Source organism: Gymnoscopelus braueri (assembly GCF_963280865.1).
Source record: "Gymnoscopelus braueri genome assembly, chromosome: 11".
Taxonomy (NCBI): domain Eukaryota; kingdom Metazoa; phylum Chordata; class Actinopteri; order Myctophiformes; family Myctophidae; genus Gymnoscopelus; species Gymnoscopelus braueri.
In genome coordinates, this window is record NC_137613.1 from 50,120,055 (window position 1) to 50,192,143 (window position 72,089).

Sequence of the window (72,089 nt, forward strand, 5' to 3'; positions counted from 1 at the left end):
AGTCAAGTCTAGATGGAACCAAGTAGACAGTTGCAGGCCACTGTCTCTGTAAGTCATAAATTCCTACCCCCACTACCAGTTGGGGGTTCTAAACAAAGAAGCCCTACATTCCGGCGGGAGTAGGGTTGTAGACAAGGGACAAGGGCTTTGTGTGAGAACAAAGCCAAATGGTTGACTGGACAGATAGCAAAGATGCAGTCTGGCCAACTGTGGCAGGAAATGGGAGAGATCGCTGGATCGCTGGGCTTTGTGGGTAATAACAACTTCCGGGTTTGCTGGAACTCTCTGGAGGAGGGCCTTAAGCTGGAAGCTGATAAATAAGGCTGCCTTGGGGCAAGCATTCAGATTCGGATAAGTGACTGAACCGTGGGTCGTTCTAGGATATGGGTTCTGGAGTGACTCACTGAATCATTTGGAAAGAGTGTGAGATTAATAGTGAGTATTGAACATTGTAATGATTGTATGTTTGATGGGTTCATGATTGTGTAATGTCATATCCTTAATACTGTAAATGTTCTGTGCTTGTTTTCTCTCTAAGGTTTAATTACCTAACTGATCTAAAGGCTACTAACTGACCTAAAGGTCTAACTAACTAACAACCTAAGTATTAGAATAGAGTTATATGTTTGTAATTGTGATTAGTAATAAAATACCTTAAAAGACACCAGTTTGAGTAATTTGCTTAGACCCTCCACACTCTGACCTACCCTTTCATTGGGCCTAGTAACCGTAGCTTAACTCTGCACAAAGCAGAAACTACGATTAACTATAAAAATGAACAACTATAGAACAGTTAATTGAAAGTATGAATGTAATGATTCTAATATGAATGATTGTTTTTTTCATGTAGCTGCATGCATGAATTATATAAGAGGTAAAATGTGATTCTTCAATATAAAGGTCCTTACACACCGGGGGCGAATTTTTCATGCGAATAATACGTTTTTTTTAAAAACCTTATAAAGTCAATGGAAGCTTCCATGGAGCGAAAAAGCAAAGCGAAAAAGCGAAGCGAAAAAGCGAAGCGAAAAAGCGTCTTTTAATTATTCGGAACGAGTCCGAATTTTGCGTATATTCGCATAATCGCCGGTGTGTAACCGCCTTTAGTCATCAGTTGTAATGCAAAATAAATGCAGTGCCGTAATTGAAATTACGTAATTGAAATTACGGCACTGCATTGAAAATTAAATAGCTGAAAAGGTTAAAGTTCTATTAATATTCAGATAGTAATGTTTAGAGTGGTTGTTTAGTAACAGCGGTCTCCCTGTCTCTCCAGCTCTTTAATGAATAGAAAATAAATGTTCAAGTGGGTTGCCAATTTCATCCAATCAGGAGAGCGTACCCATTTATCAGCTTCTATTCTATAGTGTTCCAATTCCCTTTTTGTCTGCTCATTTCTTTGTGTCATCACTTCCATTTCACTTGGTCATCCTGCATCCTTATTGGATAAAATTGGTATCCCGACCTGAAAATGTAGGCCAGTTTCTGTTTACTAAAGAGTGTTGCTGAACAAACACTTGTAAAAAATACTGTAAGTTAAATTCATAATTTTCATTAATTCATGTGCAGGAATCATTTACAGTATATCAGGAATATATTTTATTGTCAGTGTCTTGTACAGTAGAGCAATTAGTATAAAACAGTTAGACTTAAAATAGGAACGTGTAATGATTCTGATGTTAATGATTGGTTCTTATTATGTAGCTGCATGGTATCAATTACAGAAGAAGTCAAATGTGATTCTTCTAAATAAATCATCCGTTGTAATTAATGTGCAAATGTCTTTGAAGAGCAAACATAAAACATTTTTTTGTTCAAGAATGACACTGATTGGTGATATTTTCTTATGTTAATGTATCTGTACATCTTGTCCATTGCACACTGGGAAGTATGTGTTCATTATAAACAGTCTAGGTCAGTGGTTCTCAACGTCGAGTCTGGGGACCAACATGGGACCAAATGGATCCTCAAAGGAGTAGTTCAGCCCAAAAAATACTTATTTTCTATCAATTACACCCCATGAACACTTGAATTCAGGGAGATTTTTTTGTTCTTGTCGCATTCCTAAGCTAATAATTTGATGACGGGTCATCTATCAATAGGAGACCCTGTAGTAGACTCATTGAGTCTCCTACTCGCCCGTCATCAAATTATTGGCTTTAGACCAAAAAAAAAACCACATTTGATAAAACATTTAAATAAATCATCTGGGACCGCAATCAACACTGTAAAATCCTCAGTGTTCATTTAACTCAGAGCGCGTACAAAGGGGACCAAATGGACCCTTACCCATTTGGTTCCATTCGTACACACTCAGAGTCTTACATACTAGTAGGGGTCCATTTGGACCGCTGGGGGTCCTCGAAACCCTCATTGAGAACCAGTGTTGTAGTTTGAGGTCAGTAAAGTGATGCAGTGTTTGATCCCAGGTCTACACGGTAGTAGTAATGGTGCTAACCAGTTACAGTATACTAACCAATAAATCCCTCTGAAAATAGCAGATCTACAAGCATCGTTGTGAGCTTGTAGATCTGCTGTTTTCACTATTTATGAGAATGTTGAAAATCTTTGACTTTTTTTTATGTTTGAGCATTCTACTGACATGCTTGAAAGTGGTAAAGGACCTTGTAATAAGCATTAATTAGTAGGTAATAAGGTGCTTATATGGAGAAGTAGGTGAAGTAAGGTGAGGTGAAAGTGTTATGGTGCATCATGTGACATTCCTGATGTGCTGTGTCAGCAATATTCTACTCACAATGTTACAGTGTGACTCATGCACTGCTGTTATTGTTATCTCTGCCAGGCCAATAGGCCAGGAGGTGAGTAGTAAGATAGGGGTGGTTATATTGTTCTATGGGATCAAAGGTCACCTATTCATAATTTCAATTCTATTGTTTATAGGTCATAATTCTTTTGTTTCATAGAACAAAAGATTTCTTTAGAAATCTGATATGGGGGTTATGTGAACCATGAGGAGTGGGGGCTGTCTGGGGTGAGGTCATACAGGGGTGAATGCATTGTGTACATTATGTCTTTTGTTAAGTGTTTTATTATTAACCCCCCTCTATCATCAATTACCTATCACTCAAGTCTCCATGTAATATCTTATTATTTGTCTAACACACATCATTTTGATGCAGTCAGAGGATCTGCTCTTTGTCTGTACTCAAGCAAGGCCCCATCCTGGGGCTGCTAGTGGTTACTGATCTGTGACGTCTAAAGACAGAGAGAGCCTGCCATTCCATTCAATTCAATTCAATGCTTCCCCAACAATAGAATGAATGTGTGTGTGTGTGTGTGTGTGTGTGTGTGTGTGTGTGTGTGTGGGTGGGTGGGTGGGTGGATGGGTGGGTGAGTGTCTGGTGTGTGTGTCTGGTCTGGATGGAGAGGGTTGTCACAGACAGCATTAGTATTGTATATAGTAATTAGCCTACAGTACATCTTATTGCCTATTTTAGGGTTTATGGGTTTTATTCAGGATATAACTTTAGAACATGTTTAATGTAGTTAAAGCGATTGCTTTAGGTGAAGATGATATAGTATTTTATACTATCACTTCCAATACATGGGCACCAGGGTTTAAAAGTGGTGATTCTATGGATTCTATGGTCCTTTGGTGTGTACATATAGTCAGTAAATTAAAATAATTGCTTAATATCTGACATGACTGAGCATGTCTTTTAGATCACGATATTTAGTTTAAATGGTTTAGTTCAATATATTTTATTAAGGCAGCCTACATCTTATAGCCTATTTTAGGGTTTATGGGTTTTATTCAGGAAATAACTTTAGAACATGTTTAATGTAGTTAAAGCGATTGCTTTAGGTGAAGATGATATAGTATTTTATACTGGCACTTCCAAAACATGGGCACCAGGGTTTAAAAAGCGGTGGTTCTATGGTCCTTTGGTGTGTACATATAGTCAGTAAATTAAAATAATTGTTTAATATCTGACATGACTGAGCATGTCTTTTATATCACGATATTTAGTTTAAATGGTTTACTTCAATATATTTTATTAAGGCTGACATAGAATCTGACAGAAAATCAACGATCTGGTCAGATTGGACTTTTGATGCGCAAATAATTCTGTTAACTGGTGCTTTGCTCTGTGAAAGAGAGTGACAGTAATTCATACATACATACATACATACATACATACATACATTCATACATTCATACATACATACATACATACATACATACATACATACATACATACATACATACATACATGCGTACACACATACATACATACATACATACATACATACATACATACATACATACATTACAATTTCAATAAATGCACTGTGTTTCATGTTTAATATTTGACATGACTGGACACGTTCTATAAAACCCTCACGCCTAGTTTAAAATATATTCTGTACTACCATCAGAAGAGTACAGAAGTTAAAGTTTTTAAAAATGGTCCTGTTTTTCATTACAATTGTTCAGTAAATAAGTCTATCCATTAACCATTGACACGCTTTTAATGTGTTTTTAAAGTTGCTCTTACTTGCTACTCTTAAAATTCCCTAATGTAATATTACTCAGACTCACATTTTCTCACACAAGCGTTGAAAGCTTTTGAAAAAAAAAAACGTTGTTGATTCTAAAGAAAAATGTGTTACAGACACAGTTTCGAAAATGATACGTAAATAGCTGATCTACAATCTCACAATGCATCACGGTTCACGGCCAATGTTTTTAACTGTAGCTTGTGGATGTATATTCGTGCTATTTATTTTATTTTCATGCAATGGTACACCATAAAATCGTAACACTTAGGCCATACACAAGGTTCCACAAGATGGCCCTTAGTAACAGACATCATAAATCTTATGCAACAATGCGCATGAGCAGAGACTCTATAGGGGGTAGGTTACTCTAGGGAGTCTACAGTACATTACTTTTAAGGAATATGCGATTACAAATAAATGTTTCAGGTTATTTTAAACTGTAGTACAGTTTTATGATGTAAATATGGGTTGTATAGTGACTAGGTTTTAGATTTAGTAATGTTAACACTTTACACATTTACTATCATGTGCACATAGGGTGGACCCAACTTATAGCTTCAGCTAGTTTAACAGTAGCAACTCTCACAGATTACCACACATATCACCAGAGTTTAAAAGTATTATTCACTGTTAAGTAGTATCTAGCATGTTTTATAACAACATTTGTATTTTATCTAAATACTTTGTTTGCATACATGCATTGAAAACTATGCAACCTAAAGAAACACAAGCTATGATGCTCTGTTTTCTCCTAGTATGATGCATATATTTATTCTCTCTATGCATTACTTTTACCAGAATGTATCTATGCAAGGGGTTGAATCTCACTCTATGGCAAATAGCCACACTATGTCTCCATACTCAAATGTTCTTAACCCATGTTAAGAGAGTATATATAGTTTGATGATACAACTTTTTGAAAAATATCTCTCTCCATTATGACAACCAATAGTTGCATATGGTATTGTATGATCTGGGGCCTGGCTGTGGTCAGATAAGGATTTTCCGCCAAGCATGTATGGGGTGCGCATAGTAATTAGACAACTTATTAGTGCTTATTTCTAAGGTGTTGTGTATGCCAAATACATTATGACCTAATTGTATAGTTTTGGTTATTGTGAACCATTTAGCATTATGATTAGAACTAATGAGCCAGCCAAGCTTAGGTATACAGTAGTGAGGCAATATACCTGGCTATGATTCCTGGGAAAGTTATCCTCCTTCAAAATAACCTGTGATTACTCACACATGATACGGTAAATTGTCAGAATGTAGAAGAGTTTACCTAAGATGGCTAAGTAGTGTATCTTTTTTTCTAAGGCATTTAGTTATACAGTTATAGTATAGTTATAAAAAACGAACAGCCTGCAATATTTTAAAAATAAGTCACCATTACGGCCCTTGAATCAAGGCATATGACTCAGCAAGCTTTACATTTAGACAGTTTTGCTGAAGGGACACTCTTTACCACGAGACATATTAAGTGTTATAGGCAGTTAATATATATATTAGCGGGTGCAAAAATGTTTGTAAAATGGCATAGTATAGCCTGGAGGATCAGCTATTGAATGCACTTTCAAAACTGCCCTAAAAGAAATAACCTTCAGGAGGCTGCAATTCCAAAACTGGTCCCTGTCACAGTCTTAACCTAATAATAATCGTGGTCATTGGAAGCTATACCATAAATAATGGTCATTTATACGTAGTAAAACGTTAAGGTTAGTAAAGTAATGGTTAATATTCACTATATGTATACTATTTGTGAACTCAGTTTGAGAACATTGTGAATGTGCCCGAAAAACATAGCTGAGTTTGAATTGTAACTTGAATAACCATGCATACATCGAATGAAATAGAAATAAGGGGTTATAATCAGTGTCTAACAATTGGACGCTAGACAATATCTGCAAAAGATGTCTATTATTATTATTATTATCATTATTGCTATTATGTAGAATGCATGCAACTATCTCTACATAGCTTCTAAATATATCTAATAATATAGTAAAACCCATCCTTTTTCCATTTTCTTCAAGCCTTTCATTCCATTGCTTCAAACACTGGGTTGTCATGGTGTGTCATGGGCTTTATGCTTGTTCGCACATCCTTCGTGCTACAAAAACAAAAAAACTATTTTCAATATTATTATGAGTGTATGATATGGTTGTTTGTCAAGAAAGTATGTACATGAACATATATTGTTACGACTATGTTACCCATTGGGTTTAAACAAATAACCAACAAAAATAAAACATGACTAAATACAAATCATGACAAACTATGCACAGGTTTCAGCAAATACAACATTTTTATTTTAGTGTGGTTACAGGATCAAGAATCAATGTTTGTATCAATAATTGCCGCTACTCTATGTCTAAACTCAAGTAAGATGTTTTATGCTCAAACAGACTTCTAAGTGTTAGGTCTGTTTTAGTTCACTATTGAAGTTTCAATATTGACATATATATATATTTTTTTTTTGAATCATGTATAGGCCTACACGCTTACCCTAAGATGAAAATTGATAATAAAGATGAACCTTATTCTAAAACAAACTATTTGTTGTCTATAGTGTTTATATCCACGTGTTACATTAATACTGTCATTTAGAATATTACCTAGTTTTTTTTACCAAATAACTGTAAAAACTCTAACTGGACTATACATTGATAAAATTACCCCCACGTCACAGTGGGTGTGAACCTACAAATAGTATATATAAGGCTACCTTTGCACGAGCTGACAGGAAATATCGGATTGCCTGACTAACCCGTCAGACAAAAGAAAAAATAAGGGGACCATCGTGCATATGATATAAGAGATTACTTTTTAGAAAAGCAGACAACTTTACCTTTTCAAATGGATAACATACGAGGGGGACTACTAGAAGAGGATTCCGTTAAACGAACAGCCAATCCGTTTTCCAGCCAAACTGCCAATCAATTTTTCATCTCCACTAAAGATGCCAAATCCTTTCCCTATAGCGAGGAAGGTGGCGAGCCCACAATCTTTGACAGAATAATTTTTAAAGATGGACAATACGTGGCCACTGGCCTGGATCCCTATTTTGATGGATTTATGGAAGGTCGAATTAAATGGATGAATGCTACAGACGGAGGCAAATATATTCCACCCGATGATCATTCATTTTATGCCCGTGAAGCCGCATTGCGTATGCTACCTTCACAGCACAATGACCCCGGTAGAAAATCAAACACTGATACTGGTTTTAAATCGAAATCGTCACATTTTGCGTATTTAGGTGACCCCTGTAACATGGAACACACTGGGGTTGATGATAATCACAGGTGTGCAGCTTGCAAACTTGTCCTTACAAAGTTTTTACCGGGTGATACACTTTTAAATCAACATGCTTACTTCACCAGAGGAGAATGTCCGTATCTCAAAGCTAACTATACACCAGAGCGGCTAGAAATTGAAATTGGACAGGAAAGGTTTCGCAGAGGGTTTATTGCACATCCAAACGCGATCAGTGCCCCGGATGCTTGGAAATTATCTGAAGTGAAATTAACAAACAGGATATATGTTACGCTGGCTACCCATGAATGGTGTTACTTATGTGGCCGTTCACCCGGGGGTCATATGCAGGGCTGTTACCAAAAAATGGCAGAGCTGATACACAGACTTAACAATGGTCTTCTCGAATTAAAGTTATAGTGGATATGTATGACATTGGATAAGGCTAACGGTCTAATCCTCACGGATGAAGAGCAGTTGAATTACATAGAACCTCTACTGATGAGCCCTTTCCCATACCGTTTCTGAAGAGGAAGAGGATGAGGAAGAGGAGGCGATGGAGAGATACTTTATCGATATGGTCAATCGTGATTATTATTATCACGATTATTGTGATTATGTGGGCGATGAGGATTTATATTACAGCCTGGACTGGCTGGTGGACCATTGGGACTCTGTCTGCTTCAACCCTGCCGATGTATCGTTAGATGCATTCGAGACTGATAGATATGATAGAAGATATGCTTATGAATGTTTTGAATAGAAAAGATTCTGGGGTCATAATGAACATTGTGCTGGGCACTGACTCCTACCATACATATGTACCCCTGATACAAGAGACTTTTCAAGAAGTGACTGTTACAGCACATACCATGTTTTGTGTGTATAATCTAACTCTTATGGTGTTTTCCTCTACTTGCCTATATTGAGGAAAATATATTACACTGATTTTGTACACCAAGTATTGTGTATTCTTGAATATGTATGAATATGTGCAACATGCAGTATATGTATGTACAATATATGTATATGTTTTTTTCTTTGTGAAATAAATGTCCAATAATTACCAATTCAAAAGGGTGTTGTAGTTAGAAGACATGCTAACTGATATTATATACCATGATATATACCATGATGATAGTATCAATATGGACGGGTCTAAACATATCCATATGGCTAGACAGTAATTACTGCACAATTGCCCTGTAAATCAGTGAGTCTGATTCTGAGTCAAAGTAGCAACTATCTGGAGAGACTTACCAGCTAGAAAACCAAGGTCTGAACGTCGCAACCATAAAGTTTTCTAGGCCGTAAGAAGCATTAGTGTTCTTGGAATTTCATATTTTGGAATCATTTTTAGTTATTTTACCAGTGTCAGGGGGGAGTCGCTTTAACCTATTGTAACTATTCAGGCCTATACATTGGTAAAACGACCCTCCTATGTCACTGTGGGGGAGTGGACCTACAAAAAACGTATATACTGTAGGCTGTCCTCCATGACCGGTCATGAAAAAACGGTTAGCCTGACTAAAAACTCTGCCTCTCCTGGTCCCTTTCTTTAAAGAAAACTCTGAAAGTCTAGACACAAAAGTTGTAAAAAAATAAGATGTACTCTACCCGCTTGATTTACGATGCCGATGATGAAAAGATATGGCAACTGTCCAATGAGCGAAAATTACGGTGCCATTTTTCATCATCCACCCGTTTTCCATTTGTTGATCTGTATACAATGGAAGAGGATGAAGTATTGGTGGAAGATGGATTGCATCATGTGAGAGTTTATGCATCTGAATTTGAAAGATTCAAGACTGGCATTTTGGATTTAACTGATTATCTGCTCTGGAGGAGATGGGCCAACGATGACTATATCAAACCATCAACTATGGTGAAAGTGGACGAGTCAATCCCTTGCCGCTTATCAGGGGGCGAAGCTTTCCTTATTGACTGTTCAAGGACAAAATTATGGTTGTTGGTGAGATTCCGGTCTCAGGGCCCTACTTTTGAAAGACCTAAAACTGTAATGGAGAAAGAAACGTATTTTCCAATTCGTTTAGCCTTTCATGCAAGAGATTTCTGGCTGCTACGGGATGTGATTAAATTAATTAATGGGTTTTTCGCCAAAGCAAAAGAGAGTCGAAAGATGGCCCTGTTGGAGGAACGCATTAGTGGAGTCAATCGTGTAGTATCCGTTCTCTCTGCAAAGAAACCGAGACGTGTAAATCTGAATGAACCACATCGCTTATTTTACCACAATACATACAATAAACCGGCTGGAGCAACAGAGTTCTCAATGCACAATCCGGCTGGAGTAATAAAGTACTCAATGGGGAATCTGGCTGGAGCAACAGATTTCTAAATGCACAATCCGGCTGGAACGATAAAGTACTCAATGCGCAATCCGGCTGGAGCAACGTTATTCTCAATGGACAACCGTAATACTGTAAAATCTGTATTGAAAGCCACTGATTTGTAATTTGTAATTTCTTACCACACACCCATGTTTTTATGTTGATGTTTTGGTGTTTAAGTGTAACATGTTTAAATTATATTTTCATGTTTCTTGTGAAATAAAAATATCAAATCGTGTATCAAAGTTTGTTTATTTATTTTTTACTAGAGGGGTTAGATTCTGTGTAGAGTCTAATGTGAACAATTCAGTTCAAAAGGAAGGGTTTATTATATAGTTACAGTAAAAGTCATGCTATTATTATATCGTCGTACACAATATAATATTTCTAATACAATATGAAACGGTCAGCTAATGTAGAAGTACCATGATGTTACTTCTAACCTATTGCATTACATTACATTACAGTCATTTAGCAGACGTTTTCATCCAAAGTGACTTACAATAAGTGCATTCACCATAGGTAGGCAAGAAATGTCGCAAGAAATGTCTTACTAAATAAAGTGCATCAATCAATCAATCAATCAATCAGAAGTCTTAAGTGTATTCTCTTCCAAAACAAGCAACTAAGAGTATACCTAGCACTATGGTAAAAGTGCAATATATCAGCTACCTACTCTCTTGAGATGAGATAAATAGGAACCTCCATTAGCACCCTCCAGTTTTTACCCCGTAACTGATTGTGCTCTCTGCATAGAAATAGAAGTCTGTAGATCTTAGTAATAGACAGTAATTACTGGACAATTGTTCTGTAAATCAGTGAGTCTGATTCTGAGTTAAAGTAGCAGCTATAACCCCCAAACCTCCTACACTCTAACCGAGCTCCTCCTCCTCTGCCTTTTACACAATATAAGAGACTCTTGATCTATGAACTAGGATCTCAGCAGTCAACATGGAGAATTCTAATGAAAGAAGAGAAGAAGCCAACTCTAGAGCTACTCTTCCAGTGGGAGATGTAGCATACGATCCTTGGGGTGACTGGGACTTTGAATCGGACGATGAAGACTATTCACCTCCGCCATCACCTGTGTTTTTCCATGATACACCCTTCTCCTCTCCTGTGAATTTGCCTCGGACTATGGATCAACCTGATGGACTGTGCGGATATTACTTTCTGGATACTATAAAAGTATGCATACTCAGGCTGCTGGATGTGGTAATAACTGATCAAATGAAAGAAGACTGCTACATATGTCAAAGAGACCCAAGTCAGACCCAACACCCATTTCTCGACCCACCACAACCAAGCTATTATGTTTTCACTCATTTTAAAGAATTAATGAAAAGACTGTGGAATGACCGATTTATTTCAGGAGTCATGCACGTGTTGGAATCTCAAGGAATTGTTGCTACACCATCCAGAGTGCAAGGGATCTGTGAAGCTTATCTTCATGACCTAAAGAATGTGGACAATATTCGGGTAAAAATCAACCTGGCCGGTAGTTCTAAGATGTGCGAGAATAAGGAGAAACGTGCTGTTTTGAACGACCTCGTTACATTTTGGAGGAACTCATCAGCTGCAGATCCAGGTTCTGACACAGGTAATTATTTGAGAAAAGAACTAATCCTAAATAGATTGACACATATATATATATATATATATATATATATATATATATATTGGTAGTTTTAAAAATGTTTAAAGTTGTTATTTTCTTCATGTTCTTTTTTTTTTCCCCTTCTCCTCCTCCTTGCCAACGCTTTAACCAACCTCTCCAGTGGATTCACCCCTGACTATGGATCAACCTGATGGCCTGCTCAGCACGGTTTTTCTAGATATTATAAAAGCATGCATCGCAAAGTTGCTGGATGTGGTACTAAGTAATCAGATGGATCTTGAAGTCAGTTACTGTTTTACTCCAGGCGCCACCTATGGATGTCCCCTATATCCGGTGCCACGTAATTATGTCTGCGACCATTTTTATGAATTTATTAAAATGCTGTGGACTGACAGATTTCTTTCAGGAATCATGCATGTGCTGGAAATTCGAGGCATTGTTACTACAGAATCCAGAGTGCAAGGAGTGTGTGAAGTTATTTTAAATGAACTGAGGCTAGATATCGCAGCTGACGATATCGGGTATGCTTTGGTGCATCATAATGTGATGAACGAACTCATTCCATTTTGGAGAGACTCACCAGCTAGAAAACCAAGGTCTGAACGATAGAATTATTAGAGAAAATCAAGTTACACCCTCGCAACCAGTAATCATCCAAAAGTAATCATGATTTATTTATTGATATGCAGATATTGTATACCATCTAACAGTGCTTTTTATTCTTTCATTGATTCTTGATCCTGTAACCACACTAAAATAAAAATGTTGTATTTGCTGAAACCTGTGCATAGTTTGTCATGATTTGTATTTAGTCATGTTTTATTTTTGTTGGTTATTTGTTTAAACCCAATGGGTAACATAGTCGTAACAATATATGTTCATGTACATACTTTCTTGACAAACAACCATATCATACACTCATAATAATATTGAAAATAGTTTTTTTTGTTTTTGTAGCACGAAGGATGTGCGAACAAGCATAAAGCCCATGACACACCATGACAACCCAGTGTTTGAAGCAATGGAATGAAAGGCTTGAAGAAAATGGAAAAAGGATGGGTTTTACTATATTATTAGATATATTTAGAAGCTATGTAGAGATAGTTGCATGCATTCTACATAATAGCAATAATGATAATAATAATAATAATAGACATCTTTTGCAGATATTGTCTAGCGTCCAATTGTTAGACACTGATTATAACCCCTTATTTCTATTTCATTCGATGTATGCATGGTTATTCAAGTTACAATTCAAACTCAGCTATGTTTTTCGGGCACATTCACAATGTTCTCAAACTGAGTTCACAAATAGTATACATATAGTGAATATTAACCATTACTTTACTAACCTTAACGTTTTACTACGTATAAATGACCATTATTTATGGTATAGCTTCCAATGACCACGATTATTATTAGGTTAAGACTGTGACAGGGACCAGTTTTGGAATTGCAGCCTCCTGAAGGTTATTTCTTTTAGGGCAGTTTTGAAAGTGCATTCAATAGCTGATCCTCCAGGCTATACTATGCCATTTTACAAACATTTTTGCACCCGCTAATATATATATTAACTGCCTATAACACTTAATATGTCTCGTGGTAAAGAGTGTCCCTTCAGCAAAACTGTCTAAATGTAAAGCTTGCTGAGTCATATGCCTTGATTCAAGGGCCGTAATGGTGACTTATTTTTAAAATATTGCAGGCTGTTCGTTTTTTATAACTATACTATAACTGTATAACTAAATGCCTTAGAAAAAAAGATACACTACTTAGCCATCTTAGGTAAACTCTTCTACATTCTGACAATTTACCGTATCATGTGTGAGTAATCACAGGTTATTTTGAAGGAGGATAACTTTCCCAGGAATCATAGCCAGGTATATTGCCTCACTACTGTATACCTAAGCTTGGCTGGCTCATTAGTTCTAATCATAATGCTAAATGGTTCACAATAACCAAAACTATACAATTAGGTCATAATGTATTTGGCATACACAACACCTTAGAAATAAGCACTAATAAGTTGTCTAATTACTATGCGCACCCCATACATGCTTGGCGGAAAATCCTTATCTGACCACAGCCAGGCCCCAGATCATACAATACCATATGCAACTATTGGTTGTCATAATGGAGAGAGATATTTTTCAAAAAGTTGTATCATCAAACTATATATACTCTCTTAACATGGGTTAAGAACATTTGAGTATGGAGACATAGTGTGGCTATTTGCCATAGAGTGAGATTCAACCCCTTGCATAGATACATTCTGGTAAAAGTAATGCATAGAGAGAATAAATATATGCATCATACTAGGAGAAAACAGAGCATCATAGCTTGTGTTTCTTTAGGTTGCATAGTTTTCAATGCATGTATGCAAACAAAGTATTTAGATAAAATACAAATGTTGTTATAAAACATGCTAGATACTACTTAACAGTGAATAATACTTTTAAACTCTGGTGATATGTGTGGTAATCTGTGAGAGTTGCTACTGTTAAACTAGCTGAAGCTATAAGTTGGGTCCACCCTATGTGCACATGATAGTAAATGTGTAAAGTGTTAACATTACTAAATCTAAAACCTAGTCACTATACAACCCATATTTACATCATAAAACTGTACTACAGTTTAAAATAACCTGAAACATTTATTTGTAATCGCATATTCCTTAAAAGTAATGTACTGTAGACTCCCTAGAGTAACCTACCCCCTATAGAGTCTCTGCTCATGCGCATTGTTGCATAAGATTTATGATGTCTGTTACTAAGGGCCATCTTGTGGAACCTTGTGTATGGCCTAAGTGTTACGATTTTATGGTGTACCATTGCATGAAAATAAAATAAATAGCACGAATATACATCCACAAGCTACAGTTAAAAACATTGGCCGTGAACCGTGATGCATTGTGAGATTGTAGATCAGCTATTTACGTATCATTTTCGAAACTGTGTCTGTAACACATTTTTCTTTAGAATCAACAACGTTTTTTTTTTCAAAAGCTTTCAACGCTTGTGTGAGAAAATGTGAGTCTGAGTAATATTACATTAGGGAATTTTAAGAGTAGCAAGTAAGAGCAACTTTAAAAACACATTAAAAGCGTGTCAATGGTTAATGGATAGACTTATTTACTGAACAATTGTAATGAAAAACAGGACCATTTTTAAAAACTTTAACTTCTGTACTCTTCTGATGGTAGTACAGAATATATTTTAAACTAGGCGTGAGGGTTTTATAGAACGTGTCCAGTCATGTCAAATATTAAACATGAAACACAGTGCATTTATTGAAATTGTAATGTATGTATGTATGTATGTATGTATGTATGTATGTATGTATGTGTGTACGCATGTATGTATGTATGTATGTATGTATGTATGTATGTATGTATGTATGTATGTATGTATGAATGTATGAATGTATGTATGTGTGTATTACTGCATGTACGCATGTACTCATGTACACATGTACGCATGTACGCATGTATGTATGTATTGTATTACTGCATGTACGCATGTATGTATGTATTTATGTATGTATGTGTGTATTACTGTATGTACGCATGTACGCATGTATGTATGTATGTGTGTATGTATGTATGTATGTATACTCTGTATACTCTGTATACTATGTATGTATGTATGTATGTATGTATGTATGTATGTATGTATGTATACTCTGTATACTCTGTATACATGTATGTATGTATGTATGTATGTATACTCTGTATACTCTGTATATATGTATGTATGTATACTCTGTATACTCTGTATACTATGTATGTATGTATGTATGTATGTATGTATGTATGTATGTATGTATGTATACTCTGTATACTCTGTATACATGTATGTATGTATGTATGTATACTCTGTATACTCTGTATACTATGTATGTATGTATGTATGTGTGTATGTATGTATGTATACTCTGTATACATGTATGTATGTATGTATGTATGTATGTATGTATGTATGTATGTATGTATGTATGTATGTATGTATGTATGTATGTATGTATGTATGTATGTATGTATGTATGTATGTATGAATTACTGTCACTCTCTTTCACAGAGCAAAGCACCAGTTAACAGAATTATTTGCGCATCAAAAGTCCAATCTGACCAGATCGTTGATTTTCTGTCAGATTCTATGTCAGCCTTAATAAAATATATTGAAGTAAACCATTTAAACTAAATATCGTGATATAAAAGACATGCTCAGTCATGTCAGATATTAAACAATTATTTTAATTTACTGACTATATGTACACACCAAAGGACCATAGAACCACCGCTTTTTAAACCCTGGTGCCCATGTTTTGGAAGTGCCAGTATAAAATACTATATCATCTTCACCTAAAGCAATCGCTTTAACTACATTAAACATGTTCTAAAGTTATTTCCTGAATAAAACCCATAAACCCTAAAATAGGCTATAAGATGTAGGCTGCCTTAATAAAATATATTGAACTAAACCATTTAAACTAAATATCGTGATCTAAAAGACATGCTCAGTCATGTCAGATATTAAGCAATTATTTTAATTTACTGACTATATGTACACACCAAAGGACCATAGAATCCATAGAATCACCACTTTTAAACCCTGGTGCCCATGTATTGGAAGTGATAGTATAAAATACTATATCATCTTCACCTAAAGCAATCGCTTTAACTACATTAAACATGTTCTAAAGTTATATCCTGAATAAAACCCATAAACCCTAAAATAGGCAATAAGATGTACTGTAGGCTAATTACTATATACAATACTAATGCTGTCTGTGACAACCCTCTCCATCCAGACCAGACACACACACCAGACACTCACCCACCCATCCACCCACCCACCCACCCACACACACACACACACACACACACACACACACACACACACACACACATTCATTCTATTGTTGGGGAAGCATTGAATTGAATTGAATGGAATGGCAGGCTCTCTCTGTCTTTAGACGTCACAGATCAGTAACCACTAGCAGCCCCAGGATGGGGCCTTGCTTGAGTACAGACAAAGAGCAGATCCTCTGACTGCATCAAAATGATGTGTGTTAGACAAATAATAAGATATTACATGGAGACTTGAGTGATAGGTAATTGATGATAGAGGGGGGTTAATAATAAAACACTTAACAAAAGACATAATGTACACAATGCATTCACCCCTGTATGACCTCACCCCAGACAGCCCCCACTCCTCATGGTTCACATAACCCCCATATCAGATTTCTAAAGAAATCTTTTGTTCTATGAAACAAAAGAATTATGACCTATAAACAATAGAATTGAAATTATGAATAGGTGACCTTTGATCCCATAGAACAATATAACCACCCCTATCTTACTACTGAGGTGAACATTATGTTTTCACCCCTGTCTGTGTACAGCTAATATCAGACACCACTGGACAGACCGGTGTCGACTCAAACCTTGCACCACACTGCCAGTAGGCCAAGGAAGAACCTCCCAAATCTTTCAAATGGACCGACCCCATGGTGGCACTCAGGCCGCTTCATGTTTTGGGCTATACCTCTTGAAACATAGGTCGTACAATCAAATTATGTTCTCTTTGGATTCCTTGGATCATGCAGTGCAGTGTTGACACCATTTAACGATTGATATCATATTGTATGTTTGACACATTTCACAAACAATGTCTTTCCAACCAGCACAACACTGACAACTTTAATGTATATATGCAGCTCATAATAGTTCCATAAATGATGATTGATCCATGCTACTGAACATGCTTGTCTAGTCATCTGAAACTGATGCAAATGTTGTTGCAAAAAAACATGCAAATTAAAATTCTATAGGCAATGTCTATAGTATATTGTGCCTTAGTTGGCCATCAGATTGTTGAGTGGTGTAATGTTATGGTCATTTTGTAGCCCTTTATGGAGCATTCCACTCAAACTGTCCTTGTGACAGACAACTTAACCACTTCACCACAAACATGTTCTACATTCATTTATGTCAGCTTCCAGTGCAAACAGCAATGTGCTATAAAGTAATATCTTAAGGACTTTGATCGAGAACATGGTTGATGATAACACACTTAAACAATCAATGTGTAAAATAGTATGCAAGTACAGGTATGACCACAGAGGAAAAAATAAATAGTTCATTAACTCTTCAGCTCATCTCAGACAATATTCTATTCACCTCAGTAAGCAAGTAATGTAATGAGTAGAATATGAATGTAAATATTATATAAATTTACATATTTATTTTCTGTTTGTCTGTTCACAGCACGAAAGAGTCCAGCAAAGGGTTACCTTTTACAAGATGTGAAGCAAAGTTGACAGGCATATTAATGATGTGTCAGAAGCAGAAGTAAAACATTCCCACGGCAGTGTGAAAGCTCAGATTACATCCTCTTTATAAACGCGACATCGACATTGTTTCATCATTAACAGAGAAGACTTAAGGACAGACAGGTGAGGTGAGTAAAGCAGATGATTTTCAATACAGAACATGACAAAAATACCTGAAATTCCACAGTTGTTCTATTTGTCTGAATTAATTATTTCAGTGAGGTAGTCTACGACGTGTGTCTCCATTTTATTTCTCAATAAGCTATTTGTGCTGTGTACTGTACTATATTTAATAATTTGGTTGTTGGTACAGCATAAGAACAGTTTATATTTTCATTCATATTCTCAGTGTGTAGACTTAAGGACTGATAGGTGAGTAGAATACTGTATGTGATTTTCCGTACACAAAATGACAAACATTTGTTAAATTCCACAGTTGCACTATTTGTTTGAATTACGTATTTCAGTGAGAGAGAGAGAGAGAGAGAGAGAGAGTACTTGTGTGTCCATTATGTTTCTCAATAAGCTATGTATTGTATATTATGTCATATATTTTATAATTTAAGGTTGTTGGTATACGTTTCTAATGTTTGTTTGTTTGTTTGTTTTTCATATACTCATTGTGTAGAAATGGCGTCTGCCAGCATTCTCCATTCTGAAGAGCAGTTCCTGTGTTCTATCTGTCTGGATGTGTTCACTGATCCAATCACTACTCCATGTGGACACAACTACTGCAAAACCTGTATCACACAACACTGGGACAGTACTAATGTGTCTAAGTGTCCGATATGTAACAAAACATTCTATAATAGACCAGAAGTCTTTGTTAATAAAGTTCTCGCAGAGATGGCTGATCAGTTCAGGGAGTCAATGCAGCTGAAAGAAACTTCCAGCCAAAACCAAGAACCTGCTAAACCAGGTGAAGTCTCCTGTGACGTCTGTACTGAGACCAAACTCAAAGCCCTGAAGTCCTGCCTGGTGTGTCTGACCTCCTACTGTGAGACTCACCTGGAGCCTCATCTGAGAGTCACAACGTTAAAACGACACAAACTAATCAACCCTGTAAAGAACCTGGAAGACATTATGTGTAAGAAACATGACAGACCTCTGGAGCTGTTCTGTAAGACTGACCACATGTGCGTCTGTCAGTTCTGCACTCAGTTAGACCACAAATCACATCAAATTGTATCTCTGAAAGAAGCATATGAAGGAAAGAAGGCTGAGCTGGGAAAGACGGAGGCTGCAGTTCAGCAGATGATCCAGAAGAGACAACTGAAAATTCAGGAAGTCAAACACTCAGTAGAGCTCAGCAAGAAAGATGCAGACAGAGAGATAGCAGATAGTGTGCAGGTCTTCACTGCTCTGGTGAGCTGTATTGAGAGAAGCCAGGCTGAGCTCATTGATGTGATTGAAGAGAAGCAGAAAACAACAGAGAAACAGGCTGAAGGCTTCATTAAAGAGCTGCAACAGGAAATCACTCAGTTAGAGAAGAGTAGCTCTGAGCTGAAGCAGCTCTCACACACTGAAGACCACCTCCATCTCCTCCAGAACTTACCATCCACCAACACTCCTCCACCCATCAAGGACTGGACAAAGGTCAATGTTCATACGTCTTTGTTTGTGGGGACTGTGAGGACAGCTGTGGCTCAGCTGGAGAAGACACTCAGTCAAGAGATGGAGAAGCTGTTTGATGTTGAGCTGAGTAGAATCCAGCAATATGCAGTGGATGTAACTCTGGACCCTGGTACAGCACATCCCTATCTCATCCTGTCTGAGGATGGGAAGCAAGTGAGTGATGGAGACAAATCGAAGAATCTCCCAGACAACAAAGAGAGATTCTACTCATCAGCCTCTGTCTTAGGAAGGCAAAGCTTCTCCTCAGGAAGGTTTTACTATGAGGTTCAGGTTAAAGAGAAGACAGACTGGGATTTAGGAGTGGCCAGAGAGTCCATCAACAGGAAGGAGAATCCAATCACACTGACCCCTAACAATGGTTACTGGTCTATATGGTTGAGGAATGGAAATGAGTACAAGGCTCTTGCTGGCCCTTCTGTCTCCCTCCCTGTTAGAGAGAAGATCCAGAAAGTGGGAGTGTTTGTGGATTATGAGGAGGGTCTGGTCTGCTTTTATGATGTGGAGACCAGAGTTCATATCTACTCTTTCACTGGCTGCACCTTCACTGATAAACTCTATCCATACTTCAGTCCTTATCTTAATAATAATGGAAAAAACTCTGCTCCTCTTATCATCTCTCCTCCTGCAATGTACATGACTCCTGTACACAGCGGTGCCGATATTTGTGCGCGGCCATGGGGGTTCAACTCTACCCCCACACACCCCGCCCCCCCACCCGTCCCCCAAAAGCCGCGACTGGGAAAAAAAGTCATGTTTTTTCATTGACTACTTTATTTACAGTTTGCAAATAGTACAGTGGTACGATTTTACAATGAATGTCTTTATGACACACGACTCACTTTTCAGCATGTTTCAAGATTTCAGCACCATATCAACAAAGTAGGCCTAATTAATTAATGGCATTGCACTGACATTATGCAAGAAGACATTTATTGATGATCTCACGAAAGATAACGTGCAACAAGCACTAGCAGAACGCTTATAGATTTTTTAAAAATATATTTGTGTCTATTTTAATTGTGGAGGAACCATCTCGCTCCCTCTCTCTGTCTCTCTCGTTGACTGTGGCTTCACACCCTGGAGTCGGTGCTGCTATTTGTGCATCATGGATTGCTAAAAATGAAGAAAGAAAATGGAAAGAAAGAACAATTTGTCCGAGCCCAGGTGCTGTGGATTTTGTAATGTAATTATATTTCTTATTGTTTAGTTGCATTGTTAATTTGTTGTTTTTATTTTTGTTTCCATTAATTAATTATTTATTTTTATATAAAAGCGCTTTACATAGACTCCCCCACACGTAAGTAGGCTATACTTAATAATCAGACAACTTGTCTTTACTTGAATGACTTTATCTATATAGCACCTTTCATGACATGAATGCAGCTCAAACTATTTCTAAAATAATGAAACTAAGGTGTTTTTCATTTTCATTTCATTTTAGTTAGAGAGGGCAATTATAATGTATTAAGGCATATAAGGCTTATTAGCCAGGGATCCTTTTACGTATAAGGAGAAGGTATAATTAAAAAAATAATGGCATTCAAATAATGGCATTCAAATAATGGCAGAAAAATTTGATCTCTCAGCAAAGTTTTCAAATAATCTGTAGGGTCCCAGTCAGTAGTAGGTCAGGTGGCCTATGTAACTTGATGAACCTCAAGGATTGGGGGGGGGGGGGGGGGTGGTTGATGATTAAATTCATCTGGCCGCTGAATCTCCTTTAGCACTCTGTCTGGGCTATTGCTCTAGGTGTTAACGGTGCGTTGCCGGCTCTCTCACAGGCTCGCATTTGCACCTTCAGAGCTGCACCCCGTCTATATGTTTTTTTTATTTTATTGTATTGGTAATTAATTTGGGCCTCGATATTTGAGATTCATGTGGGGGCTGATCATTTCGGGTGGGGGCTTAGGCCCAGAGGCCCCCATTGTATCGGCGTCTATGCCTGTACATTGAAGTTTAATTCACAGGAATCATGTATATATATAGGAATGACAATATTGTATTGTCAGTATCTTGTACTTTAAAGAAATTACTAAAGAACACTTAATTTAAAATACTGTAGGAATGTAATGATTCTCATGTTAATGATTGGTTATTTTATGTAGCTGCATGTTATGAATAATGGAAGCAGGTAAATGTGATTCTTCAAAATAAATCAGCAGTTGTAATGAATATGTAAATGTCTGTGCGTGAACTCTGTGTGTAACTTTCAAGGTTGACACTGACACTATTTTCTTAGAATGTATGTAAAAAATTTACATTCTCAGAGTTAAGGATTTTACAGTGTAGATTGGAGTCCCTGTATAGTTTAGACTCAGCCTTTTTAATTTCACGACCGCCAGTTTGATATCTCTGCTGTCGGGCAGAGACCAGCTATGTCCAAAATATTAACTTTTCAGGAAATGAAGATTTTTTTTTTTTTTACAACACTCATCAAAGTCAGTACGGTGACTTTATACATTGTCAGATACTTGAATGTGACCTTATATTATCATCACTTTATCCAAATACAGCTCAAGTGAGGTTAGGAGGTTTTTGACCATAAATGTGGAGATTCGTTTATGTCTGACTTTGTCATTCTAATCAATGGGGGTCAAACCACTTAACTACACAATTTGGAGTTAGGTGGTTTGTCTGACAGTTTGAGGATCCAATGGAGTTTAGTCAGAAGCACTTTTTTAATGCTTTTAATTTGTTAAATATTTGTAAAACCCACACTCAGACGTAAAGGGTGTTCAATAGCACTGGTTTATTAAAAAAAAAGTTTGATATCTCTGGGACCTTAAGGCCAGACCACACCAATGCAACTAGTCACTTCCAATTTAACTTGGTTATCCTGTATCCTGTATGAGTTCTGTCTTCTGATTGGATACAATAGGTATCCTGACCTGAAAACATTTTCTCTTTACTAAAGAGCTGGATATACAGGGAGACCCCTGTTACAAAAAAGAAAAGGAGAAAAAAAGAGCTATTTAACACTTAGTTTAACAAAATAAAAAATCGCACCTTTGAGTTAAACTCATTGTTTTCATTTGTTAATGTGCAGGAATCATGTATATCAGGTGTCTTGTACTTTAATGCAATTACTATAGAACAGTTAATTGAAAGTATGAATGTAATGATTCTAATATGAATGATTGTTTTTTTCATGTAGCTGCATGCATGAATTATATAAGAGGTAAAATGTGATTCTTCAATATAAAGGTCCTTACACACCGGGGGCGAATTTTTCATGCGAATAATACGTTTTTTTTAAAAACCTTATAAAGTCAATGGAAGCTTCCATGGAGCGAAAAAGCAAAGCGAAAAAGCGAAGCGAAAAAGCGAAGCGAAAAAGCGAAGCGAAAAAGCGTCTTTTAATTATTCGGAACGAGTCCGAATTTTGCGTATATTCGCATAATCGCCGGTGTGTAACCGCCTTCAGCCCAAAAAATACTTATTTTCTATCAATTACACCCCATGAACACTTGAATTCAGGGAGATTTTTTTGTTCTTGTCGCATTCCTAAGCTAATAATTTGATGACGGGTCATCTATCAATAGGAGACCCTGTAGTAGACTCATTGAGTCTCCTACTCGCCCGTCATCAAATTATTGGCTTTAGACCAAAAAAAAAACCACATTTGATAAAACATTTAAATAAATCATCTGGGACCGCAATCAACACTGTAAAATCCTCAGTGTTCATTTAACTCAGAGCGCGTACAAAGGGGACCAAATGGACCCTTACCCATTTGGTTCCATTCGTACACACTCAGAGTCTTACATACTAGTAGGGGTCCATTTGGACCGCTGGGGGTCCTCGAAACCCTCATTGAGAACCAGTGTTGTAGTTTGAGGTCAGTAAAGTGATGCAGTGTTTGATCCCAGGTCTACACGGTAGTAGTAATGGTGCTAACCAGTTACAGTATACTAACCAATAAATCCCTCTGAAAATAGCAGATCTACAAGCATCGTTGTGAGCTTGTAGACCTGCTGTTTTCACTATTTATGAGAATGTTGAAAATCTTTGACTTTTTTTTATGTTTGAGCATTCTACTGACATGCTTGAAAGTGGTAAAGGACCTTGTAATAAGCATTAATTAGTAGGTAATAAGGTGCTTATATGGAGAAGTAGGTGAAGTAAGGTGAGGTGAAAGTGTTATGGTGCATCATGTGACATTCCTGATGTGCTGTGTCAGCAATATTCTACTCACAATGTTACAGTGTGACTCATGCACTGCTGTTATTGTTATCTCTGCCAGGCCAATAGGCCAGGAGGTGAACATTATGTTTTCACCCCTGTCTGTGTACAGCTAATATCAGACACCACTGGACAGACCGGTGTCGACTCAAACCTTGTACCACACTGCCAGTAGGCCAAGGAAGAACCTCCCAAATCTTTCAAATGGACCGACCCCATGGTGGCACTCAGGCCGCTTCATGTTTTGGGCTATACCTCTTGAAACATAGGTCGTACAATCAAATTATGTTCTCTTTGGATTCCTTGGATCATGCAGTGCAGTGTTGACACCATTTAACGATTGATATCATATTGTATGTTTGACACATTTCACAAACAATGTCTTTCCAACCAGCACAACACTGACAACTTTAATGTATATATGCAGCTCATAATAGTTCCATAAATGATGATTGATCCATGCTACTGAACATGCTTGTCTAGTCATCTGAAACTGATGCAAATGTTGTTGCAAAAAAACATGCAAATTAAAATTCTATAGGCAATGTCTATAGTATATTGTGCCTTAGTTGGCCATCAGATTGTTGAGTGGTGTAATGTTATGGTCATTTTGTAGCCCTTTATGGAGCATTCCACTCAAACTGTCCTTGTGACAGACAACTTAACCACTTCACCACAAACATGTTCTACATTCATTTATGTCAGCTTCCAGTGCAAACAGCAATGTGCTATAAAGTAATATCTTAAGGACTTTGATCGAGAACATGGTTGATGATAACACACTTAAACAATCAATGTGTAAAATAGTATGCAAGTACAGGTATGACCACAGAGGAAAAAATAAATAGTTCATTAACTCTTCAGCTCATCTCAGACAATATTCTATTCACCTCAGTAAGCAAGTAATGTAATGAGTAGAATATGAATGTAAATATTATATAAATTTACATATTTATTTTCTGTTTGTCTGTTCACAGCACGAAAGAGTCCAGCAAAGGGTTACCTTTTACAAGATGTGAAGCAAAGTTGACAGGCATATTAATGATGTGTCAGAAGCAGAAGTAAAACATTCCCACGGCAGTGTGAAAGCTCAGATTACATCCTCTTTATAAACGCGACATCGACATTGTTTCATCATTAACAGAGAAGACTTAAGGACAGACAGGTGAGGTGAGTAAAGCAGATGATTTTCAATACAGAACATGACAAAAATACCTGAAATTCCACAGTTGTTCTATTTGTCTGAATTAATTATTTCAGTGAGGTAGTCTACGACGTGTGTCTCCATTTTATTTCTCAATAAGCTATTTGTGCTGTGTACTGTACTATATTTAATAATTTGGTTGTTGGTACAGCATAAGAACAGTTTATATTTTCATTCATATTCTCAGTGTGTAGACTTAAGGACTGATAGGTGAGTAGAATACTGTATGTGATTTTCCGTACACAAAATGACAAACATTTGTTAAATTCCACAGTTGCACTATTTGTTTGAATTACGTATTTCAGTGAGAGAGAGAGAGAGAGAGAGAGAGTACTTGTGTGTCCATTATGTTTCTCAATAAGCTATGTATTGTATATTATGTCATATATTTTATAATTTAAGGTTGTTGGTATACGTTTCTAATGTTTGTTTGTTTGTTTGTTTTTCATATACTCATTGTGTAGAAATGGCGTCTGCCAGCATTCTCCATTCTGAAGAGCAGTTCCTGTGTTCTATCTGTCTGGATGTGTTCACTGATCCAATCACTACTCCATGTGGACACAACTACTGCAAAACCTGTATCACACAACACTGGGACAGTACTAATGTGTCTAAGTGTCCGATATGTAACAAAACATTCTATAATAGACCAGAAGTCTTTGTTAATAAAGTTCTCGCAGAGATGGCTGATCAGTTTAGGGAGTCAAAGCAGCTGAAAGAAACGTCAAGCACAAACCAAGAACCGGCTAAACCAGATGACGTTTGCTGTGACTTCTGTATTGAGATGAAGTTCAAGGCCGTGAAGTCCTGCCTGGTGTGCCTCAACTCCTACTGTGAGACTCACCTGCAGCCTCATCATAAAGTCAAAACGCTAAAGCGACACAAACTAGTCGACCCTGTAAAGAACCTGGAAGACGTCATGTGTAAGAAACATGGCAGACCTCTGGAGCTGTTCTGTAAGACTGACCGCATGTGTGTTTGTCTGCTCTGCACTCAGTTAGACCACAAGTCACATCAAATTGTATCTCTGAAAGAAGAATATGTAGGAAAGAAGGCTGAGATGGGAAAGACGGAGGTTGAAATTCAGCATATGATCCAGAAGAGACAACTGAAGATTCAGGCGTTCAAACACTCAGTAAAGATCAGCAAGAAAGATGCAGACAGAGAGATAGCAGATGGTGTGCAGGTCTTCACTGCTCTGAAGAGCATATTTGAGAGAAGCCAGGCTGAGGTTATTGATGTGATTGAGAAGCAGAAAACAACAGAGAAACAGGCTAAAGGCTTCATTAAAGAGCTGCAACACGAAATCACTCAGCTAGAGAAGAGAAGCTCTGAGCTGAAGAAGCTCTCACACACTGAAGACCACCTCCGCCTCCTCCAGAACTTCACATCCATTAGCACCCCTCCACTTACCAAGGACTGGACAAAGGTCAATGTCCATCAGTCTTCATATGTGGGGACTGTGAGGAGAGCTGTGGCTCAGCTGGAGAAGACACTCAGTGAAGAGATGAAGAAGCTGTGTAATACTGAGAGATTCTACTCAAACGCCTCTGTCTTAGGAAGGCAAAGCTTCTCCTCAGGAAGGTTTTACTATGAGGTTCAGGTTAAAGAGAAGACAGACTGGGATTTAGGAGTGGCCAGAGAGTCCATCAACAGGAAGGAGAATCCAATCACACTGACCCCCAACAATGGTTACTGGTCTATATGGTTGAGGAATGGAAATGAGTACAAGGCTCTTGCTGGCACTTCTGTCCTCCTCCCTGTTAGAAAGAAGATCCAGAAAGTGGGAGTGTTTGTGGATTATGAGGAGGGTCTGGTCTCCTTTTATGATGTGGAGACCAGAGTTCATCTCTACTCTTTCACTGGCTGCACCTTCACTGAGAAACTCTATCCATACTTCAGTCCTTATCTTAATATAATGGTACAAACTCTGCTCCTCTTATCATCTCTCCTCTTGCAATATACATTACTCCTGGTCAATGGTTCAACTCGACCCCCACTAGAACCGCCCGTCCACCCCTTCCCCCCAAGCCGCGACTGGGAAAAAAAGTCTCAATTACTCAAATACAAAAATCATGATTGTGTTCACAGTACACAATGATTGTAAGCTTGTATATTGGCTATTTACACTATGGTAAACTTGTATCTTATTTCATAGGCTTAATGAAGGATCATCTATTTGAAATGCCACATAAATTGTGAGTGAAATATGAGTCTTTCAGATCGGCTCTGGGATCATGCATGCACAATGTGCGCCCGGACATTTCCATTGCAGGCGGGCGCTCTCAATTTTTTCATTGAGTACTTTATTTACAGTGTGCCGATAGTACAGTGGTACGATTTTACAATGAATGATGGCTTTTTATGACACATGACTCACACTGTAAAATATTTTCTGTGAAATTTACAGTAACTTACTGGCAGCACGATACCAGTAAAGTACTGTAATTTATTTCACAGTAGGTTTACTGTGATTTCATTTACAGTACTATTTGTATTACTGTAAACCAAATCACAGTACACAACTGTGACCATTGAAATTACTGTAAACCAAATCACAGTACACAACTGTGACCATTCAAATTACTGTAAACCAAATCACAGTACACAACTGTGACCATTCAAATTACTGTAAACCAAATCACAGTACACAACTGTGACCATTCAAATTACTGTAGACCAAATCACAGTACACAACTGTGGCAATTCAAATTACTGTAGACCAAATCACAGTACACAACTGTGACAATTCAAATTACTGTAGAACAAATCACAGTACACAACTGTGACAATTCAAATTACTGTAGACCCAAAAACGGTACGTTACTTTCTTTTTACAGTTCATTTTTATTTACTGTAATACAAATCACATCATATAACTGTTAATACTTACAGTAGTTTCCATTAATATAAAGCCAAATTACAGTACACAACTATAAACAATGATATTATTGTAATCTTACAATATATACCTTACAGTGAAAAATAATGTCACTGTAAAATTGGTACTAGAAAATTCCTGTAACATAGTTCTCACACATAACAGAATTTTTTTTTTTTGTTGAGTAAAGCAAAACCAATACAGAACATGTTCCCTTTAAAGTGCAGACTTTTAAAACAACGTTTAAAATCTATAAAAAAGGCCTCTGTTGGCCAATGGGCCTAAAAACTTTGTATGGCTTTGCAACAACAATAAATAAACATCAATTAACAACAATGCTTAGTAGTGAATTAATTGAAGTAATTGAGGTACTTGTACAGTATAAAACCCCACTTCATGCACTTGAAAATTGCTAAACATAAACAAACACTGGTCATGCCTGAACATATGCCATGATGACCTAAAACTACTAGGCAGTCAATAAATCCTATCATGTCCAACTCTCTATTCTCATGACATTACAAAGATGAAAAACTATCACATTTTCTGACACACTCTTAATAGTTTTGCTAATCAAATTCCACAATCTCCCTAATCAAAGTGGCCACACTGCGATTCAGACCTGTGCTCTTCCTTTGCACCTTCTTGCCGGATTTCCGGCTGATCTGTGTCTTGGATGTACACTTTGAGCCTTCAGGGTTAATCCTCAGGAAGAACCTGCAAGTAGAAGAAATAGTCTGTAAGTGCTTTCCCCCCACCAATATGATATTCCATATCAGCCACTACAAATACAAAATAGATCCCAGTGACAATTATGATAAGCATGGTGTCTTAGTCACTACACATAGGGACAATGTCCAACATGAATAACAATATCAATGACGTGACGTAATTCACGTCACGTGAATTACATGACGTGCTTTTTCTGCAGATTGTCTGTGCTGAAACATTTCAAATTGTGTAAGCCAACAAGTCATAGAGGCTAATGATGTGCTAACCTCTAAATGACCTCCAAAGTACTGGCTGCCTCTTCCTGGTACTCTATGTTGAAGACATAGTAGCAGGCCATTAGGACAGCTGTTTCTGAGGAGAAGTCAGGAAGGTCCTCTGGCTGGATGAGGACGGATGATTTCCCTCCATGGCCAGCATCCATTGCTGTGCCTCCAGAACGGAGTCCCCTATAACACACACATCACCACAGCAGGTATAACAATTATTGTTATAGCCTATTGTTTAGCATAAGAAAGAAGAACAATGTGTAAAAATTGTCAAGTTTGTACATCCAGGATTTGACTTGACCTACGTACCTCTAATCTCTGATATAAACTGACCAATCCTAGTTGCATCACATTCCTTGATGAGAATTTTGATACTCTCCCTCAGGAGATCATGTGTTCAGTGTCTGTCTGTCTGTCTGGTGTACTTTGGCCTGCCACAGCTTCATGAACAGGTATGTGATAAAATGGGACAATGCACATTGCCACTTAGCCTTCCACCTCCAGTTGACAGTTCTCTACAAACCATAATATACTGTACTGTATAGAAAAAGGGAGAATAGTACACTTACCAAGTGCCATCAACCTAGGTCTGCTGAGGTTGTTGTCACCTAAATAACAGAAAACACAAAGACAGAAAGCTATAATATTTCAAATAATAAAGCTGTTAGTGGATGCCTTTCTCATCAGTTCTACAATTAAACTGTGGTTTGTCTTGCATTGAACAGTAAATGGCAAGTTGGAACTGTGTCCAGTATGAAAGACAGGATGGATGAACGAATAAAGTCTACTAATTTACTACATTAGAGGAGAGTAAAAAATAGACTTCTGCAGTAGTCCTTTAAGATGTGCAGATCTCTATCCCTAATCACAATAAATATTCAGTGGACACACATGTTCTCAATATCCATGTTCGCAAAGTACTTACATCAGCCAGAAGAAAGAGAGAATCCTCTTTTTCTTTTCTGTCCCTGTGCAAGAGACTGTCTTAAACTTGCTGGCATCTTCTCCTATGGCATTGATAGGATGAGACCCACCCAGTGCGCTGTATCGACACATGGACTGGAGGAGTGCTTGAGGTTGGAGAGTTGGAGGTGCTAACAGAGCTGCTTGGAGAGTTGTAGGTTCCATCAGAGTTGTTTGTTGAGTTGTAGGTGCTAACAGAGTTGCTTGGCTGGCTTGTAGTCTGGTCTTCATGGCCTGTGTATTAGGACATAGCAATGTTCAGACAATTTGTTATTGTTTCACACTTTAAACAGTGGATTAAATCCACATGTCATGACCAACAGTAATGCTAACAAAACATGGAAACCTTTCTATCACAATTTTAGATTAAAATATATCCTTAGAGAGCTGGTCAGTTTACTTAAAAAAGGAGACCAAACTTTTAAAGTAGAGTACTAGACATTTGTGGCTGAATGCTGCCATAAAAGAACATTGGGATAGTTAAATGAACTATATACACAAGTATACACTATTGCTAACCCTCAGCCTAAAAGGACTGCTGGGTGCTTAGCCCTGTTTCTCCAAGCCCAGGTGATAGATTCTACCAAATGCTTGCAAGCCCTACAAGTCGCTGAGGCCAGGTATTGGAACGTGTACAGGATACTAAATTCAACCTGCCTGTTGCAAAGTTTAATGACAACAAACACAATCATTACTGTGACCCCTGCTAGAAGAAGCACCATCACGTGACAACTTGAGACTACACAACTTAAGACTCACCTCTGTTCTTTAAGTAGTGTACCAGTCTTCTGGAAGCTATAAGTGGGATAACTTCTTTGACATCTTCCACTGAAACATACTGCAGATCACTGTCGGTCCTCACACCAATGACAGCCAAGTGGTTGGGGGGGGGGGGGGGGGGCTTCCTGATGACATCATCCAAGGGCTGCTCCATATCTCTTAATTATAATAAACAGAGTGATGGAAAGATACAAGATTAACATTAAATCTGTTATATAATGGCAATAGGTAGTAGTCAGCTACCGGCTCTCCAACCTGACACACATGTAAGAAACACCTGAGTCAAGCAGGCAGTGTACACCTACATCCATCAAAGGCACTGAGGGATGTTTTTCAATAGCAACATACACGTTGGATGAGTTTAGCAAAATCTATAAAATGTTTCCAAAGGTGTATCCTGTCATTGTGGTCCACAACCACAGGTTTTTGGTATTCGGTGCCCTTGTAAGCAATAACTGATGTCACTATAAATGCCTCATGAATGCCTCATCGTAACAACTTCTTGTATGCCAAGATTATACAACTGACCATCAAATTCATCAGCATGCTGTATTTGCGCAGTCGGTGGGAAAAGGCTGCCAGCCTGGCTTGTAAGAGTTGGTGTCTCTCAGCCAGTGAGCTATTAAGGTTTTTGAAATGGTGACGCTTTCTTGCGCACTGTTAAATAAATGTGTCCAAAGTCTAATGATTTAAATATTCCCTCATTATACAGCCACAGGAGGTTATTCTTATTTAGCCCAGTTATAATTTGATAAATTTCACTTTCTGATATATTCTGCTTTGCTAATTCTTCCTTCAATTTGTAACATATAAGTTCCATACTGCTCTCATGGACAACTTGGATATCCTCAATTAAACTTTGGATAGTGCTGGCAGGTAGCAGCATTTTGCCTTGCATCCTCATTCATGAGAAATGTTTCAGGATTTGCATCAAGTTGTACATTATCATAACTTTCATCATGGACTTGTCAGGCCTACTTGAATCCTCACTGTCCATTTGGACAGGATTCTCAAACAATGACACATACTTTTTCCATTTGGACAGGCTTCTCAATGTCTGAAAACTGCAACTAGGCAAACCACAATAGAACCTGGAATTAGCCAGGTGTTTATGTATCTTAACATGTTGATAACATTTGTCAAGAGTCCCTGCAGATAAATGACACTACTTGCAGTCAAAAAATAAAATTTTATAACATTACCTAGCCAACAGGAAACTAAACATCAACTAACCACCTAACAACAACACTAAATGATAGCTAGAAACTGCTACTATACCAGTTTTGTAATGTAATTAGATGGTGTGCTTATGATTTAGCACCATCATTTGGAAAACAAAACATAAACTTGAATGAAGTCTGTTGATATTTAACGTTAGTTTAGCAGCTTACTAGCAAGTTTACATTCATTTGACTCACCAATGCAAGCAGGCTCTGTGAAGAAGTCCAGAATATGGGTCAAATCCGTCTTTTTCACTGAGGGAGCAATCCCTGAATTATAAAAGACAATGATGTACATTAAAGGATGTAGACATAAAAAAAATAAGCTTAATTAATTCTAAAGCCAAATCTCTGCCTTCTGCCCACCTAGCTACTGCACACACTCAACTGCATTGTGTTTCTCCTGTCATGGAGGAAATGAAAGTGAAGCTGAATTAATCAATGGCACCTGAAGCTATACTGAGAGATTGGAGATTAAAACACTAACACAGTTACAGTATAGAGTAAAATAATACACAAGAAATAATGTTAGTTTTGAATGAGGATTTCTAACAACTTTTACTTTACAGGTTGCAATCTCTCACTCTCTCTCTCTCCCCCTCTCTCTAATGTATTCAAATATACCAAAAATCGTGCAAATTTAACTTGTTAGAGGTGCCAGTGTTGACCTCTCTGAATGACACTAATCTATCTGTAGATGAAAATAATATACTTACTGGTTTTCTTATATTGTTTCTTTCTGGGCTCTGCAGCTCTTGCAGAAACACAATGTCCTGTTTTTCCCTCCAAAACACTGTCTTCTTCCCACAATGCAATGCAGACTTCCCATGATGCACTTCATTCTTCCCACAATGCACTTCAGTCTACAGTAACATACACCAATACACTAGTATGATACCGTGATTTTAATGTATATTACTGTGAACATTTTGAACATCTCACAAATCTTTATTTTAATCATGTATTTCATTCAAGTGCATCTCTTTTGTTACATTTAGAGCACATGGGTATCTCACTGGACATGTAAACACTGAGCTGATGCAATAATGCAACCAGAGAGGACCACAATGATAGTTATCTTTTAACTTTATTGTGCTATCCCCAACATTTATTTGTGACAGCATGTTCTGGAAATATAGCATCCTGCCAGACTATTATTGAGTGGGGGTAGATGTCCCACTCCCACCTATGCCCCAGGGCACATTAAGTCCTAAAGTTATTGATGTATTGCTTTTTATTTGTGGTGTGTGGTTTTAATGACTTCTGGTGATTAGTAGTTTTCTTGCCTACATATGTTGAATGCACTTATTGTAAGTCGCTTTGGATAAAAGCGGTTGCTAAATGACTGTAATGTAATGTAATGTAACAGCAAATACCAGATAATAGGTATCTGTATGGGGGGCTATCAACATGAGAAAATACCACCCAGGAGAATATGAGTCTGGCAGTCACTGACAGAAGGGCGCCCCAAACTAATGTGGACATCAGGCCTGGAACTTCATGATTGTAGGGCCACGGCCACTTGGCCTTTGGTGTTGTCAATTTCATGAGGGCACTAGAGGTCAAATGCAGGGACAGTGAGGATATCATATTAAGTCCATGGTAATAGTGTTTGAGGGTCAAGGGTGACTTATTGTTTTATGCCCATATTCGGACATGTCTGTTTCCGTCTGTCTACCTGTGTCCCTTTTTATGCCCATATTTGTAGATCTCTGTACCTGTCGGTCCTTGTCAATCTTATGCCCATGATGATGCATTGATGACACATTGAGGTTGGACAACACGCTCCATATTTGGGCGTAGCTGCTTTGGGAACTCCTTATATGGTTATGGCTGAGTCATTGTGACATGGGCGTGATGACATGGTCAGTGTGACGCCATGGTCATAGTGACGTGGCCGTTGTTTGTTTAGGGTTACGTTGTCATAGTGATGTCACTCTGGTTTGTTTATGGTTATGTCAGAGTGATGTGCCCGTGGTTTGGTCTGCCTGCCCGCCGGCCCTCCCGTTAGCCAATTTCAATATTGAATATGGAGATCCAGTTGAACAGAACCGGCGATCCAACCGTTATGGCCATGCCCATATAGGGGCCTATACTGATGACATCAGGGATCTATGTCATTAGAGGACACAGACAGACAAGTACAACAGGTACTAAAGAAAGATGTAGGTTTGGAAAGTATCGATAAGCTAGCCAGATGTATGGAGGATCAAGATGACTGGAAAGGCCATTGCATGGAGGGCAAGTTTGAAGATGACCTGAGAGAGATGGTTTAGGTGTTGCAAGGGGTAGCCCTGGGCCTGGCATCTTACTGTATAACCTGTGTGATTGCCAGTCCCCTTCATTGCTTAGCACACAAATGGAAGACATTCTGATGGGACGAGGTATGTCACACCGAATTCCAGCAGCTGCAGGAAGCACTCTGGTATCCCAACCCAGGCTGCCCGTTTATCTTGGACACTGACACCAGTGAAAGCTAGGGGTCTTGGTGCAGTGCTGGTGGTCCCAGTGCATCCCAGCACCCTTATGTTTCGTAGGAGAGCTGCCAACCCCATGTGAACCTCTTGTTTGGACCACAACCTAAAACTCAACTGAAGGGGAAGGTGGATTGGATTATTTATTATTATTATATAAGAGACATTGTGTGTGATACATGAACTGAAGTGGGGAGTACTTGTAGAGGCCAGAGCCTACAATTCCCATTGTGTCATTTTTTTGTGTCATTTTTTTTTTACCCCCCACGTGGGGTAAAAACCTGTCACAGCCCCTGTCTGGTCTACCAGGGCCTGTGTGTCTTTATCTTCCACAAGGCCTGCAGGTTGGGCAATGGGGTGCCAATCAGGTGCATTGGGAGCACCTGGCCAGTGTTCCCAGGGTGCCCTATAAAATGCTGGCTGTCACACTCAGTACTCTCTTTTTCCATGAGAACACTGGGATGATGCAATAATGCAACCAGAGAGGACCACAATGATAGTTATCTTTTAACTTTATTGTGCTATCCTCAACATTTATTTGTGACAGTATGCTCTGGAACTATAGAATCCTGGCAGACCTAGCAGACTATTATTGAGTGGAGGTAGATGTCCCACTCCCACCTATGCACCAGGGCACATTAAGTCCTAATGTTATTGAATTATTGCTTTAAATTTTTGGTCTTTAGTTTACACCATTCAACACCATACACCACATGTACCACACATCCATACACTGCTTACCATGCACGTGCACACATAGACATGAAAGGGGGCTTGAGCCCCTGCCCTTTTACCCGTCGCTAAAAAAGTGCCCTCTCCAGACTGGGAAAAAAAAGGAAAAAAAAGGAAGAAAAGTTCAACTGCCCCAAGCGGGCTAACGGTAAGGCTGACGGAAATGCCAGTAGATGTGTTGGATGCAGCTCAAATTTAACTTTTCTCAGGTATCTAGTTTGTCGCCGTACGACCTTCCTAGCCCGTGTTATTAAAGAAAAACGGCCAAACAATGGCCAAAAATCGGCGATCGAAAATCGGCGAAAGTGGCCGTTTTCAAGATGTTTTGGCCATTATCTCTGGAACGGAATGTCCAATCTGCTCAGTTCAAAGCTTGTTGGGTGCGTGACTTTGAGGCCATTAAGCACGCAGTGATACATTCGCGGGGTTTTTGGGCCTAAAAGTATGATAATTGTCCGTGAAACAAAATCCAAAAAGTGCCCTTTTGAAATTCCAGCCCCTGCCTCTCCAAATCCTTCTGCACGTCCCTGCCAGTGCTTACACTACTGATTCCACTGATTAACACACTCCATGCCATTCCTTGTTATGTTTGAGTTAATTTATGTTGTAAAGAAATATATAATGTTATACACTTTTTAACCAGGCGAGTGTCTTCCTCTTTTTTGTTATGGCCTATAAGCCAGGTCGTAACACGCCTAACAATAAAATATATATTAGTCATTCACAGTAAAATACTATATATATTACAGTAACCAGTTTTGGAATTACAGTCATATACTGTAAATATAATTCACAGTAACTCATTCGTTAATCACAGTAATGCACTGCTCATAATACAGTAACTATTTGCAAAATTACAGTTATATATTGTAAATATAATTCACAGTAACTTACATATTATGTACAGTAATAGACTGTAATATTACTATAACAGTGTGTGTAATTTACAGTGCTCTACTGTAAAAACATTCACAGTAAATTAGTGTCGGTATTACAATAACCCGGTGTAGAATTACAATACTATACTGTAAATATTGATCACAGTAAGCCACTGTCCATAATACAGTAACTAACTGTGGAAATCACAAAAATTCGTTACAGTGCACGTTTTAGCATGTTTCAACATTTCAGCACCATATCAACTAAATAGGCCTAATTTATTAATGGCATTGCACATCACATCATGCAAGAAGACATTTATTGATGATCTGACAAAATATAACGTGCTACAAGCACTAGCAGCTCGCTTATAGATTTAAAAAAAATATATTGTGGAGGAACCATCTCGCTCCCTCTCTCTGTCTCTCTCGTTGACTGTGCCTTCACACACTGGAGTCGGTGCTACTATTTGTGCATCATGGATTGCTAAAAATGAAGAAAGAAAATGAATGAAAAAAATTGTCCGAGCCCAGTTGCTGTGTTTCTTATTGTTTAGTTGGATTTTTAATTTGTTGTTTTTATTTTTGTTTAAATTAATTAATTATTTTCCTTTTAGTTTGATATAAAAGCGCTTTACATAGACTCACCCACACATAACTAGGCTATACTTACAATAATCACACAACTTGCCTTTACTTGAATGACGTTATCTATATAGCACCTTTCATGACATGAATGCAGCTCAAACTGTTTCTAAAATAATTAAACTGTTTAAGGTGTATTTCATTTTCATTTCATTTTTAATTTGAGTTATAGAGGGCAATTATAATGTATTCAGGCATATAAGGCTTATTAGCCAGGGATCCTTTTAAGTATAAGGAAAAGGTTGGGGGGGGGGTTGATGATTAAATTAATCTGGCCGCTGAATCTCCTTTAGCACTCTGTCTGGGCTATTGTTCTAGGTGTTAACAGCGCTTTGCGGCTCTCTCGCGGGCACGCATTTGCACCTTCAGATCTGCGCCACGCTATAATAATGGTAATTAATTTGGGCCCGACATTTGAGATTCATGTGGGGGCTGATCATTTCGGGTGGGGGCTTAGGCCCAGAGGCCCCATGGCATCGGCGTCTATGCCTGTACATTGAAGTTTAATTTACAGGAATCATGTATATATATATAGGAATGACAATATTGTATTGTCAGTGCCTTGTACTTTAAAGCAATTACTAAAGAACACTTAATTTAAAATACTGTAGGAATGTAATGATTCTCATGTTAATGATTAGTTATTTTATGTAGCTGCATGTTATGAATAATAGAAGAAGGAAAATGTGATTCTTCAAAATAAATCAGCAGTTTTAATTAATGTGTAAATGTCTGTGTGTGAACTCTGTGTGTAACTTTCAAGGTTGACACTGACACAATTTTCTTAGAATGTATGTAAAAAATGTACATTCTCAGAGTTAAGGATTTTACAGTGTAGATTGGAGTCCCAGTATAGTTTAGACTCAGCCTTTTTAATTTCACGACCCCCAGTTTGATGACAGTAAATGAAAAAAATACATGTTTTTACAACACTCATCAAAGTCAGTACGGTGACTTTATACATTGTCAGATACTTGAATGTGACCTTATATTATCATCACTTTATCCAAATACAGCTCAAGTGAGGTTAGGAGGTTTTTGACCATAAATGTGGAGATTCTTTTACGTCTGACTTTGTCATTCAAATCAATGGGGATCAAACCAACCTAACTCCACAAGTTGGAGTTAGGTGGTTTGTCCGACAGTTTGAGGATCCAATGGAGTTAGGAGGTTTAGTCAGAAGCACTTTTTTAATGCTTTTCATTGGTTCAATATTTGTAAAACCCAAACTCAGACGTAAAGGGTGCAATAGCACTGATTTATTATTATTTTATTTTTTTTAAATGGAGATGGTTTCTGCCGACAGCGACGATATGCATTAGACCACAGACCCCCTTTTGATATCTTTGGGACCTTAAGGCCAGACCGCACCAATGCAACTAGTCACTTCCAATTTAACTTGGTTATCCTGTATCCTGTATGAGTTCTGTCTTCTGATTGGATACAATAGGTATCCTGACCTGAAAACATTTTCTCTTTACTAAAGAGCTGGAGACCCCTGTTACAAAAAAGAAAAGGAGAAAAAAATTGCTATTTAACACTTAGTTTAACATTTAAAAAATTGCACCTTTGAGTTAAACTCATTATTTTCATTTGTTAATGTGCAGGAATCATGTATATCAGGTGTCTTGTACTTTAATGCAATCCTATAGAACAGTTAATTGAAAATATGAATGTAATGATTCTAATATGAATGATTGTTTTTTTCATGTAGCTGCATGCATGAATTATATAAGAAGTAAAATGTGATTCTTCAAAATAAGTCATCAGTTGTAATTAATTTGCAAATGTGTGTGAACTCCTTGAATTCTACTCACTAATTGGTGATATTGTCTTAGAATGTACTATGTCAATGAATACAAATGGGGTGGACAAAGTACTCAACTACAAGTGAAAGTTCCACGGTCAAATTTGTACTTGAGTTAATGTACTGGACTAATTGCTTTTAAAAATGCTTTTAAATAATACCAAATTACAAAGTACATTTTCTTTTTAATATCAACGCATTGCCGTAATTGAAATTACGGCAAGTCTTTATAATGATGGTTACCAAAAACTCTGCTCCCCTGATCATCTCCCCTTTCAATCACACAGATTAGATTTTGCGTGCCGTGCTCTGCCATGGCACTACCCGCTTTGGAGGTGTGTAAGATTGCTATCTTGCCCATACACGTATGAGAAAGTGCATAGCGGGATTTCAGACAACCCACTATTCCTTATCATCCATTTGGTTGTTTACAAGAGCGCCCGCCTGCAATGGAAATGTCCGGGCGCACATTGTGCATGCATGATCCCAGAGCCCATCTGAAAGATTCATATTTCACTCACAATTTATGTGGCATTTCAAATAGATCATTCCTTCATTAAACCTATGAAATAAGATACAAGTTTACCTCACAATGTGACTCATGCACTGCTGTTATTGTCTCCCAGGCCAATATTGCAGGAGGTGGACATTATGTTTTCACCCCGGTCAGTCCATCTGTGTTCAGCAAGATTTTGCATGGACATTCCCAGTAGGGAACGAAGAACGTCCACCCAACATCTTTCAAATCAGCCTCATGGTGGTGCTATAACATTTTTTTGCGAGGTTGTACAATAATTTTCTTTCCTCACTGGATTCCTTCATGAGTGCAGTGTTGTCACCTTTGAATGAAGGATATCATATTGTATGTTTTATGTGGACAGTGTGAATGTTGAATGCATTCTGTCTACATGTGTTCAAACTGTGCCAGGTGTTGGAGCCAGATGTTAAACACATTTCACAAACAATGTCTCTCCAACCAGCAAAACGCTGACAATTTATTACAATAAAGCAAATAAAATCTACTTTAATGTCTGTATGCAGCTCATAATAGCTCCATAAATTATGATTGATCCATGCTATATGCTAGTTGTCTTGTCGACTAAAACTGATGCAAAGTCTGTTGCAAATTATGTTGCAAAAAAACATACAATTAAAAATACTATGGAAATGTCTATATCATAATGTGCCTTGGAGTTGGCCATCAGTTGGTTAAGTGGTGTAATACAGTTTTATGGATTTTTTTATAGACCTTTGGAACACTCCACTGTTACAAGCTCTCCTCATGACAAACAACATAAACGCTTGCGCTACAATATTTAAAAGATTACTGATATACAAGCTCACTAGGAGTTGTAATGTGAGCTTGTAGTTCTGCTAGAAAAACATTGAATTGTTGGAATTCTTTGTTTTTGTTTTTTTAGCTAAACTTGGGCACCGCTGGATTGATTGGTGTGAAACGTTGCACACACACTCCCAGTAGGCCAAAAACTAAGGAAGATTTGGCCTCATGATTTTGGCACCACAAACGAACAGTTGCACCATCTGTCATACAAACTCTATTTCCCCTCACAGTTTCCTCGTGTCCTGATGGCTGCAACCCACGACTGACACAGTCCTGGGTAGGCAACCTGGCCTGGCGAATATCTTATATCACTGAGAACACAGGAGGAAATAGGAGATTTAATCATTCTGTTAAGACTCATCTACTTCAGGTCAAACTTCACAGTACATGACAGCCTCCAATACAAACAGCAGTGCACTATAAAGCAATATCTATGGACTTGGATCGAAAACATGGTTGATGATGATGACACTCTAAAAACAACAACCAATGTTTAAAGTGCCAGTATGACAGAGGAAAAAAGCAATATTTTTAAAATTCTGTCGCTCGTCTCAGGCAATATTCTATTCACCTCATAGAAAAGATGTAATAATAGACATTATTATTCTGTATTTGTCAACCTGCTCACAGCAAGGAAGAGTCTAGCGAATGGATAACTTTTACGATGTGTGAATCAAAGCTGACTGTCATCCTAATGATTCATCAGAAGCTCAAGTACAACACACCCATAGCAATGTGACAGCTAAGAGCATATTCTCTACATAAACTTCACATCAACAGGATTTTATCACTTAGAGAGAAGACTTAACGACAGACAGGTGAGTACAGTATAGATATAGTTTTCAGTACACAACATGACAAAATTGTTCAGTTGTTCTTTTTGTCTGAATAATTTCAGTGAGGTAGACTCTACGTTGTCTCCATTATGTTTCTCAATACACTGTATGTAATGTATACTGTAATATATATTGTTGTTGGTATAAGTACAATTTATATTTTCATTCATATTCTCAATGTGTAGAAATGGCGACTATCTGTCTGAAGAGCAGTTCCTGTGTTCTATCTATCTGTGTTCACTGATCCAATCACCACTCCATGTGGACACAACTACTGCAAAACCTGTATCACACATCATTGGGAAAGTACTGATGTGTGCAATGTGTCCGAGTGTCCATTATGTAACGAAACCTTCTATAGGAGACCAGAAGTCTTTGTTAATAAAGTTCTCGCAGAGATGGCTGATCAGTTCAAGAAGTCAAAGCAGCTGAAAGAAACGTCAAGCACAAATCAAGAACATGTTAAACCAGGTGGAGTCTCCTGTGACATCTGTACTGATGCAAAACTGAAAGCCGTGAATGTCACAGTCTCTGTCTTTGTCTTTGTGTCTGTCCTTGTGTGTGTCTTTATGAGTGGGCGTGTGTTTTGGGCGTAGGCTTGGCTCCAGCTCCCAGCTTGGCACACCTGTTTCCAGTTCCCTCATCTCCCTCACCTGTCTGCCATCAGCTCATCACCTCCAGTATTTAAAGCCATGCTCTTCTCTCCACGCAATGCCAGATCATTTCACAAACTCCCAGTGTGTGGTAACGTTTTTTGCCTGCTAACTCAGTCCTAGTTATTTTCCTTGTGCTACAGTTAGTGTTCTTGAACCGTGTTCCGTGTACGCCTCGTGACTCACTCCTCTCTCCTGTGTTACAGTAACCTAACTCACCTGCCAGCCTGCCTGCCTGCCGTGCCTGCCTGCCAGCTCCCTTCGACCAACACCACCAACCACTCCACTCCTTTGTTTGAATAAACACCCTTGGACTTTGACTATTGTCTCGTTTCTGCGTTTCTGCATTGATCAGGTGCATATACATAAGGTATACTATTGTCACAGTTATGCTAATCGTGACAATGAATCGTGACTAATCCCTCAGTGAATGATATGGTTCAACATTTTAATCTCAAATTAGAGTCAGCTCTCGACATAGTGGCTCCTATGAAAACTAAAAAGAAACTTAACTCTAGAGTAACACCCTGGATCGACGCGCACATGCGCTCACTCAAGAAAGAATGTCGTAAAGCTGAGCGAATTTGGAGAAAAAACAAACTCACTGTCCACCTAGAGATCTTTAAGAAGTCAACAGTGGCCTATAACAAAGCACTGCGCTTGGCAAGGCAGGCATATTTTTCACGCATTATCAATGACAACAAGCAAAATGCCAGAGTCTTATTCTCCACCATTGAACATCTCTTAAACCCCCCCCCAGGCTTACAAGGAGTCGCTCCCTGCTTCTAAAGCTAAGTGTGATGAGTTCGCATCCTTTTTTGAAAACAAAATTTTTAGCATTCGAGCTGTTATTATGAATGCTGCTGCTAGCACTGCAAATGCGGCAAATGGTGCAAAAATGTAGATCCCTCCAGAGGAAGCCTAATATCATTCTGCGCAATTAACGAAGAGGAACTCCGTAAAACTATATCACAGATGACATCATCTTGCTCACTGGATGTAATACCCACCCCGTTTCTCAAAGAGGTTTTAGACAGTGTTATTGGAGATATCCTAAGAATTGTAAACAGCTCTCTACTTTCAGGCGTCTTTCCAGACTCACTGAAAACGGCTGTAGTCAGGCCGCTACTCAAGAAACACAACCTTGATCCATTGGTGCTGGGTAATTATAGACCAATCTCAAATCTGCCATTTTTGGGCAAGGTCTTAGAAAAAAACTATCTTTCATCAACTGGATGTGTTCCTACAGAACAATAAGGTTCATAACAAATTCCAATCTGGCTTCAGGAAAGGTCATAGTACAGAAACAGCACTTGTAAAAGTAATTAATGATCTAAGGGTGTCCGCTGACGACAAAAATGTATCTGTTCTCCTACTTCTTGACTTAACCGCTGCTTTTGATACGATTGATCACACAATTCTACTACAACGTTTGGAGTACTGGATTGGTTTGTCAGGCACAGCCTTGTCTTGGTTTCACTCTTACCTAACAGGCAGAAGCTATTTTGTCAGTCTAGCTAACTTTGACTCAGACAAACACAACATCTGTTCTGGTATTCCACAGGGCTCAATTCTGGGTCCCTTATTGTTCTCCCTGTATATACTACCGCTGGGAGAACTCATCGCCGATCACGGAGTGAACTTCCATTTCTATGCTGATGATACCCAGCTGTATCTTTCAGTAGCTCCAGACGACCCCTGCGCTCTAGACCCATTGTTGACCTGTCTGTCCAGTATAAAATGCTGGATGAGTGAGAACTTTCTTAAGCTAAATGAGGATAAAACAGAAGTTCTCATAATTGGCTCCAGTGAGCAGAGAGAATCAATAACAAGTAGACTTGGTAACCTGGCTGTAGAAAGTAACACCACAGTAAAGAACCTGGGGGTGATTATCGATTCTGAATTGAATTTCAATACACACATTAATCATGTCACCAAGATTGCTTTCTTTCATCTTAGAAATATTGCGCGAATTAGAGACTATCTGTCGTTAGACGATGCAAAAACGCTGATCCACGCTTTTGTTTTCTCTCGGCTTGATTACTGCAACGCACTCTACTCTGGCCTGCCAAAGAAAACAACTGACAGATTACAACTTGTTCAAAATGCGGCAGCCAGAATTTTAACTAAAACCAGGATGAGAGAACATATCACTCCAGTTCTTGCTTCACTACACTGGCTCCCGGTTGTTTTTAGGATTGATTTTAAAATTATTTTAATAGTTTATAAAGCTCTAAATGGTCTGGCACCCTCCTACCTCTCTGACTGCCTAGAGAGATATGTTCCAAACCGGGCCCTCAGGTCTTCAAGTGCTGACCTGCTCGAGGTGCCTACAATGACATATAAAAAATACGGTGAAGCAGCATTCTGCTTTTACGGACCGACAGTGTGGAATAAACTCCCATTACACTTAAGACAGGCAGCCTCTGTCGATAGCTTTAAAGCACAGTTTCTCAATACACTGTATGTAATGTATACTGTAATATATATTGTTGTTGGTATAAGTACAATTTATATTTTCATTCATATTCTCAATGTGTAGAAATGGCGACTATCTGTCTGAAGAGCAGTTCCTGTGTTCTATCTATCTGTGTTCACTGATCCAATCACCACTCCATGTGGACACAACTACTGCAAAACCTGTATCACACATCATTGGGAAAGTACTGATGTGTGCAATGTGTCCGAGTGTCCATTATGTAACGAAACCTTCTATAGGAGACCAGAAGTCTTTGTTAATAAAGTTCTCGCAGAGATGGCTGATCAGTTCAAGAAGTCAAAGCAGCTGAAAGAAACGTCAAGCACAAATCAAGAACATGTTAAACCAGGTGGAGTCTCCTGTGACATCTGTACTGATGCAAAACTGAAAGCCGTGAATGTCACAGTCTCTGTCTTTGTCTTTGTGTCTGTCCTTGTGTGTGTCTTTATGAGTGGGCGTGTGTTTTGGGCGTAGGCTTGGCTCCAGCTCCCAGCTTGGCACACCTGTTTCCAGTTCCCTCATCTCCCTCACCTGTCTGCCATCAGCTCATCACCTCCAGTATTTAAAGCCATGCTCTTCTCTCCACGCAATGCCAGATCATTTCACAAACTCCCAGTGTGTGGTAACGTTTTTTGCCTGCTAACTCAGTCCTAGTTATTTTCCTTGTGCTACAGTTAGTGTTCTTGAACCGTGTTCCGTGTACGCCTCGTGACTCACTCCTCTCTCCTGTGTTACAGTAACCTAACTCACCTGCCAGCCTGCCTGCCTGCCGTGCCTGCCTGCCAGCTCCCTTCGACCAACACCACCAACCACTCCACTCCTTTGTTTGAATAAACACCCTTGGACTTTGACTATTGTCTCGTTTCTGCATTTCTGCATTGATCAGGTGCATATACATAAGGTATACTATTGTCACAGTTATGCTAATCGTGACAATGAATCGTGACTAATCCCTCAGTGAATGATATGGTTCAACATTTTAATCTCAAATTAGAGTCAGCTCTCGACATAGTGGCTCCTATGAAAACTAAAAAGAAACTTAACTCTAGAGTAACACCCTGGATCGACGCGCACATGCGCTCACTCAAGAAAGAATGTCGTAAAGCTGAGCGAATTTGGAGAAAAAACAAACTCACTGTCCACCTAGAGATCTTTAAGAAGTCAACAGTGGCCTATAACAAAGCACTGCGCTTGGCAAGGCAGGCATTTTTCACGCATTATCAATGACAACAAGCAAAATGCCAGAGTCTTATTCTCCACCATTGAACATCTCTTAAACCCCCCCCCCAGGCTTACAAGGAGTCGCTCCCTGCTTCTAAAGCTAAGTGTGATGAGTTCGCATCCTTTTTTGAAAACAACATTTTTAGCATTCGAGCTGTTATTATGAATGCTGCTGCTAGCACTGCAAATGCGGCAAATGGTGCAAAAATGTAGATCCCTCCAGAGGAAGCCTAATATCATTCTGCGCAATTAACGAAGAGGAACTCCGTAAAACTATATCACAGATGACATCATCTTGCTCACTGGATGTAATACCCACCCCGTTTCTCAAAGAGGTTTTAGACAGTGTTATTGGAGATATCCTAAGAATTGTAAACAGCTCTCTACTTTCAGGCGTCTTTCCAGACTCACTGAAAACGGCTGTAGTCAGGCCGCTACTCAAGAAACACAACCTTGATCCATTGGTGCTGGGTAATTATAGACCAATCTCAAATCTGCCATTTTTGGGCAAGGTCTTAGAAAAAACTATCTTTCATCAACTGGATGTGTTCCTACAGAACAATAAGGTTCATAAAAAATTCCAATCTGGCTTCAGGAAAGGTCATAGTACAGAAACAGCACTTGTAAAAGTAATTAATGATCTAAGGGTGTCCGCTGACGACAAAAATGTATCTGTTCTCGTACTTCTTGACTTAACCGCTGCTTTTGATACGATTGATCACACAATTCTACTACAACGTTTGGAGTACTGGATTGGTTTGTCAGGCACAGCCTTGTCTTGGTTTCACTCTTACCTAACAGGCAGAAGCTATTTTGTCAGTCTAGCTAACTTTGACTCAGACAAACACAACATCTGTTCTGGTATTCCACAGGGCTCAATTCTGGGTCCCTTATTGTTCTCCCTGTATATACTACCGCTGGGAGAACTCATCGCCGATCACGGAGTGAACTTCCATTTCTATGCTGATGATACCCAGCTGTATCTTTCAGTAGCTCCAGACGACCCCTGCGCTCTAGACCCATTGTTGACCTGTCTGTCCAGTATAAAATGCTGGATGAGTGAGAACTTTCTTAAGCTAAATGAGGATAAAACAGAAGTTCTCATAATTGGCTCCAGTGAGCAGAGAGAATCAATAACAAGTAGACTTGGTAACCTGGCTGTAGAAAGTAACACCACAGTAAAGAACCTGGGGGTGATTATCGATTCTGAATTGAATTTCAATACACACATTAATCATGTCACCAAGATTGCTTTCTTTCATCTTAGAAATATTGCGCGAATTAGAGACTATCTGTCGTTAGACGATGCAAAAACGCTGATCCACGCTTTTGTTTTCTCTCGGCTTGATTACTGCAACGCACTCTACTCTGGCCTGCCAAAGAAAACAACTGACAGATTACAACTTGTTCAAAATGCGGCAGCCAGAATTTTAACTAAAACCAGGATGAGAGAACATATCACTCCAGTTCTTGCTTCACTACACTGGCTCCCGGTTGTTTTTAGGATTGATTTTAAAATTATTTTAATAGTTTATAAAGCTCTAAATGGTCTGGCACCCTCCTACCTCTCTGACTGCCTAGAGAGATATGTTCCAAACCGGGCCCTCAGGTCTTCAAGTGCTGACCTGCTCGAGGTGCCTACAATGACATATAAAAAATACGGTGAAGCAGCATTCTGCTTTTACGGACCGACAGTGTGGAATAAACTCCCATTACACTTAAGACAGGCAGCCTCTGTCGATAGCTTTAAAGCACAGCTCAAGACCTATTACTTCACTCTTGCTTTTAGCTGATTCTTTGGTTGATTTTTAATTCCTCACTGTATTCCCTATTTTAATGTTGTTTTATGCCTTTGCTTTTGCCTTTGCTTTTATTTTATTTTATTTTATTTTTGTTTGCTTTATTGTTAAATTGGTTCTAACTGTAATTGTATTCTTGCTCTGTAAAGCACTTTGAGCTGCATTTCATGTCATGAAAGGTGCTATACAAATAAAGTTTATTATTATTATTATTATTAATAGTAATTTATATCTGCAAAGTAACTAGTAACTAAAGTTTTCAAGTAATTGTAGTGGAGTAAAAGTACAATATTTGCCTCTGAGATGTAATGGAGTAGAAGTAAAAGTACTGAAAATATGAAATACTCCAGTAAAGTTAAAGTACAGTACTTGAGTAAATGTACTTAGTTACTTTACATCACTGGACAAGTCTGATGCACCACGGTGGGCAGGCACTTTAGCACTGCGCCACCTGAGCGCCAGTGTGGTACCTGTACTGTACATGATTGCATCAGGTGACAACAAGTTAGCTAGAAGTAACGTTTACTAATAGCTGCCTTCATTCACAGAAAATGTCTAAACATCACTTTTTTTTTAAGACAATGGCTTAATTGATTGGCTATTGGCTTCCAAAGTAGGCTACATGTGAGGAGCCCGTTTTTGAAGACCAAAATTCCACAATGCACTAACACTCTCACCGCCGGGCCCGTAGCCTACGGGCTGATAAATCCAACTGTACAGCGCCGATCCCGTAGCCTACGGGCTGTGGTGCTTTTTCCTTTTTTTCGAAAAAAAAACCTTTTTTCAATTTTCTAGTATGGCACATTTCATCGTAACACCACCGGAAATGGAATTATTCAGGATCACGTTTTGCAGATCCCGTAGGCCTCCATTCTAAAGCGCACACTGAAACGCCATTTTCTTCGATTGTAGTTTTTCTCCTCGCTGATCACTGTTTAACATAAACCGTTCTAACTACAACATGGCGGCTCCGTTTGACACGTGTTTTGGACTGGTACACGCAGGGAGATCTCCGATGTTTACAAACAGTGCACAGCTCAATCCTAAGGATTTTAACGAGGTCTATGGCGACGTGAAAAAAACAAAACAACAATAAAACGTTGGCACTGGTGAGTACATTATGAGATTAACCTCTGGCGGTCAATGCGTTAACCTCCTACTGCAATCTACAATTGTCAACATGCTCACAGCCTGAAAGAGTCAAGCGAAGGGTTAACTTTTACAAGGTATGAAGGAATGCTGAATGGCATCTCAGTGATGATATCAGAAGCAGGAGCAAAACACATCTGTGTTACAGCTCAGATCATATTCTCTACATAAACCTCATATCAACAGGATTGTCAGGCATAGGCCTACTGTAGGTATTTCTGGTGATATTATTATATGCAAAAACATTATATTGATGAAAATGTCCATCATACGCTGGAATAGTGTTGACCCCTGATTTCAAATATTGCCACATGTTTGTTGGTTTGAATGCATAAACAATTGAGGAAAAAAATAAATCTAGCATGTGAAACATACCGTCTACACTCGCACAATAAGGACAACTTTATTTAGGCAACGTTTCAGTCAATAGACCTTCTTCGGGCATTTTATTTTATTGTATCCTGACGTCTGATCCCTGCCTACACACCCGTCTCTGAGTTGATCAGGTGCATATACATATAAAGGTCCTCCTTTGGCTCTGAGGCATTGGTATCTCGGGCGCCATTTTAAGAGTAGGCAAGCTTCCGCGTGTGTCACAGAAGGGGGCGTTCGGTAGGCCAATCAGAGGCAGGTGGGGACGGGTCTTTTCGTAAGAGCAGCCGCACAGCAAAAGTCAGTTAGACTCGTGATTGGCCAGTAGTCAACGCTCTGTGATTGGCCAGTAGTCACTTTGAATGGTAGCTTGCCTAATCTAAAATGGCGACCGCGATACCAGTCGCTCCAACAAACTGCAGAGGCCAATGAGGTATCTAGGTTTCTATATCTATGATCAGGTGTGCATAAGACGTCGCATTTCCTGGTGTGTGAAACATAAAATGAGTTATACTTTACAATTTCCACCCCTGTCCATGTGTGTGTCTGCTAATCTCGGGCCCAAGGAACCCCCCCCCCCCCCCCCCACACACACACACACATTATCTCTGATACTCCATTCCGATTGGTTACTATTGGCTTCCAAAGTATGTGGGAGGAGCCCTTTTTGGAAGAAAAAACTGCCGCAATGCATTAACCTCCTGCTATCTACAATTGTCAACTTGCTCACAGCATGAAAGAGTCCGGGAAGGGTTAACTTTTACAAGGTATGAAGGAATGCTGAATGGCATCTCAGTGTTGTATCAAAACCACAAGTAAAACACATCCGTGTTACAGCTCAGATCATATTCTCTACATGAACTCACATCAACAGGATTGTATCATTAACAGAGAAGACTTAAGGACAGATAGGTGAGTACAGGAAAGATATGATTGTCAGTAAACAACATGAAAAAAATGCCTGACATTGCACAGTTGTTCTATGTGTTTGAATTAAGTATTTCACATTTCACGTGTCTCCATTATAGTTTTTCAATACACTATATGTATTTACTGTACTATATTTTGTAATTCAAGATTGTTGGTGTGTAGAAATGGCGTCTGCCAGCAGTCTCCATTCTGAAGAGCAGTTCCTGTGTTCTATCTGTCTGGATGTGTTCACTGATCCAGTCACTATTCCATGTGGACACAACTACTGTAAAACCTGTATCACACAACACTGGGACAGTACTGATGTGTCAAAGTGTCCACTATGCAACAAAACCTTCTATATGAGACCAGAAGTCTTTGTTAATAAAGTTCTCGCAGAGATGGCTGATCAGTTCAGGAAGTCAAAGCAGCTGAAAGAAACTTCCAACTCAAATCCAGAACCGGCTAAACCAGGTGAAGTCTCCTGTGACGTCTGTACTGACACCAAACTCAAAGCCCAGAAGTCCTGCCTGGTGTGTCTGACCTCCTACTGTGAGACTCACCTGGAGCCTCATCTGAGAGTCACAACATTAAAACGACACAAACTAATCGATCCTGTAAAGAACCTGGAAGACATGATTTGTAAGAAACATGACAGACCTCTGGAGCTGTTTTGTAAGACTGACCACGTGTGTGTTTGTCTGCTCTGCACTCAGTTAGATCATAAGTCACATCGAATTGTATCTCTGGAAGAGGAATATGAAGGAAAGAAGGCTGAGCTGGGAAAGACAGAGGCTGATGTTCAGCAGATGATCCATGAGAGACAACTGAAGATTCAGGAAGTCAAACACTCAGTAGAGCTCAGCAAGAAAGATGCAGACAGAGAGATAGCAGACAGTGTGCAGGTCTTCACTGCTCTTGTAAGCTGTATTGAGAGAATCCAGACTGAGCTCATTGATGTGATTGAAGAGAAGCAGAAAACAACAGAGAAACAGGCTGAAGGCTTCATTAAAGATCTGCAACACGAAATCACTCAGTTAGAGAAGAGAAGCTCTGAGCTGAAGCAGCTCTCACACACTGAAGACCACCTCTGCCTCCTCCAGAACTTCCCATCCATTAGCACCCCTCCACCCACCAAGGACTGGACAAAGGTCAATGTCCATCAGTCTTCAAATGTGGGGACTGTGAGGACAGCTGTGGCTCAGCTGGAGAAGACACTCAGTCAAGAGATGGAGAAACTGTGTGATGCTGAGCTGAGGAGGATCCAGCAATATGCAGTGGATGTAACTCTGGACCCTGATACAGCACACCGCCAACTCATCCTGTCTGAGGATGGGAAACAAGTGATCCATGGAGACTTCTCTCCATGGCTGCCAGACAACAAAGAGAGATTTTATTCATCTGTTTCTGTCTTAGGAAGGCAAAGCTTCTCCTCAGGAAGGTTTTATTATGAGGTTCAGGTTAAAGAGAAGACATACTGGGATTTAGGAGTGGCTAGAGAGTCCATCAACAGGATGATTAATCCAATCCCACTGAGCCCCAACAATGGTTACTGGACTATAGTGTTGAGGAATGAAAATAAGTACCTGGCTGCTGCTGACTCTGCTGTTCTCCTCCCTGTAAGAGAGATGGTCCAGACAGTGGGAGTGTTTGTGGATTATGAGGAGGGTCTGGTCTCCTTTTATGATGTGGAGTCCAGAGTTCATCTCTACTCTTTCACTGGCTGCACCTTCACTGAGAAACTTTATCAATTCTTCAGTCCTGGTCTTAATAATAATGGTAAAAACTCTGCTCCCCTGATCATCTCTCCTGTCAATCACACAGATTAGAGGGTATTCAACTAGATTAGACAGGGGGGCAAAATTGTTAAATGAATTGAGGTCGGGGGCCACAGGCCTACGTAAACAAAAAAAATAACCAGTGTTCCAGGTTAACCGTTTAACCGGTAACGGTTAAGACATATGTAACCAGTTAATACCAATGGTTAATATCTATTTTTCATTTAATTGTTAGTGCAAATGCACTTTCCCCCCCAACCTAAAGTGGTGCCTGGAGGCAGATGCACAGCCACCACGTAAGACTGCAATTCTGCCTTAAGTTAAACACAGGGAAATAAAGTACCATGCGCACTTCAAGAAGTTGACAAGCTGACATAGACCTGAAGGCTGTGGGATTTTTTTGTTTCACAGAATAACCATTGGTACCATTGGTATTAACTGGTTACATACAATTTTGGCCCCCTGTCTAATCTAGTTGAATACCCCATAGCAATTGTCGTATATGGTCCATTGATCAGACAGGAAAAACACTATTCCATAACTATTCCCTAAGTGCAAGAATACACAAGAATCCAGTTTGAAAGAGGGTTTGTCCATAGAAATGTATTTATTTCCACAGACGTGACACCTGCATTGCCAATCCACAGAGTGTAACTTAAATCACCAAAACATTGTACTTTATACAGACAGACATTTGACATAGGACCTCCTCCCAGTCCTCCTTCTTGACCACTTACAAACAGGTTTTTAGAAGCAAATGGCTTCTTGGGGTGGTCCTTCTCAGTCAACACAATGGATCACACAATCTGTCTTGGTTTTAACACAGAACATGTATCTATCAAACTGCACTTTTACACAAGCTCATATTATGAAATCATTGTTTAACATCTTATTAGCTTCGATATAAGACCACACATATATGTATTCAACCTTGTATGAATGATTTAGACAAAAAGAGATGATTTAAGAGGAATGGCATTATTCTTAGATTCAAGACAAGAGCAACTGGTTCTGCTCCCCCTAGAGTCAGCTGTCCTCTTCTTTTCTTGCCCTATTAGGTGTAAGACTGTGTGCCTCACAGTCTCCTTAATTTAGAATGCTATTTCTTAACCCCAGTACTTTTCCGGCTTCCTCCTTATTTTACTGAAACAATGTCATTCTTGAATAGGTTTGCCATCCTGCTGTCTCTGTTATTAACCCTTAATAAATGATATAGTCCTGGATACCATACAATAATTACTATCAGAATATAGAGCTATTTAACACTTATTTTTAACAAAAGAAAATTACTTACTGCACCTTTAAATGTAGGGTAAGTTATAAATATTTGTTAAACCAATTGTTAAATTGGTCTATGTTCTGATAGTACTCATTGTTTGTTCAGGAGTCTCCATGTCTCTCCAGCGCTTTATTAAACAGAAAATGCATTTTCAGGTCATACCAATTGTATTCAATCAGGAGAGAGAACAGATTAAACAAGTGAAGTGACAACACAAATAAATGAGCAGAACATTATTACTATCACAATATAGAGCTTTAACCTTTTTTGCAAACAAAGGTTTTGTTTTTAGAATAATATCACTTACCCAAGTTAAATGTCATTAATTCATTTGCAGGAATCATGTATATCAAGAATAATATTTGATTGTCAGTGCCTTTAAAACAATTACTATACAGTTAAATGAAAATAGGAATGTAATGATAATCTTTTAGCTGCATGCTATCAATTATAGAAGAAGAACAATGTTATTCTTGAAAACAAATCAGCAGTTGTAATTCAAATGCAAATATCTGTGTGTGAAAACTGCTTGAATTTTACTCACTTTGATGTGCAAATAAAAATAAAATGTCAAGAATTAAACTGATTGGTGATGTTCATCTTAGAATGTAGTATGTCACTGTATACATCAGTCAGTGGTGGGCAAAGTACCCAACCCCAGTATTTGAGACAAAGGTTGCTCTGTCAATTTGACCCTGAGTTAAAGTAGGCTACCTGCTTTTAAAAATACTTAAGTTTTCTCCAGAAATTGTCAAACAATTTAAATAATAGTGAAACTAACAGATCTACAATCTCACAATCTATCGCATTGTGACGGGTTGTGAGCTTGTAGATCTGCCAATTTCACTATATTTGAAATAGAGCTTAAGTGGTTAATTCATGTTGCACTTTTCCCCTTCCTAGAAAGGTAGTGGTGTCTAAAGTACAATATCTGTCTTTGAAATGCAGTGGAATTAAAAGTATCCAAAAATAAAAAATACTCAAGTAAAGTACAGATACTCAAACAGGACTCAAGTGAATGTACTTTGTTACTGTCCACCACTGCATCTTGTTCATCAAATATACTCTGTTACATGTGGGTTAAACTGCCTCACTGGAAACCATTATTTTGTTCACTATGACACCATGGTCTAGTAACTAGTTCACTGGTTCTCAACGTCATGGGACCAAATGGACCCCTAAGGTTCTGTAACTCTGAGAGTGTGCAAATGAACACTCTCAGAGTTACATTAACACTGAGGACTTGACAGCTTAGTTCAGATTCTCAACCCTTTTCATTTCAAGGACCCCCTATTTGTATTAGACCCACGGGACCCCCATTTGATTCTGGGTCCCCAATATGCACTGTCATGCTCAGTGTCCGTCCGTCCGTCCGTCCGTCCGTCCGTCCGTCCGTCCAAAGTTTGTGGGAGGGGCTCGTTTTGTACATATGCCCAGTGGTGGTGTACATGTTTTGTTTTATTTAAGTAAAAGTATCAACACTGCAATGTAGAAATACTCTGTTACAAGTAAAAGTCCGGAATTAAAAATTTACATGAGTAAAAGTACAAAAGTATTGGTATAAAAATGTACTTAAAGTACCAAAAGTAGAAATTACTCATTATGAATGATGTCCCATTTCACAAGTTTTTATAATGGTATACAGGATCTTTTGAAAATAGCAGATCTACAAGCTCATAATGTGTCGCATCGTGATGCATTGTGAGTTCGTCTATTTTCAAATGGCCGAAATGTATATAGGGTTGAAGTGGTTAATGTATGTTTTGTAATAGTAATCAAAATCTACAAAGTAACTAGGTATAGACGCGTCGCAATTCTGGGAAATTGCAAAGTGTGGTTGCGCCGACGCCATGGGAGGAGATCCATTCCAAAATAAAGTTTATCTATAATAAATAAAGTTCATCTATTACTATAGTCTGGTTGCCCTATTCGGGCAACCACACTAACTAAAGTGTTCAAATAATTGTAGTGGAGTAAAAAGTACAATATTTGCGCCTGAGATGTAGTGGAGAAGAAGTAAAAGTACTGAAAACTGGAAATAATCCAGTATTTAATAGTAGTAAAGTAGTAAAGTAAAACAAATACCAAAAAATGTAATAGGACTTGAGCAAATGTACTTAGTTACTTTACACCACTGGCCATCAGATTGTTAAGGGGTGAAATACAGTTTCATGGTCATTGTATATCCCTTCCTGGAGCACTCCACTGTTACCGAGCTCTACCAATACAATTCCTTGCTAGGAAAGATGCCACCTCCTGGTACACTGGCCTCTCACAGCTGCTAAAAATGTATTGCAGACTGCTCAAAACAAATCATTTGGGTCATCCTCAAGATCCATCCACGTACACAACTGGAGTTGGACTTTTGGAGCAGATTAAAAAACTAAACTGGCTAATAGTAGAGAAGCGAACAGCATATGAAAATGCTGCTCACGTTCAAAATGGCAACAAATATGGTATCTGGTATCTGTTGAACTACTTTAAACTGGTGGGTGAGACTCACAGGTATTTTTTCTTTTAGTCAAAATATATAGGCTCCAATACCTTTGCCCTGCTGCTGCTAGTGACCCAAAAGGTTACTAAATGCTAAATGATGCACTTTAATAGACTATTTATTCCACACACTTTAAATGATAAACTGTGAACTTTATTATGAACTATGTAGTTACGTATATAGCACTTTATTTAAGATAGGTTAAATGCATTGACTGCACTGTCATTTATAGGTAAAAAATAGGTTCAATTGCATTGACTGCCCATTTCTTATTTTCTTATGTATATCTGTCTGATGTATTGTTGTGTTTTTGTTTGTTATGTTGTTTATTTTCTCCGCCAGGCCGAAAGGCATGGCGAGAGAGTATGTTTTACCCCCTATCCGTCCGTCCGTCCGTCCGTCCGTCCGTCCGTCCGTCCGTCCGTCCGTCCGTCCGTCCGTCTGCCCGTCTGTCCGTCCGTCTGTGGACAGCTAATCTCCCGCACCGTTGGCTTGATCGCATGACCCTGTTATAGCGCCACCAGGAGGCCGCTTTTTGCAAAACAATTTTTTTCACAGTACTCCTACATATTTTGTCCAAACATCACGCAAATCGGTACACAGTATCTCTATAGTCATTAAACGAAAACGGTCTTTCAGATTTTTCATATTCCATCCTGATTGGCTAAACATGGCTTCCAAAGTTTGCAACACAGCATGCAATTTCCGTGAAACTTTGCATGCAAATTCCCACTATGCCGAAGAAAATTTTCACTTGAGATTTTTCTAATCAGCCTCATGGTGGCGCTATAACAGCCCGATTTGTGTTTTTACTTATAAATGCACCAATCTGTGTAAAACTTTGTATGTGCACTCCCCCCCTAGAGGTCAAGGAAAAACCTTTGCCCTGCATTTTTCACATCTACCCTTTATAGCGCCACCAGGAGGCCGACTTATGTAAAACATATTTCTTTACATTACTCCTTCCGATTTTATCCAAATTTCACGCAAATCGGTACACATGATCTCTATAGTCATGTGATCAAGACGGATCTGTTTAATTTTTCATATTCCATCCCGATTGGCTAAGATTCACATCTAAAGTTTGCAGGAGTGGCCCGTTTAGAACAAAATGCCGCAAATCATGAATGCAGCGTCCGATTGCGGTCAAACTTTGCACGCACATTCACACTATGTTGAGGAACAAGTGCTACCATTTTAACATTGGCCTGTTATAGCGCCACCAGCAGATCCAATTTAGCAAAAAAAAAATTGAACTAAATTAAAATCCTGAAATCATGAATGCAGTGTCCGATTGCCTTGCAAGACCTAAGAAGAAATGGTACCCTTTTTACATTGGCCTATTATAGCGCCACCAGGAGGCCACAATAACCTATCTGACCTGGCTCCGAGGAGCACTTTTTCTAGTTTATATTGTTTTCCTGTTTATTTTTTTTAAAGAGGATAAGCCCCCAGGTGTTTTCAGCCTCGGAGATGCTATGATGTATGTCGGGAAAGTGCTATTGTGCTCTTTGATGTGATATCACCAAATAAAATCAATCAACTCATGACAAACAATACACTACCACCTCACAAAGAGTCTTGATGTGAGCTTGTTCTGCTTTTGTAATTGAAAATGTTATGATCTTCGTTTTTTTCTTTATGTTGGATGCAATCATTTCAACTAGGGGTCATCAACGTGTAAAAACATCTATCCTAAATATTCACATGAATTTGAATGACTCTGTTGACTTGTAAAGTGTCTGGATGACATGCTCATTAATATGTTGCAGGAGATGTGTGGTATTGTGCAATGTGCTACCTGTACATTTTCTTATTTCTTTTGGCTTTTCACCCCTTTTTCACACATGTTTGTGTGTGTTGTCACTGCAGTTGTATCTTACTGACTCACGTGCCAGTGAGGGAGGATGTAGAGCCTTCGTCCTACTCCTCCCACTCAACACTCCCTGCTGACAGGTGCCACCCGCAGCCTGTTGGATTACGTGCAGTGATATATCACTCTCCCCGCCCGGCTTCCCTCCCCAGAACACAGGCCAATTGTGTTCGTGTAGACGCTGGACAGAGCTGGATGCACCACAGTGGGCAGGCACTTTAGTACTGCGCCACCTGAGCGCCAGTGTGGTACCTGTACCGTACATGATTGAATCAGGTGACAACAAGTTAGCTAAAAGTAACATTTACTAATAGCTGCCTTCATTCACAGAAAATGTCTAAACATGGATTCAAACCTTTTTTTTTTCAAGACAATGGATTAATGGAGTGTTTGAGGTGTCATCAGGCAATGAAACAATTAAAGTCAACAGTATGCGAGTGACTACAGTGAAAAATGGTGCAGGAAGAAAAATCAAAAACAGATGTCATCTGCTGAGAAGGAGCTGTTTGCTACCAAGGCAAAGAAGGACAAGTTTAGGTGATTTTCATCAGCGGTGTCCAATAATAACAATAATAATGCACTCCACAACCATAGTCCATAGAAACCTGGGGGTCTGCAACCCTCCAGCCTGGGGGTCCGAAATCACCACCAGACCTCCTATCCAACCTAAAAGTTTGCTCACCTCTGATCATAGTTAGGAGCCCTTGCATCAAGCTAGTTGTGTCACTGCATTCTTTTAAATCCTGCATGCCCTTCATTAATCACTCATCATCTACACATCTGTTTTGACTCACATGTATTTTTCCATCGCTACGCATGGTCTAAGACGTCCTCATCAAGATCAAGAATACTTGTTCACTTTAATGGAAACAACTATAAGCTACCTTGACAAACAAAACATCTAGTTTAGCAGGTAGAACTTGATCTCCTTCAACGTGTGATGGAAGTACTGATAAGACCCAATTATAGAAATCCCAAACAGGGAACAGACTTGGACCACGCTGCATTTATTGCCACCTGCCAGTAGTGGATGACTTCACATTCTCCAGGTTTTCTTCATAATAGCTAGCCACTTTAACCCTGCAGTCCCAATTTTAGGAAGAAAAAAAATGAAAAAAGAAACAAGCTCACAACATGGTGTGGTGCATTGTGTTTGAAGATTGGCTTTTTTCAAAATAATTTAGATTTGTCTGTGGTTAAGTGGCTCAGTGGTTTATGCAGAGATATTATCATTTTATCATTTTCGGGCATAAACACTATGGCACATTAGGAGTCCACTACTAAACATTAGGGTTAGGTATTTCTGGTGATATTATTGACCACTTATTTTGTGTCTGTGGCAAAAAAATATATATTGATGAAAATGTGTTGACCCCTGATTTCAAATATTGCCACAGGTTTGAATGCATTAACAATTCAGGATTTAAAAAAAAAATCTAGCGTGTGAAACATACCGTCTACACAATAAGGACAACTTTTTTTAGGCAACGTTTTGGCATTCAGTTTTGGCGTTCGGGCATTTTTAATTTTATTTTATTGTATTCTGATGTCTGATCCCTGCCTACGCACCCGTCTCTGAGTTGATCAGGTGTGCGTAGGACCTTCCTTCTTCCTGGCGTGTGAAACATTAAAATGATATAAAGTTATATTTTACAATATCCGCCCCTGTCCACGTCTGTGCCTGTGTGTCTGCTAATCTCGGGCCCAAGGAACCCCCCCCCCCCCCCCCCCCCCACACACACACACACACACACACGCACGCACACACGCACGCACGCACGCACACACACACACACACACACACACACACACACACACACACACACACACATTATCTCTGGAATCATGTGATCAAGATGTATTGGTCAGATTTGTTCATACTCCATTCCGATTGGCTACTGTCTATTGGCTTCCAAAGTACGTGGGAGGATCCCGTTTTGGAAGAAAAAACTGCCACAATGCATTAACCTCCTGCAATCTACAATTGTCAACTTGCTCACAGCATGTAAGTGTCCATCGAAGGGTTAACTTTTACAAGGTATGAAGGAATGCTGAATGGCAGTGATGATATCAGAAGCAGGAGCAGAACACATCCGTGTTACGCTCAGATCATATTCTCTACATGAACCTCACATCAACAGGATTGTATCATTGACAGAGAAGACATAAGGACAGACAGGTGAGTACAGGATAGATTAGCTCCATAAAGAACCTCTCACTCCGCTATACAGCTCCGAGATGAGGTTCTATGTGGTTACCTTCCAGAATCGGGTGAACGTCCGCCAAGTCTCCGCTGTTTACGCTTTTGTATATGTTGTATCCCAAAACTAATGGTAGATTCCAAGCCGCACGGATGTTTAAAGTTTGGAACGGAGCATAACATTTTAGGAACGGAGCGAAACTACCCGTTTAAATCGCTTATTTAATCTGCCTCTGACCACCATTGCCATGTTATCAGAATATTCAGGAAGTTGCAGTCGGACAGGAAGGTTTACCGCTGCCGCTGGTCGAATGTTGAATTGCATTGTCCACTTGATTGTTTTATATAAAGAGGGTGCAATTCAACATCTGACCACGGGTGGCAGCACGGCTGCCGGTGTGACTGACACTTCCGGTTAATGTAAACAAAGCGAAGAAGAGTGCACTAAAATGGAAAAACATTTACTAGATAAACTTTTTGAGGGGTAGTTTCGCTCCGTTCCTAAAATGTTATGCTCCGTTCCAAACTTTAAACATCCGTGCGGCTTATAATCTACCATTAGTTTTGGGATACAACATATACAAAAGGGTAAACAGCGGAGCCTTGGCGGACGTTTCTGGAAGACCCGATTCTGGAAGGTAACCACATAGAACCTCATCTCGGAGCTGTATAGCGGAGTGAGAGGTTCTTTATGGAGCTAAGGATAGATATGATTTTCAGTAAACAACACGACAAAAATGCCTGACATTCCACAGTTGTTCTATGTGTTTGAATTAAGTATTTCACATTTCACGTGTCTCCATTACGTTTTTCAATACACTATATGTGTTGTATATATTGGAGAACTGCTACGGTTGTAACGTTGTTCACTTTTCACTCTTTTACTCAGCGATCTTTTTACCTACATGTAATATTTTCAAGCAAATCCTACACATGTCCGCTATCATAAAAAACTTGAAATTTTTCAATTGATAAAACAGGTCGTGAGTTATTAAACCTAAAGTGGACGCTGTTCCGATGTTACATTTTAAGCGCATATGAGAATTGAATGCATTGTAACAGCATGAGTTACTAATGTAACACTGCTAAAAAACACCATTAAACAAATCGTTTTCAGCTTAAAGCAATTATATTTAATTCAAGCTGAGCAACTGTTTCACATTGTTTTCATACCAAAGATGTGATAAGATAATGTATCATACATAAGGAATTTATTAAATATTACTGGATGGCAGTTTGAGGGAATTCCATGGGAAAATACATTCTCTATCATCTGTTGGTATGGTAACCTCGCCATTAAGGATAAAAATTCTTTAGGAAGGATAGTGAAAACTGCCTCCAAAATCACTGGCATCCAACTGGAGAGCCTCGACCCCTTCTATAGCAGACAACTGCTCTTGAAGACCAGGTCCATTCGACAAGATAGTGCACACCCACTCGAGCCAGAGTATAGGCTGTTGCCATCTGGCCGTCGTCTGAGTGCCCCTGGTGTCAAAAACAATAGATACAAGCACTCATTTGTTCCTGCCTCAATTCGGGCAATCAATGTTGCCAGGGACCGATAGAGGATAATGTTACTGATGGTGATGGTGATGATGAAACAAGCACTTTATGCAGGCACCTTATATTTCTGAATGTAGCCCTTTATTTTATCTTATCTCTTGCACTTTACTGTGATGATGATGATGATGATGATGATGATGATGATGATGAAACAAGCACTTTATGACGGCACTTTATAATTCCTATTTTATCTCTTGCACTAGACGCGCCCAGACCTATGTTTTTATGCTATGGTGTTTCATGTCTGCTGTTGTCCTGTACTGTCTGTATGTTTTAAACCACTACTCTGGCTGTGAACCTAATTGTCCTTCTGGGACATTAATAAACTTGAACCTTGAACCTTGAACCTTGATTACACCTAAAAAGAGTGTGTTACAATCGGACCGTTCTGCGCTCCACTGCTTTGGAGTTGTTTACAGAACAGAGCTAACGTGCATAGCATGTTAAAATGATGTAAACTGATGAAGAACAGATACATACAGACAACCATGTGGATTTTAGCTCAGCAACATTAAAGGAAAGATTTGTAGACTAAAGATACTCAAGGTGAAATGTTTTACTTACTTTGAGATAAATCAGTTTTTCTGCGATAACTCTCTCTAGCCTGGATGAAAATACTATTTACTTCCTGGGCACGTTCATTACGGCACTGGTCACATACTGACGTGATAACGTTATGATGGCATTGACGAATCAAGAGAAAACGTGCATGTTGCAACCATGGCGCGTTACAACCGTCCCGGTTCTCCCCCAATATATTTTATAATTGAAGGTTGTTAGTATATGTTTTGTTTGTTTTTCATATTCTCAGTGTGTAGAAATGGCGTCTGCCAGCAGTCTCCACTCTGAACAGCAGTTCCTGTGTTCTATCTGTCTGGATGTGTTCACTGATCCAATCACCACTCCATGTGGACACAACTACTGCAAATCCTGTATCACGCAACACTGGGACAGCACTGATGTGTCTATGAAGTGTCCATTATGTAACAAAACCTTCTATAGGAGACCAGGAGCCTTTGTTAATAAAGTTCTTGCTGAGATGGCTGATCAGTTCAGGAAGTCAAAGCAGCAGAAAGAATCGACTAACTCAAATCAAGAACCTGCTAAACCAGGTGAAGTCCCCTGTGACGTCTGTACTGACACCAAACTCAAGGCCCTGAAGTCCTGCCTGGTGTGTCTTATCTCCTACTGTGAGACTCACCTGGAGCCTCATCAGAGAGTCACAAGATTAAAACAACACAAACTAATCGACCCTGTAAAGAACCTGGAAGACATTATGTGTAAGAAACATGACAGACCTCTGGAGCTGTTCTGTAAGACTGACCACACGTGTGTTTGTCTGCTCTGCACTCAGTTAGACCACAAGTCGCATCAAATTGTATCTCTGAAAGAAGCATATGAAGGAAAGAAGGCTGAGTTGGGAAAGACAGAGGCTGAAGTTCAGCAGATGATCCATGGGAGACAACTGAAGATTCAGGAGTTCAAACACTCAGAAGAGCTCAGCAAGAAAGATGCAGCCAGAGAGATAGCAGACAGTGTGCAGATCTTCACTGCTCTGGCAAGCTGTATTGAGAGAAGCCAGGCTGAGCTCATTGATGTGATTGAAGAGAAACAGAAAACAACAGAGAAACAGGCTGAAGGCTTCATTAAATATCTGCAACAAGAAATCAGTCAGTTAGAGAAGAGAAGCTCTGAGCTGAACCAGCTCTTACACACTGAAGACCACCTCCACCTCCTCCAGAACTTCACATCCATCAACACCCCTCCACCCACCAGGTGGAGGACCAAGGACTGGACAAAGGTAAATGTCCATCAGCCTTCATATTTGGGGACTGTGAGGACAGCTGTGAGCACAGCTGGGGCTCAGCTGGAGAAGACACTCAGTCAAGAGATGGAGAAGCTGTGTGATTCTGAGCTGAGGAGGATCCAGCCATATGCAGTGGATGTAACTCTGGACCCTGATACAGCACAATGCAAACTCATCCTGTCTGAGGATGGAAAACAAGTGAGCCATCGAGACAGGAAGAAGAATCTCCCAGATAATACAAAGAGATTCTCTCAATCTGTCTCTGTTTTAGGAAAACAAAGATTTTCCTCAGGACGATTTTACTTTGAGGTTCAGGTTAAAGGGAAGACTATGTGGGATTTAGGAGTGGCCAGAGAGTCCATCAACAGGAAGATGAATCCAATCCCACTGAGCCCCAACAACGGTTACTGGTCTATATTGTTGAGGAATGGAAATGAGTACCTGGCTGCTGCTCGCCCTGGTGTCCTCCTCCCTGTAAGAGAGGAGGTCCAGAAAGTAGGAGTGTTTGTGGACTATGAGGAGGGTCTGGTCTCCTTTTATGATGTGGAGACCAGAGTTCATCTCTATTCTTTCACTGGCTGCGCCTTCACTGAGAAAATCTATCCATACTTCAGTCCGTGTCCTAATGATGGAGGTAAAAACTCTGCTCCTATGATCATCTCTCCTGTCAATCACACAGATTAGACTGTGTCTGTATGAAGCCAGATGTACAGGTATACTTCACCGTACGACAGAGTCACATGGTGAAAATAGCTGATCTACAAGCCCACAACGCATATGTGTGACGTGTTATTAACTTGTAGATCTGTTAGTTCCAGAGTAATAATTAAGCATAATCCTCTGCTTTACATGAAAAGGGTTAATTTAAATTTAAAACAACACATATGTATATTGAGGGATTTATTTACAGTTTATTTTCAGTCACTAGTTTCTATATGTATGTTATATGCAGTATATCATATGTGTTCTATTTTCTAATGAAACACAATAACTTAATTGTACATATCTGAAGTACAGCCAAAGACTAATATTGTAAATGCTATACAATTGTCTATTTCTACTGTGGTATAAAGGACTTGATTGTATGTTTCATTTGATGGCATTCAAGTTTAAAGGTAGTATACCGCACGTGATATTTTCTGGGGTTAAAACTAAATGTTTAGTGAAAAGGTTAAATCTCTATTAATATTCAGATTGTTTGCTAAAATAGTTTGTTCTCTCCAGCTCTTTAAAGGGACATTTCGCCGATTTTGCAACTAGATCTTCTTTTAATGCAGTTTAGGACTCAAGAAACAAGATCCTGTTTTTTTTTTGTGTATAATCTGTGTTTTTAGATATCTAGTAATCTTCGAAGATTTCGTGACGTTATTTACGTCACGAGATATTGGTCTCATTCCTTTCCGCACTACATGTTGTCCCGACGCGTCTCAGTCAGACCAGCTTCAAAGACAGCCCCAAGGGGTGTCCGTAACACTTTGTTCAACCTTCATTCCCCACTCGGCCACTCCCATTAGCTGCGGCCAGCGGGCAACCCCCCTTGCAGAGTGAGGCATTACTTTACCTGAGTTATCTTCTGATAGTTGTACTTGAATGTTGACATGAAATAATAATCCTGTTTAGTGTTTCATAAGCGCAAGCGTGAAAAAAAAAAATACAGCGTGGAGTGGCGGCGCTGGTAAACAAACACCGTCGCGAAAGGCTAGGATCACAATACCAAGGATTCAACAGTGATGTCACTACTATGCGACACGGAAGTAGAACTGCATAAAGATACCAAGGATTTGTCAGTGACGTCACTAACGAATCCTTGGACATATATGTAACTAGATGAACGTGTGCGAGGTACACGTTCTTCAGCCAGTGTTGCCAGATATTGTGAGAGAAATAAGCAACCTGGGGCCTGTTCCTCAAAAGGTGAATTAGAGCTAAAGCCTGGCTTTACCACCTATCCTGGCTTAATTTAGCCAGGATTAGAGCTGAGTCGGTTCCTCAAAAGGTGAATTATCTTGAAGATTAGTTTAGCCAGTTCACCCTGGCTAAGTTTAGCCTTATCCGATTCCTCAAAAGAGAATTGAAGCAAGCCTAGCTTAGTTACCATGGCAATTTAGCTGTGAAGTTAGCCTGGTCAGGAGCAGGCTAACAGCCAAGCTTTATTAATCCAGTGCCTTGTTCTTCAAGTTTTGTGAAATAGCTGTTAGTCCAATGACTCCAATCATAAACCAATGAATTTTTCTACACTTATTCAATTCTTATGCGAAAATCAAAGATCTACAAGCCCGAAATGTTTTTGTCTTATGGCGGCCGGGGGTCCCCGGCCCCCCATGGACCCCCGCCCCCGTGGACCCCCGCCCCCGTGGACCCCCGGACCCCCGTGTACCCCCAGCCCCCTGTGTACCTCCGGACCCCCGTGGACCCCCGGACCCCCGTGGACCCCCGGACCCCCATGGACCTCCGGACCCCCGCGGACCCCCGGACCCCCATGGACCCCCGGACCCCCATGGACCTCCGGACCCCCGTGGACCCCCGGACCCCCATGGACCCCCGCCCCCGTGGACCCCCGTATACCCCAGACCTCTGTTGGGGGTCAACGGTGGTCCGGTGTACTCCCGGACCCCCGTTGACCCCCGTGGACCGTGGACCCCCGGCCGCCAAAAGGCAAGCTTTTCCCTTGTAGATCTTCGATTTTAGAAATTTGAAATTAGAAAATTATTCTAAGTGTTTATAATTATAATTCCAACATTCACTTAAACTCCTTATGTTTAAACCTAACTGAATTATATATTTATGGATTTGTATATAAATTAATTGCATATTTTTGGACAACATTTAATTTGTCGGCAATACTTTTCCACGCTTTCTCCCTGGATCTATATTTATTGCGGCCGTGTTTCCTTTCTTGCTTATTATAAATTTGACTTCCTTGTAAGATTCCATGAGCTGCTGCAGTGCTGCTGTTCAGCCACAGAGAAGAACGCCGCTCTGGTTTTGGGCTCCATGATTGGTCAAGTTCAAGGATTCTGCTATCGACTTTCATGGTCTTTTATAGAAATAAGTGAAGCCTGGCTTCATTATCCTGGCTCGACACAGCCTGGCTTGACAAGGCCTAGCTCGACAAAGTCGCTCCTTTTCAGCCTGGCTTGGCGTTCCAGGAACCGAATAAACCAGGCTATACGGACCCGACTTTGTCAAGCCTGGATTTGACTTAAATCCAGGCTTATTTAATTCACCTTTCGAGGAACAGGCCCCTGGTATATGAAAACAAGCCCAAAAGAAGATAACTAGGCCAAGAGCACTTTACCTAGACATGGGATACTATATATTTGAAAATTGCCGATCTACAAGCTCACAACGCTTCGCGACCCGACCCATTGTGAGCTTGTAGATCTGCTATTTACAAAAAAATCTTGTGGGGGAAAAAGTGCAAAATGTGGAATATTTTTGACACATATTTGTTAGGGGCTCCCTGGCACAAATTATAATTTCAGATGGGGGTCTGTGGAAAAATACATGAACATGTTTGAGAACCACTGGTTTAAACAACAATCAAAACATTTGGAAACAAGCCCAAATATCAACTACATTTTAGAAAGAAGCCGCTTATAATAAGCAGACATGGCAACACTGGCATGCTGTTTGTATGTTGTTGTTGGAGATCACACCCACATGCAACCTCCCCTCCCCACAAGGAGGCGCAGTGCACCATAGCATTATGGTCATTGTAGTAATGCAGCAGTCCAGTCAAACCCTAGTCAAACACACAGATTTCATTATTTTACAAACAATTGTAAATCTGGCACTGAACACGGAGCTAAAGCAGTGTGTAAATCCTGCATGATATTAAATGGCGCACAGTGCACTTCGCCAAATGATAATGACGTCGGTACGTGCCGTTCACAAAACAGTCTCTAAACTGTACTTCAAATTCACTATAAACATTATTGATGACTTAATGGCTGTTGAGTTTTGATATTATGGTAAGTTTAATTGATCATATCTTGTAATAGTGTCATGTAAACATGTTTTGCAACACGGAGGGAGACGGGAGGTAACCTGAAGACTAGCCCCAAAACACGCTCGCCCCCATATCTTGTAATAGTGTCATGTTATGTAAACATGTTTTGCAACACGGAGGGAGACGGGAGGTAACCTGAAGACTCGCCCCAAAACACGCTCGCCCCCATTTTTTTCACCGACCAGCGGTTCTTGTATTCTTGTATTTGTTTTACAGAGGATAAGGTTTGAAATAAGTTTAGGGTTAGGTATATCTTTACTGAGGTTCAGTTTAGGAATAAGTTTATGTTTTGGCACCGTTTTACTGAGGTTACGTTTAGGAATAAGGTTGGGTTTAGGCATAGTTTTACTGAGGTTACGTTTAGGAATACCAGGTGAATCCCGTCGGGTTTTCCCGGGGCGACTGTGTTTTGGGGCAAGTGTTTTGGCATTCAGACGGAGATGGAGAGAGAGAAACAGATCTCCGATCTCAGTGGTGCTTGTGCTGAAACTTGACTCATGCAATAAGATATAAGGATAATCTGATAAACCACCTGAACCCCAGCTTACGTATTCTGGGGGGAACATAAACCAAAAATTGCCAATCTAGCTCACAGTTACAACGCGTCGCGTTCCGACGCGCTGTGAGCTCATAGATTGGCAATGTTTGGTCTTTTTAGTCTCCTATATCTTAATAATATGTCAACTTTCCGAGGGCGAGTAGACGATTGTGTTCCAGCTGTCCTTCTGATGGATTTTTCTTGGCTGTCAATGTTTCTATCGTCCATAAAATAGCTCTGAAAGTGATCCAAACGACCGTGTATGATGTAACTCTATGAGGCAGATCGTTCTGTTTTCCCCCAAGCTAAAATCGAATGGGGCGTTCCTGGCCGTTCCCGTCTATCTCCGTGTGTGTCTATTGTATAGCCTTCCAGTTCCAAATTTCTCTGCTCACTTTGTGTCATTACTTCCAATTTCACTTGGTTATCCTGTTCTGACTCCTGATTGGTTGAAATTGGTATCCTGACCTGAACATTTATTTTCTGTTTACTAAAGCGCTGGAGGCACAGTTAGTGAACAAACACTCTATGTCAGGGGTCATCAACATGTCCGTACATGGACAAACGTATCCGTGGCAAGACTTGTCTATGTCCATGGCCCATTTTATTTTTGTTTATTTCTTTTGAAAAAATATAGTCTTTAACTTTTTTTTCATGATCATGTAAAAACTGAATACTGAATATTCACAATCTAATCTTTGAATTCAAATGTATTTCAATGATTTTGCTGACTCGTAAAGTGTCGGAATGGCATGCTCATTAATGTTGCAGGGGATTTGTGGTATTGTACATGGACATGATTGCATCAGGTGAGGACAAGACAGCTAGAAATAATGTTTGATGATAGCTACCTTAATTCCCTGAAAATAGCAAAATGTGTGTTTAATCCTTTGTTGGAGAAACCTTTTATTTTTAAAGACAATTGGATCCATATGTGGTGTGGTCAGACAAACTGTAGGAAAAGATCAAAAACAGATCTGTTCAGACGGATCCATTTGCTACAAAAGCAAAGGAGGTCAGAACTGGACAAGTGAAGCTTGTTGAAAAAGATTTTCACCGTAAGTGTAACAATACAACAAAAATACAATAACAATATATAACTATAATAACACTCCGCAATCATAATCCGTGGAAACCCTTGAGCCACAGCCTGTGGTCCACAATCACTATAAGACCTCCAGCTTATAAATTTGCTTACCTCTGATTAAAGTTAGGAGCCCTTACATGAAAGTAGTTGTGACTGCATTCCTTTAAATCCTGTCATGCCCTTTATCATTATCTAATCACCCATCATGTACTGTACATACAGGTGCATGATGCTTTTGACTCTGACCTTTCTTTTTCCATTGTTCCACATATCTTACATCACAATTGTGCAAGGTCTAAGACTTTCTCATCATGATAGAAGATTTCTCATCAAGATATCACTGTAATGGAAAGAAACCACAACTATCTACCATACCAATCCCCAAAGAAATGGATGGTAAGGTAGAACTGGTACAACTTGATCTCCTCCTGACCTCAAGTGACACTGTCCTCTGAAAAGCCAGCAATCTTTATAATAACCATATGACATGCACCCACTCAACTCTGCACCTAAATGGCCCTTTTGCTCATGTAATGTGCGATGGAAGCACTGTACTGATATTGAAATCCCAAATATGGAATAGACTTCCATCATGCCACATTTAAGCCTGTCTTAGCCTCCTGGCAGTCTTAAGGTTTGTAGGCTAACCTCTTTAACCCTGGCATCCCCATTTTGGGCATATCATTATAGGCCAAGTAAATTAATAAATAATTAGAAACATTTCTAAAATGTTTCGAAAATAACAGATCTACAATCTCTCAACATGTCATGATGTAATGTGTTGTAACCTTGTAGATTGGCTTTTAAAACAATGGCTTATATTTATTTGTGGCTCAGTGGTTAATGCGGATATACTTTGTAATTGTAATGCATTGTCAAATGTGTAGCACATTGGCATAGACAATATGGCAGACACATTAGGAGTTAATTATGTATTTCTGATAAAAAACATTATTGATCACTTATTTTGTATGTCTGTGGCAAAAATAAAATATCGATGAAAATGTCCATCACAAGCTGGCATGGTGATGACCCCTGCTCTACATCAATGATTACTTATTATCAGAATATAGAGCTATGTAACAATTATTTTTAACACCTCTAGGTTTAGTCTCATTTTCATGTATTAATGTGCAGGAATCATTATCAGGAATTACAATATTTTATTGTCATTGTGTCATACTGTAATGCAATTACTATAGAACAGTTCATTGACCATAGGAATATAATGATTCTGATGGTAATGATTGGCTCTTGTATTTAGCTGCATGTTATGAATTATAGAATCAGAAAGAAATTAATTTTGTAATTAATGTGCAAATGTCTTTGTGTGAACTCCTTGTATTTTACTCGCTTTGGAGAACAAAATATAAAATAAATTACACTTTGAAGAAGTACACTTTTTTTTGGTACTGTATAGTCAATGTATTCATCTTGTCAGTGGTGGACAAAGTAGTCCAAAATAGTATACAGATATTCCTAGTCAAATATTGCTGAACTAAGTGAAAGTTGCTCAGTCAAATTTGCACTGGAGTACTTGCTTTAAAAAAATACTTAAGTATTCAAAATACAAGTTTTTAAAAGTACAAATTACAAAGTAAATTTTATTTTTAATATCAATGCATTGACATATTTATTTATTTATTTTATTTTTTAATAACACTTTTTTATTGGGGATAATTAAATAGCATATGTCAAAAGTCATTGCATGTAAAGTCACCCCCATTTTCTTTTTCTTTTCTACATCACAAGACAAACCAAAAGACAACATGCAATCCCCCCCAGAAAAAAAAACAAATAAGCAAAACAACAAAACAAGACAACGACGTAACAGAAAATAAGTACTAACAAATTAAGACCCTGCTTGTAAAAAAGTACAAGCAGGGTCATGGGTCACAGCCATTGTCATTGTGTCATACACCCATGGGAGAGACACTAAAATCCAATGTCCTCTACACTTGCCGCCCACAGAGCATTCTATTCTGGAGAGGTCTGATTATTAAAATATTCAATGAAAGGTCTCCATGCCTCAAAAAAGCCTTCAGTGGTTCCGCTGAGAGTAGTCTTGCGTAGCCAGACAACTATTCCACAAACTCTGAATGCTATATAGAGTCTGGAACTACAACTCCCGAAATCCAAGAGAGGAAACTGGCACTTTCGTTCAAGAAAATATATTTTATATTTTACATTTGACTTTTTAATTTCCATTTCTGCTAAGCAGCAAGCTAAATATACTTAGATGATTTGTAATGATATTAGGATAAATTTGCGCGACCCCTTCCGCCACAGCTTAAAACGTGCGCGGATAGGCCTTTGAATAGCTTTTTATTTTCTTTTTTTTGTGAGATCTGACGTGACAGAGCACTATGCAACCAAAAAAAAAAAAAAAAAAAAAAAACCTAAGTCTCGCTAGACGAGATTGAAATCTCGAGATTTCAATCTCGTCTAGCCGACTTCTGTTTTTTTTTTTTTTTTTTACAGCTTTGACAGAGGGGAGGGGCTGAGTTCCAACAGCTGCAGAAGAGCGCCTTTCTTTTAAGTAACTTTAACTATAAAGATCATTCATACAACGGCGGACATGTTAATGTTTAGACTTATTTCGAAGCTAATAAAATGTTGTATAATAATGTTATAATGTGAGCATATGGGAAAGTACGGTTTTATAGATAGGGATAAAGAAAGATTTCATGTGTTAGAGTGAAGGAGGCAGATCGTTGATTCATTGTCCTGTAAGAAGAAAGCGGCCCAAGTCTATTGTTTTGACAGAGCTCATTCTTATGTGTAAGTGCTTTGATATAAGGACCTGTTTTTGTGAGAAATGGGACTCTGTGATTCTGAACACATGCAGATGCCACGTTCAGCAGGATAAAGCAGATTCTGTGGACTAAGATGCGCTATATGTTGATTTGACTCGAATGTATGGATTGCTAAAGAACTATGACAATAAATTGAATTGTTAAGAAAGGAAAACTCCGGTCTCTGAGCGCTGACTGTTTATTCCCCGCCCCTGGATATGGACCTTATTTCTGCCGGTTCCCTTATGGTCCAGATACGACAAAAGCTTTGCTTTCACCTTGTTCATTGAGGACGACGGTGTCAGAGGAATCCATGATCGTACGCCGGTGTTTTCAAATCAGCCTGGCTTGCCTTGCAGTACGGTGCGCATCAGTAGTGTAAAGTAAGTTAAGTAACTAAGTACATTTGCTCAAGTACTGTACTAATTGCCGATCTACAAACTCACACTGCGTCGCGTCTTCAATGCATTTAGATTTGAACTTTATGAACTTAAATACAAATACATTGGACATAAAAAAGTCAATAGAATTGTCTTTTCTATACGGTGGTGCAGTCGGTAGTGCTGTCGCCTCACAGCTAGAAGGTACTGGGTTCGATTCCCGCCGGGGACGCTGTGGGCGCTCGGGGCGTGTCTTCTCCTCCGCATCATCAGCGCCCATACCCTAGGTGAGGTTGGGGAAAGGGCCTACTCTGTGTGGAGTTTGCATGTTCTCCCCGTGTCTTTCAGGGTAGTTAATACCCTCACAAAAACATGGAGTAATCCTGGTCGCTATACTGCCTCCCCCATGACAGCCGGGGCGCCTGATGAAGGAGAAGGGAACTGGTTGGAATAACGTGTTCCTTCCACGCGCTACGTCCAACCAGGGAAACTCCCCCCTGTCAGGTGACAAGAAGGTCAGTTGGCTCTCATGCATTGAAGGAGGCATGAGCTTGGCCCTGGCCTCCCTAGGCTGGTGAGGGTAGCGCCCAGGATCACTTAGAAAATTGGCACCGGGTGAAAAATAAGGGCTACAAAATCGCGGGATACACATTTTTGAGGAAAAAATAAGACAATAGAATTTTAATACTAGTCATTGAGCTACTAATATACAAATTTACTTGAGTAAAAGTACAAAAGTATTGGTATCAAAATGTACTTAAAGTACCAAAAGTACTAAAATATTTGAAAATAGCAGCTCTACAAGCTCACAACGTGTCGGAGCCTAGGTTTAAAATACGGCTAAAGTGGTTAATGTATGTTTTATAACATAATAATTTATATCTGCAAAGTAACTAGTAACTAAAGTTTTCAAATAATTGTAGTGGAGTAAAAGTACAATATTTGCCTCTGAGATGTAGTGGAGTAGAAGTAAAAGTATAGACAATTGAGGAAATACTCCAGTAAAGTAAAAGTACCTCACAATTGTACTTAAGTACAGC

General features: G+C 39.2%; 2 protein-coding genes and 2 pseudogenes across 4 annotated transcripts in view; all 4 read left to right on the forward strand.

The window, feature by feature from the left end:
* LOC308095696 overlaps positions 1-321 on the forward strand; it is a 21,937-nt pseudogene extending 21,616 nt beyond the window's left edge. Inside the window, exon 4 of the transcript in view lies at positions 184-321. The product of the transcript in view is annotated as an uncharacterized misc_RNA (transcript). The remainder of the gene's footprint in view (positions 1-183) is intronic.
* An 18,393-nt stretch (positions 322-18,714) lies between these two features.
* LOC308095698 (zinc finger protein RFP-like) lies at positions 18,715-28,931 on the forward strand (annotated as a pseudogene). Its single transcript has 6 exons — positions 18,715-20,348; positions 25,754-25,919; positions 26,103-26,240; positions 26,589-27,080; positions 28,588-28,725; positions 28,918-28,931. The product of its transcript is annotated as a zinc finger protein RFP-like (transcript).
* Positions 28,932-49,138: 20,207 nt separating this feature from the next.
* LOC308095898 (E3 ubiquitin-protein ligase TRIM39-like) lies at positions 49,139-51,425 on the forward strand. The gene is made up of 2 exons (XM_080443038.1): positions 49,139-49,246; positions 49,412-51,425. The coding sequence occupies exon 2, from the start codon at positions 49,429-49,431 to the stop codon at positions 51,070-51,072; it is 1,644 nt and encodes a 547-aa protein (XP_080299164.1). The 5' UTR covers positions 49,139-49,246; positions 49,412-49,428; the 3' UTR covers positions 51,073-51,425.
* Positions 51,426-58,701: 7,276 nt separating this feature from the next.
* The window catches only part of LOC308095699 (uncharacterized protein), an 18,002-nt gene continuing 4,614 nt past the window's right edge, over positions 58,702-72,089 (forward strand). Inside the window, 2 exon segments of the mRNA XM_080442740.1 lie at positions 58,702-58,846; positions 61,242-62,910. Coding sequence (XP_080298866.1) covers positions 61,251-62,910 — 1,660 coding nt within the window. The 5' untranslated portion in view covers positions 58,702-58,846; positions 61,242-61,250.

Excerpts from the sequence above, each read along its gene's own strand:
- LOC308095898 (XM_080443038.1), top strand. The coding sequence starts at position 49,429 with ATGGCGTCTGCCAGCAGTCTCCATTCTGAAGAGCAGTTCCTGTGTTCT.